This window comes from Muntiacus reevesi, chromosome 2 (genome assembly GCF_963930625.1).
Source record: "Muntiacus reevesi chromosome 2, mMunRee1.1, whole genome shotgun sequence".
NCBI lineage: Eukaryota > Metazoa > Chordata > Mammalia > Artiodactyla > Cervidae > Muntiacus > Muntiacus reevesi.
The window spans coordinates 81237080-81309168 of NC_089250.1; the positions used below are offsets into that span (position 1 = coordinate 81237080).

The 72089-nt window shown below is 37.6% G+C and overlaps 2 pseudogenes; one reads left to right on the forward strand and one right to left on the reverse strand.

The window, feature by feature from the left end:
* The first annotated feature begins 9077 nt into the window (after nucleotides 1–9077).
* On the forward strand, nucleotides 9078–51301 carry LOC136159720 (zinc finger protein 33B-like; annotated as a pseudogene).
* Nucleotides 34343–38447, reverse strand: LOC136159712 (son of sevenless homolog 1-like; annotated as a pseudogene).
* Nucleotides 51302–72089: the final 20788 nt, after the last annotated feature.

The window sequence follows — 72089 nt, forward strand, 5'->3', positions numbered from 1 at the left end:
GGTGGGTTCTTTACCGCTAGTGCTACCTGTGAAGCATATGTGTGTGTGTATATGTGTGTGTGTACACACTTTTTCAGATTCTTTTCCCATATAGGTTATTATAAAATATTGAATATAGTTTCTTGTGCTATACAGTAAGTCCTTGTTATTTATCTATACATATACATTGGAAAAACACTTAAAAAGTAATGTTACCTTAAAGTGCCTCCTTCCCTTTTTTCATAGCTTTGGGTGAATTCTCTGTTTCAATCAGTAAATAAGAAAATAACCATTACATTGCAATATTTGCTGTATAATTTAATGAAGGCTTGCTGCTGCAGCGAAATAACTTCAGTCGTGTCCGACTCTTCGCGACCCCATGGACTGCAACCCACCAGGCTCCTCTGTCCATGAAATTCTCCAGGCAAGAATACTGGAGTGGGTTGCCATTTCCTTCGCCAGGGGGTCTTCCTGACCAAGGGATCAAACTCCGGTCTCCTGAATTGCAGGCAGATTCTTTACCATCTGAACCACTAAGATTTCTTGTCCCACAAGAAGGAAAGAACAAATAACAAAATCGTAATTCAAGATGCTTGTTGCAGTCCTAATTCCTGGTACACGGTCAGCAACCACCTTTCCTATGTTGTGGCTTTTGATCTATTAACAAGATCTGCCTTTCCATTTGTTTATACTTTTGGTTTTCTTTCATAAGTTGCTGGCTTTACATTAACACCTGAATATTTCATTTTCTATGGAGTAATTGTAAATGGTATTGTGTTTTTCAGTTCAGTTCCCATATGCTCCTAGTTAGTATATGAAAATGTGATAGGTTTGCCTCCTATGATCTTTTTTGTACTTGCTTATTAATTCTCAAAGATTTCTACAGAACCTTGAGATTTTCTACATAGACTATATACAATATACAATGTCATCTGCAAACAGGGATAATTGTATTTCTTTTTCCTCCCAAACTGTATGCCTTTTATTGCTTTTGTATCTATATGTATGCTTTATTGTACCATTTAGTACTTCCAGTATTATGCTGAATGAATAAGCATGGTGAATGATGATGTTCCTGACTTTAGGAGGAAAGCATTCAGTCCCTCAACAGTAGCTGTGATGTTAAATGTAGGATGTTTTGTAGATAATCAAGACGAAGTTCCCCTCTACTCCTAGTTTTCTGAGAGTTTTTATCTTTATATCATGAGTAAATGTTGGATTTGATTAGATGCTTCTTCTGAGTCAGATATGATCATATGACTTTTCTTCTTCAGCCTGTTGATACGGTGGATGTCACTGATTGATTTTTTTATCTGAACCAGCCTTCCAAACCTAGAATAAACTCCACTTGATTGTGGTATATAATTCTTTTTATACATCATTGGATTCAGTTTGGTAATATTTTGCTGAGGATTTTTATGTCTAAGTTCATGAGAAATACTTGTCTATAGTTTTAGTTTTGTACTGTCTTGATTTGATATTGATATCAGAATAATACAGATGTCATGAAATGAGGTGAGAAGTGTTCTGTTTCTGAACAAGATTGTATATAATTGATATGAATTCTTCTTTAAATTTTTCATAGAATTCTTCAGTGAAATCATCTGGGTCTGGCTTTTTTTTTTAAGGGGATTTTTTAAAGTACAAATTCAATTTAAAAAAATGATTATTGGACTCTTCAGATGTCTATTTCATCTTGGTCGAATTTTGTAAGTTTGTTGTTTTTGAGAAATTGATCTGTTTTTTCTAAGTTTTTGAATTTATGCATATAAAGTTGTTCACAGTATTCTCTTATTATTTTAATGAGTAAATGAGCTATAGTGAAAGTCCTTGTTTCTTTAATCACATTGATGTTTTATGTCTATTTTTATCTCTGACAGTCTTGCTGGAGGTTTACCAGTTCTATTGATTTTTTTTTTGAGGCACCAACTTTTTCTTTCATTGATATTCTCTGTTGCTTTCCAGTTTTCAATTTCATTGATTTCTGGTCTATATTCAGTATTTCCTTTGTCTACTTACTTTGGGTATATTTTGTTCTTCTTTTTCTTAAGTTTCTTGGAGTAGAGACTAACATAATTGATTTGAGATCTTTCCTTGTTCCTGATATAAGCATTTGGTGCTATAAACTTCTCACAACACCGCTTTAACTATCTAAAATAGTTTGATAGGCTGTATTTTCATTTCCATTCAGTTCTATATATTTTTAAATTTTCCTTTGAGACTACCTCTTTAATCAACTGTTAGATATGTTTTTAACATTTTCAAGTGTTCAGAGATTTTCCTATTGTCTTTCTGTTATTGATTTCAAGTTTTATTACATTTTAATCAGAGAAGATACTCCGTATAATTTCAGTAATTTTAAATTTTATGAACTTATTTTATGACTCAGTATGGTCTCTCATAGTGAATGTTTCTATGGTACTTGAAAAATATATATATTCTGTTGATTTTGAGTAGAGTGTTTTATATATGTCACTTCAGTCTTTTTAGTTGACTGTGTTGTTCTTCTGTATTCTTACTGATTTACTGTTCAGTAATTCTAAGAGTGGGGTGTTGAAGTCTTGAACTATTAATATAATTGTGGATTAATCTGTTTCTCCTTTCATCTCTATTATTTGAGGGGAATATCAATTCAAATGACAGTAAATTTCCAAGTGTCTTTTTTCTCTGTCTGCTCCAAGGTTTTTTCTTTGTCTATAGTTTTTTTTTTTTTTAATTTAATTATGATGTAACTTGGTATGGATTTCTTTGGGCTTATTTGAGATTTTCTCATTTTATTTTATGATTATGGCTTAATTTCCCCCCCCCCCCCCCCAATTTATGAAAGCTTCAGCCATTATTTCTTTAAGTACTTTTTCAGTTCCTCTCTCTCCTCTCCTTCAGGGATGTTAGCTCTTTTATTGTTATCTCAGAGATCCTGAGACTCTGCATTTTTTTTATGTCAACTGAGTAAACTCTATTGATCTCAGATTCACTGATTCTGTCCTTTTCATTTCCACTCTACTATTGATCCCACACAGCTATTTACAAAATTTAGTTACTGAATTTTTTCAGTTCTCTAATTTCCATTTTCTTCTCTCTCTCTCTCCCTTTCTCTCTCTGTCTTTTTCCCTGTTCCTTCCTCTCTCCCTCTCTTAACTTTTATCTCTTTGCTGAGATTTTTCTATTTTTTCATTGGGTTTCAGGTATATTTGTAATTCTGATGATAGCTGCTTTAAAATCCCAATCGGACCATTCCAATATTTAATTCATCTCAGTGTTGGTGTCTGTCTTTTTTTCATTCAAGTTGTTATTGTCCTAGGTATTGGTATGATGAGAGATTTGCAATTGTAGCCTGGAAATTTGGGATATTATATTTCAGGACAATTGGACCTATTTCATTTTCTTTTTAAATAGGCAGTCCCACTGTTTAGTTGTAGCATGAAAACCTGGTTGAAAGTGTACATTTTGCTTCTGGCTGGGCTTTGCTGATACTACCCTGGGGAAAGTGGAGTTCTGACTCACTTTGCCTTGTTGTAGATGGGTGGGGTACACTGTCAGTCCTTGCCTCAGTCTCATTGACATCCTCCTTGTAGAAAAGGGCCCTGACTCACGCCATTTCATTGTCTCCAGTTGTGCATGTAAGCTCAGCTCCCTGCTGGGCCTTGCTGATACCAGGCGGAACAAGGTAGCTCAGTACCTGCCTTCTACCCATAGTTCTGTTTTTTTGATGCTGAGTTGTGGAAGCTCAGCTTCTGTGCCACCTGACACTAAAGAAATGGGAAGTGGAGTGTCAACTAGCTCTCCCTTGAATCACTTGCTCTGCCTCATTGTTGCCAGTGGGGGTAGAAACTTAGCTGCTCACTGGGCTCCCCCGACATTAGGTGGTTGCCTTATTTAATCTCATTGCTGCCAGGTCACTAAATAGATTCAGCTACCCACTGGGCCTCACTGACACTAAAGATGGAAAGAAAGTGGAGTGCTGAGTTGTATTACCTTGCTCAGTCGGATCAGTGAGGGTTAGGTCAGCACAGGGATCAGAGAGGCTTAGGTCACCACAGGACTTCTCTGTCATTACCTTTGCAGAGGAATCCAAATACCAGTTGCTTCCACTAGGTGAGAGATGCAAAATCAGCTCCTGGCTCAGCCCCATTGACACTTCTGTGGTAGCTTAATCAGAAAAACTTCTGCTTCTTATTGAGTGGAGATGGAAATTCACATCCCTGCTTGTGTTGTATGACCCAGCAGGGGAAACTAAAACACTGCCTACTTTCACTAGGAAGGAGTGGTGGATGAGTAGGAGAATCAGAGCACCATCATCTGCTACCACACAGCACAAAGTGGGTGAGTGGGTTCTGTTAGGCCACTCTTTTCTTGGTCCTTTGGCTAGAGGGAAAAAGCTTGGCTTTGGTTTTATTTGGGGGCTTCTGCAGTTCCCTGTCTGAGATGTGTAAGAGGTAACAAGAAAACCAGTGTAAATCATCACCTTTGCTCTAGTGGTACTATATGCCTTGGTAGTCCCACAGACAGTTTGCCTTCTTTCCACCTTTCGGAGACTTTTTATGGTTTCTTGGTGTATTATGTTCAGGATATTTTCATTCAAAGAGAGAATAATTTTAAAAAATGGGACGACTCCACCTTGGCCAGAAACAGAAGTCTGTTTGAATTTCAGCAGTGTCAGACATAACAGCAGCAATGAACAAGAGCTTCTTTTAGGGCTGTCCTGGAAATTGTCTTGTTCTCACACCGTGATTTTTGCTGAGAAATGACAGACCTAAGTTTGTTATTTCCTCTTTGTAATTTCCCAAAGGCACTCAGAAGAATTTCTTCCACACCACAATCCTTATATTCATCATTACTGCTACAATAGTCAAGTTCTGTAGCCTCTTGGGCCAGCAAGACACACATTTCAGTTAGTGCTTCATACGTGGTAGATTCATTAATTGTGATGTCTCTACATGTCATGGATTACATGGGCAAGGAGAGCAGTACTGCACTCAAATCAAAAGGCAGAGCCAAACCAACCCTAAAATTCCATTTTGTGTGAGTGTCTCCTGAGAACTTCTGGTATCAGTTCTGTATTGATCACTCCTGATACCAATTCTGTATGGTCAGAGCCAACATAGTACTTAGTAACTTGAACTGGGAAATTTTAATATGAGGAATTATTAACTATAAAGCAGATTGTAGTATTGAAGGCTTAACTTCAATTAGTAAGTATTAACTCTCATTAGTAAGAAATAATGAGAACTTTCACATTCTTGGTTGAACTACAATTTTTATTAAAAATATGTAAAACCACTCCCACTTGTGAGTTAGTATGTCAACATTATTACTTTTAATTGCTATTTACTGTTTCATGTTATGCATCAGTATAGTTTATTTTTAAGTTGCTCTCAACTGTTTGTTATTATGAACTAATTTGAAAAATATGCAAGATGGCTAATTGTATGTGATAGCAACTCTGTATGTTAAACCACTTGTATTCCTAGGATGGGATGGGAGGGATGGATGGGGAGGGAGGCGGGAGAGGGGATTGGGATGGGGAACACATGTAAATCCATGGCTGATTCATGTCAATGTATGGCAAAAATCACTACAGTATTGTAAAGTAATTAGCCTCCAACTAATAAAAATAAATGAAAAAAAAAAAAAATTCCACTTAGTCATGGTGTATAGTCTTTTTTTTTTTTTTTAATATGGTATTGGATTTATTCAATAGTTTGATAGTATTTTGTTGAGGATTTTTATTTCCATAGTGATAAGGAATTTTCATCTGTATTTTTTCTTTTTTGATGTCTTTGTATCAAGGATAATGCTAGTATCATAGCATGAGTTAAGAAGTAACCTCTCCTCTGCTATTTTATGGAAAGTTTAGAAAATTCTTTAAATATTTGATTTTGTTGTTGTTCAGTTGCTAGGTCATGTCTGACTCTTTGTGACCCTGTGGATAGCAGCACAACCAGGCTTCCTTATCCTTCACTGTCTCCTGGAGTTTGCTTAATGTCCATTGGGTTGGTGATGCTATCTAATCATCTCATTCTCTGTTGCCCCCTTCTCCTTTTGCCTTCAATCTTTCCCAGCATCATGGTCTTTTCCAATGAGTCAGATTTTGCATCAGGTGACCAAAGTATGGAGCTTCGGCTTCAGCTTCAATCCTTCCAATGAATATTCATGATTGATTTCTTTTTTGGAGTGACCGGTTTGATTTCCTTGCAGTCTCTTTTTCACAACTACAATTCCAAAGCATCAATTCTTGGGTGCTCAGCCTTCTTTATAGACCAGCTCTCACATCCATACATGACTACTGGAAAAACCATAGCTCTGACTATATGAACCTTTGTCGGCAAAGTGCTATCTCTGCTTTTAACACACTATCTAGGTTTGTCAGAGCTCTCCTTTCAAAGGAGCAAGCATCTTTTAATTTCACGGCTGCAATCACCATCCACAATGATTTAGTAGCCCAAGAAAAGAAAAATTTTTCCTTTCTATTTGCCATGAAGTGATGGGACCGGATACCATGATATTAGTTTTTGAATGTTAAGTTTTAAGTTAACTTTTTCAGTCTCCTCTTTCACCTTTATCAAGAAGTTCTTTAGTTCCTCTTCTTTTTCTACCATTAGAATGGTGTCATCTGCATATCTGAAATTGTTGATAGTTCTCCTGGCAATCTTGATTCCAGCTTGTAACTCATTCAGTCCAACATTTCATTTGATTTTATTTGCATATAAGTTAAGTAAACGTGATAATATACAGCCTTGTCGTGCTCCTTTCCCAGTTTTAACTAGTTAGCTGTTCCATGTAAGGTTCTAATTGTTGATTCTTGACCCACATACAGGTTTCTCAAAAGACAGGTAAGGTGGTCTGGTATTCCCATCTCTGTAAGAATTTTCCACAGTTTGTTGTGAGTCACACATGCACAGACTTTCTTGTAGTCAATGAAGCAGAAGTAGATGTTTTTCTGTAATTCCCTTGCTTTCTCTATGATCCAGTGAATGTGGGCAATTTGATCTCTGGTTCCTCTGCCTTCTCTAAACCCAGCTTGTACATCTGAAAGTTCTCCGTACAAGTACTGCTGTAGCCTAGCTTGAAGGATTTTGAGCATTACATTAGTAGCATGTGAATGAGTGCAGTTGTATGGTAATTTGAACATTCTTTGGCATTGCCTTTCTTTGGACAAGGAAATGGCAACCTACTCCAGTACTCTTGCCTGGAAAATCCCATGGACCGAGAGCTTAGTAGGCTAGAGTCCATTGGGTTGCAAAGAGTCGGATACGACTGAGTGACTTCACTTCACTTCTTTGGAATTGGAATGAAAACTGACCTTGTCCAGTCTTGTAGCCACTGCTGAGTTTTCCAAATTTGTTGGCATATTGAGTGCAACACTTTAACAGCAGCATTCTTTAGAATTTGAAATAGCTCAGCTGGAATTTCATCACCTCCACTAGCTTTGTTCCTAGTTATGCTTCCTAAGGCCCAGTTTACTTCACACTTCAGGATGTCCAGCTGTAGGGGAGAGGCCACACCAACGATATCCAGGTCATTAATATCTTTTTTGTATGTTCTTCTGTGTATTTTTGCCACCTCTTTTTAATCTCCTCTGCCTCTGTTAGGTCAGAATTGCCTCTGTTAGGCTGGAGTTAATATTGTCTTATATTTACCACTTGTGGGTTTGTCCTTAAATTACATGAGAAACAAAAGAGTTACTAACAAAAACCCCAACAATACTGGGTTTTATATTTACCTATGTAATCTTTACTGGTATTCTTTATATGTTAATGTGACTTTAAGTTATTTTCCTGTTGTTGAGTATCCTTCCTTCTCAGGCTAACAAACTCAGTGAAGAATTTCTTGTATGGTAGGTGTTCAGTTCAGTTCAGTTCAGTCGCTCAGTCATGTCCGACTCTGCGTCCCCATGAATTGCAGCACGCCAGGCCACCCTGTCCATCACAAATGCCCAGAGTTTACTCAAACTCATGTCCATCGAGTTGGTGATGCCATCCAACCATCTCATCCTCTGTCATCCCCTTCTCCTCCTGCCCCCAACCCCTCCCAGCATCAGGGTCTTTTCCAGTGAGTCAACTCTTCAAATGAGGTGGCCAAAGTATTGGAGTTTCAGCTTCAGCATCAGTCCTTCCAATGAACACCCAGAACTGATCTCCTTTAGGATGGACTGGTTGGAACTTTTTGCAGTCCAAGGGACTGTCAAGAGTCTTCTCCAACACCACGTAGCTTGGGTCAAATTTTAATCAGGCTTCTCTCACCCTTATAAGCCCCTGAATCTTGGCTTTCTCCTAGTCTGACCAAACACAGAAATACAGAATATCCCTCTGTCCCTTAAAAGCTCATTCTAAAAAGGGCTAATCAGAGTCAGACAAATTTCCTGTCAGACTGCCCAAGCATGTTGTTCACCTCCTCCATTCACTTGCCCAATTAGTTCCTGTTAATCCTTCTTATTCCTTCCTAGGAAAGAAAATCCTTTTTCTATTTAATTGAGATGCTTTCTGATATTTAAATCAGGGCATTATTTCTACTGCAATAGCCTTTTTAAAAAATGTTTCTCTTTACCTGAAGCCTGGATTTATTTTTACTTGATAGCTGAAGTGCCAACTTACTTATGTTTTTCACTGCTGAAAGAAAGGCTTTTATTTATTGCTTACTTTAAAACAGTACCATCTTATTGATAGTATTTCCTAGTAGTTAATTCATTTATTTCTTGGGAGTTAAAGTAACTTTCCTATTTTTATTCATAATTGACATTGATATGCAGCTTTGCTGCTTTGGTCAACTTGCTGTTTTAAAAGGCACACTGGCTCTGAGACTTTTTCTGAGGTACTAAAAAAAAAAAAAAAAAAAAAAAAAACCCACAAACAAAAAAAAACCCTGGGGGCTGCAAATAGTAGATACAAACTACAAATAGTAGCCCACAAACTCTGAATTCCTAAAGATGGTGTCGGATTTCTGAAATTCTCTCAAGGTCCTCAGGGAGCGGGCTTCTGGGAGATAGAGTCTGGAAGTTTGAGAGCTCGCCGCTCGAGGTTATGGGACTTGCTCGTCGGCAGCTCCTTCTGCGCATGTGCAATACCCTTTCGCCTCTGCCTCTAAAAAGTCTCAGGGGTTATTGTGGGAGACTGTTCGAAGCGTCCGGGTCTGCGCGCCCCGCTTTGAGCAGGTGCGGCCCGAGTGGGAGTGGCAGACGAGGCAGAATGGTTGGGCGACAGCTGAGAGGTACCCTACGCGGCTCCAGAGAGGGGCACAGGACCCGCGGCGTCAGAACCTGAGAAGGCGGGCAGGTAGGGGCTGCCTAGGCGGAGTCTCTGTCAGGGGAAGTAGCCAGCGTCGGGCGCGGGGACCCGGGACCTCGTGAGGCTGCGCTTCCGCGTGTGTCCGGCCCCTCCGCGAGGTGGAGTGGTAGATGCGAGCCAGGCAAGTGCATAGGCGTGGTGGGTGAGCCCTGCCTGAAAGAGAGGGCGTGTTTGAGGGACGCTTGGGTTCAGGGCAGAACTTGGTATATAGGAATATCCAGCAAAGTTACCTACGTGACACGTCATTTCCTCATGTGTAAAACTCGAGGAATTAATAACATGTGCCTCGTGGGGTTGTTCAGAAGATTAAATAATGTAACATAGTGCCTGGCAGTAAATATTGGCTGCTGATGTTCAATAGAAATAATCATTCTTCTCACTCATTAGTTTGTGGCTCACACCTAGGATAGTGTAACTCTCCGCACTGTGACAAATTAGGACACTGAGACTGAGAGGACAGTTATATATTAAAAGTCATGAAACTATCGGGTAACTAGAAGACAAACATTTTCTCCAAATGTCATGATCTTCTGCATTTACTATCTTGATTATGAAAGCCAGCTTTGCATCATCCGCAGCACTTAGCAGAAATAATTTGACATGTTAAGACACAATTTGAATGTTTGAATATTTCCATGTAGCAGCTCTGTATCTGAGATTTCTGAATGCTTTTGGAGTCCTTGGGACTGGCAGTATAATTGTTTCTGAGTTCTGTAACAGTCTAGCTTTCTCTGTGTTCTGAGCAGTGTGCGTTTGAATTTATTCAAGGTCTTACCTGATATTCTGTGGAATAATGTGTACAAAGAGTTGAACTTGGTGAAGGTTCCAGTTAAATGAATTTGTCCTTTAGGCGCATTTCTCATCTTTCTTGGAATAAAGTGCCTCTTGTGAAGTAAGAAGGAGGAGCCTCTAGGCACAGAAAAGGACGTGGGAGTGAACTGCTCCACCATTTGAGTGAGTTTCTTAGCAGAGGAGGTCCCAGGTTTGACCCGCCTGTTCGGAATAAGTGAGATGTGGATGATGTTGCCACATTCAGACGCCATTATAGGCTGCCCAGTGGAACAAAGTCCGGACCAGGTTTTAGAAGAGAGGGGAACTGGGCTGAGAGGAATGAGGGAGGTTTAGGCTACTCAGGAAACTTAACTTCCTTGGAAAGGTTTTGAGGATACGGTATGGGGAAAGGAGCTTTAAGCTAGATTGGAATAAATTCTGTTTTACCAATCCTGGTTTAACCCCACTCTATTTTTCACTCACTGGTCCCAGATTCTGAGCTCTTATAGTGAATCTGGCATCTAAAAATATGCTGATGATTTTCTTACACACATCAGTATAAGAAGAGTTTTCTATTTGTCTTGTTAAGAAGTTGGGAAAAATTAGTCCTGAGGGTGCAAGTGAATTTCCCTGGTTTTGTGTTAGTGGCAGAGCCAAGAAGATATGTTGAGTCTCCTGATACCCAGGCCAGTGGCTGCTGCATCATCACTGGTAAAACATTTCTTAAAAGGCAACTTTTTGTGGATCTATACACACTTTTCTTTTTTTTTACTTTCATCCATATTTTTAAATGTTTTTTTAATTAGTTGATTTTTAAAAATTGAAATATCATTGACTTACAGTGCTTCAGGTGTACAGCAAAGTGATTCAGTTACATATGTATTTATACATACACACATACACACACACACATATGTATGTATTGATGCATTCTTGATAAGTCACTTTAGTCATGTCCAACTCTTTGTGATCCTATGGACTGTAGCCTGCCAGGCTCCTCTGTCCATGGGATTCTCCAGGCAGGAATACTGGAGTGGGTTGTCGTGCCCTCCTCCACGGGGAGGGAACCTTCTCAACCCAGAACCCATGTCTCTGATGTCTCCTGCATTATTAGCAGGTGGGTTCTTTACCGCTAGTGCTACCTGTGAAGCATATGTGTGTGTGTATATGTGTGTGTGTACACACTTTTTCAGATTCTTTTCCCATATAGGTTATTATAAAATATTGAATATAGTTTCTTGTGCTATACAGTAAGTCCTTGTTATTTATCTATACATATACATTGGAAAAACACTTAAAAAGTAATGTTACCTTAAAGTGCCTCCTTCCCTTTTTTCATAGCTTTGGGTGAATTCTCTGTTTCAATCAGTAAATAAGAAAATAACCATTACATTGCAATATTTGCTGTATAATTTAATGAAGGCTTGCTGCTGCAGCGAAATAACTTCAGTCGTGTCCGACTCTTCGCGACCCCATGGACTGCAACCCACCAGGCTCCTCCGTCCATGGGATTTCCCAGGCAAGAGTACTGGAGTGGGGTGCCATTGCCTTCTCCTGAAGGCTTAGTGTTCCTTCATTTAGAATATTGTAATTTGACCAGTTTCCTTGTAATTTTTAAATTTCTTTCAAATAAAGAGCTACATATATTGTTTTTAAAAAGTAGAAACTAATTTCATTCAGCCAATGAAAAATTTTTACACCCAATACCTGCATGACCATATCACAGTCACACATAGACATGTGGATACTTTTTCCATATGGCCCTTCTTGCCCCTTCTCCAGGATGAAAAGGATATTCCTTCATAGAGAAGCATTTTACCCAGGTGACGTTTGTATCTATTTAAATATGCAAATCCAAGCGTTGCAGGCAATCTGTACCTCTAATGATTTTATTCCTCTTTTTCTATTCCAGCTATACCTTCAGAGATTTCAGCATTTTTCCAAGACCAGCAAACTATCTGTGTGAGTTGTTGTAAGACTTTCTACAATTTGTTTTACAATGTATCTTATGAGGTTAATGACTCCTAGACTTGAAACAGAACAGTAGAAATATAGCAAATGAACCTGAGGGAAACAGTCTAGCATAATTGTTCTCAAACTTTAATGTGCATTAGAATCACCAGGAAAGTTTGTAAAACCCAGAATGAGGCCTGAGATTGCAGGTGATGGTGATATTAACCTTTCCAGGCCAGTAGCATTGGAATAGCAGGTCACTAGAGCAGTGTTTGGAGAAGGCAATGGCACCCCACTCCAGTACTCTTGCCTGGAAAAATCCCATGGACGGAGGAGCCTGGTGGACTTGCAGCCCATGGGGTCGCTGGGAGTCGGACACGACTGAGCGATTTCACTTTCACTTTTCACTTTCTTGCATTGGAGAAGGAAATGGCAGCCCATTCTGATGTTCTTGCCTGGAGAATCCCAGGGACGGGGGAGTCTATGGGGTCGCACAGAGTCGGAAACAACTGAAGTGACTTAGCAGCAGCAGGGCAGAGTTGGCAAGGAGACGCACACACACACACTCTCTCTCTCTATAAGAGGTTATGTGGTTATCAGAGTGAGCTGCAAATATTTCTGACTGTTCTGGTAGTCATGGCCAAAAATAAGACTGTGTTACGTGGCTTTTATTAATCATGTGAATAAAGCTGCCTGATTCCTTTTGGAACCTAAAGACTTTCTGGCATTGAAAGCTGAAAAAAATAAAAACAACCCTTTTGTCTCTTTTCATGTAAATGATGAACAACCTTCTGGTGGCAACCATGAAATAAATGCCTGAAATCATTCTTCAATGGATACAAATAATGGTCTCAAGTAAAACTCAGTTAATGAGGTTTCTCAGGAGACCATATTACTGATGCTCATGTGGACAGCTTTCTGTTGTCTACAGGATGTGTTTTTTTCCACTCCTGGATAAAACTATTGTTAGAACATCTACAGAATAAGTTGACTGCATGTCCTTACAATAAACTTAAAGATTCTCTATCTTACTCAGTGTGTAGAGTGTTCAGTTAATAGAAGACATTTCTGCGCATAATCAAATTTCAGTCTCCTTCATGCAGAATGAATTCTTCCTCATCATTTGCTAGAATTTGGTCAGTTAAAGTCACCAATAGTATATATTGTTTAAACACACATAAACAATTAGCATGCAGGATCTTAGTTCCCTAACCAGGGATCAAACCCATTCCTCCCTGCAGTGGAACCATGGGACCTCCAAGTCCCCTAAAATGGCTAAGGCCATTTTAAGATATAAGTTCAGTGGCATTTAATATATTCACAGTGTTGTGCAAGCATCATCACTGTCTAGTTCCAGAACATTTCCATCATCCCTGAATAAAACCTAATACCCTTGAAAGTCATTCTCTATTCCCCTTTTACCCCTGTCACTGGCAACCACTAATTTATGCCCTGATTTTAAAGACTTGCCTTTTCTAGCTATTATATATAAATGTAACCATACAATATGTGTTACTTTGTGTCTTTCTCTTAATGTAATGTTTTCAAGTTTCATCCATATTGTTGTATGTATCAGACTTTATTCCTTCCCCCCAGCTTTATTAAGGTATAATTGACAAAATTGTAAGATATTTCAATTGTATATCATGACAGTTTGATATGAAAGGATTCCTCCCATCTAGTAAACACATCTACCACTTCACATATTTATCTTTTTTTGTGTATGAGATATTTAATTTCTCTCTTAGTAAATTTCAGTTATATAGTACAGTGTTATCGACTTAGTCACCATGTTATACATTAGATCCTCAGACCTTTTTCATTTTATAGCTGAACATTAGTACCCTTTTACCAAGATTTTATTTCTTTTCGTGACTCAATAATATTCCACTGTATTGATGCACCTCATTGTGTTTATACAGTTATCAATTAATAGACACCTTAGAGCTGCTGTGAACAGTGCTGTCAACATTTGTTTACATTTTTGTTTGAAAACCTGTTTTCTGCCTGTATCACTGCATCTTTTCCTGTCGTGAATATTCTCATTAAAGTAATTGTATTTCATTTTTTTTTTTTAAAGAAAGAAAACCTGTTTTCAACTATGGCTATTGGCTTAGTAGTGCAAGTGCTGGGTCCTGTGTTAATTATTTTTAACTACATGAGAAGTCACCAAACTTTTTCACAGTGGCTGCACAATTTTACATTTTTACTAACAATGTATGAGAGTTCCTGTTTTTCCTCATCCTCAACAGCACATGTTGTCTACATTTTTTTATTATAGTCTTCCTAGTGTATGTGAAGTCATATCTTTCTTTTCCCTAATAACCAGTGACCACCTTTTTATGTGCTTGTTGGATAGTTCTATATCTACTTTGTAGACATGTCTATTCATGTCTTTGGTCCATCTTTAAATTGGGTTGTTTATTATCAAAGCATTTTGAGTTCTAGGCTTTTATCAGATATGATTTTCAAGTATTTCTTCCCATTCTTTGACTTGTTTTTTCATTCTCTTGAGTGTATATACTTTGAATCAAAAAAGGTTTTAATTTTGATGAAGTTTAGCTAATCTATTTATCTTTTGTTGTATGTGCTGTTGATGTCATATCCAAGAACTTGTTGCCAAATCAGGATCATGAAGATTTACTATGATTTCTTCTAAAAGTGTTGCAGTTTTAGCTCATATATTTAGGTCTTTGATCTATTTTGAGTTAATTTTGCATATATAACAGGAAGAGATCCAATCTTGTTATTTGTATGTGGATATCCCATTGTCCCCACACCATTTGTTGACGAGACTGTTTTTCCTTCCTTTGAATGACCTTGGTACTCTTGTTGAGAATTAGTTGACTAGAGATGTATAGGTTTGTGCCAAATTGTTTCAGTCGTGTCTGACTGTTTGCAACCCTAGGGACTGTAGCCCGTCAGGCTCCTCTGTCCATGAGATTCTCCAGGCGAGAATACTGAAGTGGGCTACCATACCATCCTCCAAGGGAATCTTTCCAACCCAAGGATTGAACCACGTCTCTTATGTCTTCTGCATTGGCAGGTGGGTTCTTTACTACTAGCACCACCTGGTAAGTATAGATTTATTTCCAGACTTTCAGGTTTGTTCACTGGATTTATATGTTTCGTTATGCCAGTTCTATACTGTTTTGATTCTTTAGCTTTGTGGCAAGTTTTGAAGTTAAAATGTGTTAATCCTACAATTTGTTTATCTTTGTCAAGGTTGTTTTGGTTATTTGAGGTTCCTTTCATTTCCATGTGAATTTAAAGATCGTGTCCATTTCTGCCAAAAAAAAAAAAAAAAAACCAGTGGATTTTTCATCAAATATGTGAAACTCTGGGGAGTATTTTGATCTTGACCATATTAAGTATTTTATCCAATGAACAGGGGATGTCCTTCCATTTATTTAGGTCTTTAATTTCTTTCAACAAAGTTTTGTAATTTTCAGTGAATGCAAGTCTTGTACCTCATTGATTAACTCTGTTCTGAAGTATTTTATTCTTTTTGATGCTATCATAAGTAGAGTTGTTTTCTTAATATTCTTTTGAATTGTTCATTGTCCGTGTATAGTAAAACAACAGAGTTTTTTTGTGTTAATCTTATGTTCTACAATTTTATTGAATTTATTAGCTCTAATAGTTTTTTTATAGATTCTTTGGGATTTTCTATGTATAAGATTATGTTCTACAGATAGAGATACTTTTACTTTACTCTTTCTAATTTGGATGCCTTTATTTCTTTTTATTGCCTGGTTTTCTTTAGCTGAAACTTCTTTTACACTGTTGAATAGAAGTGCCCAAAGTGAATATTCTCATCTTGTTCCTCACTTTAGTGGGAAAGCTTTCAGTCTTTTACCCTTAAATATTTTTAGCTGTGAGTTTTTCATACATGCCTTTTTATCATGTTGAGAAGTTCACTTCTGTTCCTAGTTTATTGAGTGATTTTATCCTGAAAAGGTTTTTGATGTAGTCAAATGCTTTTTCTGCTTGACTTGAGCAATTTGTGGGGATTTTTCATCTTTATTTAGTATATTAAATTGATTTTCTCATGTTAAACTGCTCTTGTCTTCCAGGTATAAATTCTACTTCATCGTGATTCATGATTGATTGATTGCTGCACCAGATGGCTTGTGGAATCTTGGTTCCCTTACTAGGGATTGAATCTGTGCCTCCTGCAGTGGAAGTACAGAGTCCTAACTACTGGACTGCCAGCGAATTCCCCATGACCCTTTTAATATGTTGTTTGGGCTCAATCTTACAGTATTCTGTTGTTTATATTACATTTATATTCCTAAGGCATATTGACCTGTAATTTCATTTCATTGTGATTCCTTTATTTGGCTTAAATATTAGGGTAATTAACACTGGCCTCATTGAATTAAGAAATACAGTTTACTCTTGAACTACATAGGTTTAAACTCGTAGGTCCACTCGTAGATTTTTTTTAAGTACTAAATATTACAGTACTGCGCAATCCATGGTTGGTTGAGTCTACAGGTGCAGAACCAGATAAGGATGGCCTGCTTTAAAGTTATACTCAGATTTTCAACTGCACTGAGGTCATCACCCCTAACCCCTGTGTTTTTTGGGGGTCAACTATATTTCTTCCACTTATTTTTGGGAGAGTTTGGGAAGAATTAGTGTTACTCTTCTTTAAATGTTTGCTAAAATTCACCAGTGAAGTTATCTGGTTCTGGACTTTCCTTTGTTTGAGAGATATTTGATTACTGATTTGATCTCTTTGCTTGCTATTCACTTTTTGTATTTCTTCCTGAGTCAATTGGTTATTTCTGTGTTTCTAGGAATTTATTCATTTAATCTCAGTTTCTAATTTTTTGACATGTAATTGTTTGTAGCAGTATTGTCTTATAACCCTTTTTATTTCTGTTAGGTCAGTAAAAGTATCTTCATTTCTGATTTTAATATTTTGAGTCTTTTCTCTTTTTTCTTTGTCAGTCTGGCTAAGGTTTTGTTAATTTTGTTGATTTATTTTTAGAGAAGCAACTTTTGGCTTTGTTCATTCTATTTTTATACTCCACTTATTTGTCTCTCTAATTTTTATTATGTCCTTCTTCTTGCTAGAGACAAGAATATATAATCCTCACTATATCACAGTATCACTAGGGTAGAGAGAAATGGGGAGAACACTGTCTGATGACAGAAGCAGAGATTGGAGTATTGCACCTTCAATCCAAAGACTCTTACATATTGCTGGCTACCATCAGAAGTGAGGGGAAGGCATGGATAATATCTGTCTAGAGTCACAGAGGGACTTTTAAAAAATTTTGATATTTAAGATTGGTCCAAATTGCTTAATACTTTATTTACTAATGCCATATAACGTTTTATTATGAGACCATACCACATTTTAGTTTTCCATTTCTTTCCTGAAAGACACGTGTCGTTTCCGTGTTTTCATTGTCATGTATAATACAGGCATGCCTTGTTCTATGGTGCTTTGCTTCATTGAACTTAACAGATGCTGCATTATTATTATTTTTTTTAATATATTGACGGTTTATGGTACCCCTGCATTGAGTCTTTGGCACATTGTTCCAAAAGCATACACACTTCATATCAGGGTGTCATATTTTGGTAATTTTCACAATATTTTGACTTTTTCATTATTATTATATTTGTCATGGTGATCTGTGATCAGTGATCTTTGATGTTACTATTGTAATTGTTTTGGACCCCCACAAACCACATTCATATAAGATTAACTTACATATTGTATGTGTTCTGACTGTTCTACCAACCAGCTGTTTCCCAGTTTCTTTACCTTTCCTCAGACCTTCATATTCCCTGAGACAAAAAAGTATTGACATCAGGCCAGTTAATAACTCTACATTGGCCTCTCAGTGTTCAAGTGAAAGTAAGAGTCATAAATCTCTCACTTTAAATCAAAAGCTGGAAATGATTAAACTTAGTGAGGAAAGTATGTTGAAAACCTAGACAGACCAAAAACTAGGCCTCTTGCACCAAACTGTTAATCAAGTTGTGAATGCAAAAGAAAAGTACTTAAAGGAAATTAAAAGTGCTACTCCGGTAAACACACACATGCTAAGAAAGTGAAACAGTCTTATTATGATATGGAGAAAGTTTTAGTGGTTTGGATAGAAAATGAAACAAGCCACTATATTCCCTTAAGTGAAAGCCTAATCCAGAGGAAGACCTTAATTTTCTTTTCTTCAATTCCATGAAGGCTGAAAGAGGTGAGGAAAACTTCAGAAGAAATGTTTGAAGTTAGCAGAGACTGGTTCATGGGGTTTAAGGAAAGAAGCTGTCTCCATACCATCAAAGTGCAAGGTGAAGCAGCAGGTCCTGATGTAGAAACTGCAGTAAGTTATCCAGGAGATCCAGCTAAGGTAATTAGTGAAGGTGGCTATACTAAACAACAGATTTTCAATGTAGACAAAACAGTCTTAAACCAGAAAAAGACAGTGGCTAAGACTCCATGCTCCCAATACAGGGGGCTCAGGTTTGATCCCTGGTCAGGGAACTAGATTCTGCATGCCGCAACTAAGAGTTCACATGTTGCAACTAAAGCTCTTACATAATGCAACTAAAAGATCCCACATGCCACAGTTAAGATTCCATGTGCTGCACCTAAGATCCAGCACAGAAAAATAAATCAATCTTTTTAAAAAAATCATTAAAATGTCAATTATTTTTTTAAAAATTGGATGAAGATGCCATTCAGAACTTTCATAGCTAGAGAGAAGTCAATGCCTGGCTTCAAAGGACAGGCTGATTCTCTTTTTAGGGGCTGTTGCAACTGTTGACTTTAAGTTGAAGCCAGTGCTCGTTTGCCATATGAGAAGTCCTAGGTCCCTTAAGAATCTTCTCTGCTTTTGCTCTGTAAATGGAAGAACAGCACATTGGTTTACAACATGGTTTGGTAAATATCTTAAGCCCACTATTGAGACTTACTGTTCGTTGACAGTGCACCTAGTCATCCAAGAGCTCTGATTGAGATGTACGATGAGATTAATGTTGTTTTCAATGCCTACTAATACAACATCTTCAGCCTATGGATCTAGGAGTGGTTTTGCTGTTCACATCTTATTATTTAAGAAATACATTTTGTAAGGATTTAGCTGCCATAGGTAGTGATTCTTCTGATGGATCTGGTAAAGTAAGTTTAAAACCTTCTGGAAAGGATTCACCATTCTGGAAGCCATTTAGAATGTTTCTGATTCATAGGAAGAGGTTTGTGCATCGACATTAACAGTCATTTGGAAGAAGTTGATTTCAGCCCTCATGGATGACTTTGGGGAATTGAAGACTTCAATGGAGGAAATAGTTGCAGATATGGTAAAAGAACTAGAATCAGAAGTGGAGCAAGAAGACGTTACTGAATTACTCCAGTCTCTTGGTAAAACTTTACTGATGAGGAATTGCTTCTTATAAATGAGCAAAGAAAGTGGTTTCTTGAGATGGAATCCACTCTTGGTGAAAACTGTGAAACAGTCTGTTCAGTTATGGGAAGAAAATACTCAGGTGCCTACCTACATTTTTGTCTAAATCATAAATTTGTAACCAGATATTTTGGACACCCCTATTCTATAGGTGTTAAGTCCAAAATTATTCAATAACTCATTCCTTGAATACATCTATAGCTTTTTATCTTATCATAGTCCTGAATGGCACTATCTTATATGCTAATTGTTACTCTTTTAACTATATATTTTAGATGTATACATGGTTATGCTGTGGCCCCATGTTCATGAATGTTACTCTAATATTTTTTTAACCTCCTCAGTGAAACCTACTCTAATAGCAGGAATAGATCTTTTGTCCTCTTTGTAACCTCAATCAACTTTGCACATCTTTTCACTATACTAACCTCTTATTGTAGTTATATGATGTATGTTTGTTTTCAGATTATATGCACCTTGATAAAAGTAACATTGCTTTGTCTTCAGATTCCCCCAAAGTAGGAGAGTTCTTTATGGCTTGCAGGCACCAATAACTTATAACAATAGTAGGGAATATCTATTATGATTTCTCCCTCTCCAACCAAGTAGAATGCATAAGTAGACATCACAAACATTTTTTTATTAATTCTGAATAGTAAACAGTATAACCACTTCATACAGATTTTCCATGTCTTCCAGTTTTGATTAATTGAATTTGAACACAAATGTGCTGTTTCAGGAATCCTTATCATTTGAGGATGTAACTGTGGGCTTCACTCAGGAGGAATGGCAGAAGCTGGACCCTGCTCAGAGGACTCTGTACAGGGATGTGATGCTGGAGAACTATAGTCACCTCATCTCAGTGGGTAGGAATTGTTTTCCATGTAGATTCCTAGTTGCACATCCTTTCTTGCTTGCTAAATCCCATGGAAGCTTTTTTGGGTTTGATCATATTTAGGCTTCAGATTTAGGGTGGTTAGAAGGATTGTTGAAACATTATAAAGAATGTTTTTCTTTTTCTAGTAAAAGTTTGAAATGGGTGTCTGAAGCTTCATGTTCTGTTTTCTTCAGAAGCCCTAAAGCCTGTGAGCCTAGCCCAATTCCCATGTCATTTCCTGTTCACAGGGTTTTGCATGCCTAAACCAGAACTGATCTTCAAGTTGGAATGAGGAGAGCAGCCATGGGTATTAGAGACAGAGTCTCCAAGCCAGATCTACCCAGGTGAGTTAGGGTGTGTTAAATAGGTCACCTGGTGACAGGTATGAATTCTTTTTATTCTTAATTGTTGCTCATATGTTCATTTTTTCATTCAACAAATACTGAGTACCCACGAGCATCACTCAGGTTTTAGGTGTTGGAAATACATCAGTGAACTAAATTTTGTCCCTGACCTCATGGAGCTTACATTCTGATAGGGAGAGAAGGACAGTCAACAAACAATAACACATGTATATACATAAAATATGCCAGTAAATACCAAGGAAATTGATAAGGGTAAGAATGATGGAGTGTTATACTTTAGAAAGGATATCAAGAAGGGCTTTCTGATGATATCAACTTGAATAAAATGAGAATGAGAATCATGGAGAGTCTCGATGGCAGAGGTAACATCAAATGTCAGTCCAATAAGGCAGGGATGTACTTGATTTTTTTGAGGACACATAAATATCACTCTGGATTGGGGGAAATGAAGGAGCAATGAGTAGTAAGAGTTGGCATTGTAGAGGCACTGGGTGCTCAAATTATGTAGGACCATGATAAAGACTTTGATTTTATTCTGAGTGAGATGAGAAGCCATTGGCATAATTTAACCCAGTAAGCAACATACATTGATATGTCTTTTAAATTGATCCCTCTAACTGCTGAGCAAAGAAAATATTGGGGGAAGAGGGCTGAAAGCAAGAACGTCAATCAAAATAGTATTTCTGTCTGTGTAAATGTGATGGTAGCTTATCCTTGGTTGAAAGTGGTGAGGAAGAATAAAAGTGATTGGCTTCTGGATATATTTTGAGGGTGGGGACCTATAAGATTTGCTGTTGAATTGGACAAGGAATGTGAGAAAAAGAGAAGAGTCAAGAAAGACTCCGAGGATTTCATTCAGAAAAACTGGATCAACAGGCACCAATTGCCAAGACTGGGAAAAAATGGGGAGAAACAGTTTGGGAGGAGTTAATAGGAGTTTAAATTGCACACATCAAGTTTCAGGTGACTATAAAATATTCAGGTTTTGGGTATATAAGCAGAAGTACATTAGGGAAGAGTCCAGGTGGTAGATATTTATTTGGAAAATGTCAGCTATGACAGTATTTAAAGCTTCAAAACATAGTATTTAAAGCAAAAGGATTAGATAACATCTCTCCTTAGGAGGAGGAATGCACATATTTGAAAGGTCTGAAGGCTTATATCCTGGGACACCACCTTTCAGAAGATGTGAAAATGAGATGACTCAGCAGAAAAAAGAGAAGGAGCATTTGCAGGTTGGGTGGAAACAGAGAATGTGGTGTCTTATAGCTAAGTGAAGACAGTATTTAAAGGACAGAGTGAACTTCTTTGAAGAAGGATGTGTGAAGTGACTATTTTCTCCATCTTTGCCTTCAGGTCACCCAGAATCATTAATGTAAATGAGCAATACAAACTCAGTTTATTACACTAGAGATATCTAAAATCCCAAATCAGCACAAGTATAAAAGTGGCAAAATCACTGAAAAAGTCAAGCAGGAATATATTTATGGCAGATGGATGGAAAACAAAAGCATATCTCTTAGTAAGAGGAATTGGCAAAATACTTTTCAGGGACAAAGTAAAGGAAATACTCTGAGGTGTGAAACCTAAATCTTTAGATTAACCACAATGTTGCCTCCAGGGAGGTGGAACTTCTTTGGATACAGTTTGGTTCTGCAAAGCAGACTCATTAGGGCAAAGTGTGGAAGTGGACACTTAAACCATATTTTTCAGTAGTACTCTTATTTCTCTGACAATGTAAGAAAAGAGACTTTCTGTTTGTTGGGGGGGGGGTGGCGGAAAGGCCCTCTCAGACACCTAAATGTGGGTTAATAAACTTACATGCTATCTTAATGGGTAATCCTAGAACACAGAATTTAAAGCAAAAACTTACTTGATAGCAGTTAGCTAGGATGTACAGTCATGTCCAACTCTTTGTGACCCCATGGACTGCAGCACGCCAGGCTTCTCTGTCCATCACCAACTCTTGGAGCTTACTTAAACTCATGTACAGACCTTAAAAAATGTGAAAATGAGGAGTAAGGCTGGTGAAGAGGAATGGTAGGTACAAAGGGGCCATTACCTAGTTAGCTATGGCTCTGTGATAAGCACCTCTGGTTTCACAGTCAGCAAGACTTCATAGTCTTCATGTGAATCACTGTGTCCTCAAACAGCTTGCTAGAGAGTGGAAGGGAAGTTTCTGTCTTCTTGTTCCTCTCTCTCATTAGATAAGACTGGTCTGTAGAGTTTTTAACTCCCTCTCACTTATGGGTTACATCAGACAGCCTCTCTAGGTAACTGCTGGGGAAGCCAGAGCCTTCATGGCTCCAGTTCAGCTCCTTGGGCAATGTAGTCTCTGTGAAGTCAGCACAACATTTGGTGTTCCTCAGTCGGTAGCGGCAGTGGTGCCAACCCCAGTTACCTGACTCCATGATTAGCAACAGAACAAGCCATTTGCTACTCTGTTGAGAAAGGAATGCAGATCTGAGTTGATCTATATACCAAGTCTGGTACATGTGAAAAGCACTTGTTCATAAGGAATTATCCTGTTGGTCTAAGACATGGCTCTATTCCCTCTCCCAAGTAAACCTCATCTAGTTAGCTATTTCTTAAAAAGCTCATGTTCTTTGAACCTGAATAATCAAAAAGGAACCAGCACAAATTCATTCAAGACAATTACAAGAAATAAGGGGTGGAAAAGGTAACAAAAGTAGTAGATTAGATAGAGTTGTTTTATGATCAGAGTAGTTATAAAGTACATAAGAAATGTTACAAAATATTAAACCATGAATTTTAAATAGAATGAATTGATTACTTCTGTGATAGAAGAATTCAAGAAATATGCTAGTAAGGTAGAAAACAATTATAGAATGTCAAATTCAGAAAACAGTTGAAACAAAATCAGTGAAGTAAACAAATTGGAGTAATCAAGGGAGAATAGGTACTGCTGAAATTATATTCAGAAAGATGAGAAAAATAAGCAAGAAGAAACTGACATAAAATTTGAACTAAATAGCAAGGAATAAAAGATATTCAATATTAATTCCATAAAAGCAGTTCTTTCTCCAAAATAGAAAATCTTAATAACAGCCAGAGGGAAAATCACATTGCCTCCTAAGAAATGAGACATTGCTAGAGACATCTAAATTGAAGCAAAAAACAAAAATTGTAATTTTTAAAGGTTGAGATTTGTTGAAGAGAAATAAAGCCAGATACTAGTTAAAGGTGATATAGATTTTATTCATTAGCTATTGCAGTAGGGGGATAAAGTTTTTTTTTTATAAAACTGAGCTCAACTCTAAATACAGCAAAGACAGCTGAGGATTTGTAGTCAGCAGAGTGAAGGGGTAAGTGAATAGAAAATTACTAAGAGTTAACATCAAGGGTGAGGAGATTCTTGCTAAACTGGCCTTATAGAATTCTTGCTAAATTCAGGCCAAGGGTTTATATATCAAGGTTGAAACATGAGGAACTTATGTGTGAAGAGATTCTCCCTAGACTGACAAGGATTCATGCTAAATTCATGCTCAGTAGAGACAGACATGAAAGGCCATGGTTGAGACCTCATCAAGAATAGGTCTCAGAGGAGCTTAACTAAAATTTAGTCAAGGAGAGAATGTTTGTCAGGATACATTGTTAAATTTGGATTGGTCCTGAAATAAATTACAGAAGCAATACCTTTTACTGTATAATTTTGTTAGTAAAATTCTAACAGAGATACTATAGGAAGAGAAAAAAAACGAAACCTAATGAATAATTGAGAGGAGTGGTAAGTGACAAGAAATTAGGAAACTTATGGGTAAGTCTAAACAATATACGGGTAAAAATAATTATGATACCTAATTTGTACTAAAAGACAGTTTCATAATTGAGTTGGGAGTTGATCAAATTGTATTTGATTCTTCTGTTAGAAAAAGAGGTTCAGATTATAGAATCACTTTAGATTTTAAGTTAAATATTAATGACAAAATTTAAGGCACAGCCACCTAAAGTGGAGAAACAGGTGTGTATAACCTTCAAAGTTGTATAGAGAAGAAAATGGAAAACATAACAAAAATCAAATCAGTCTAAAACAAAGGAAGAAAGGTACAGTAGAAGTAGTGGTAAAGCTGACAGATATAAAGCAGAAAGTAAAATGTAGGAGACAATGTGATATAATAATGACTATAATTGTATAAGGACTAAATTTACCAGTCAGAAGTAAAATTTTCAAATTGGATCTTCAAAAATAAAATAAAATTAATCTATAAGACATCAGGTTTTAGTGACTTGATATTTGTCTTTAGCATCTTTTGCTATTTCAATATTCAGCGTTTTACCTATCTCCAGAGTACCTCTAACAGGATACTCCAATTCCTCCAGTATGGCAAGAACTGTATTAAAATAATCATTCACAAAGCACAATCTTCCATACTTATTTTCATTTATTAGACTCTATGAACCTTCTACTCTTACAACTGACATACCATCATTTTATTTTTCTCTCATCCTTTCTTACAGATATTATTGTTATACTTTTGTAAAAGTGTTAAAAAAATATTTTTATTTTCTCATTTTCCACTGATACCACCCAAAACACTAACCATATTCTTTTAGTTTGTTCTAATTTCTAAATGAAATTATATTCCCCCCAAAACCATTTAGTTTATCATGTTATTAACTTGAGTTACATTTTTCCCAAAATGTAATATATGACATTTAAGTTTTTCTCTTTCAATCATGCTTTAAATACTGCTATATCTCATCTCTATGGAACAAAACTGAGGCTGCCAAACTCCCATTTAATCCTTCCTGAATACGATCCTTATATATGCTTTCCTTTCCTACAGCTGTGTCTTGGATTCTGTGTACTTAATGATTCTCATGAATTAATTTGTGAAAGTACATGGAGCAGAGCCTGGCTTGTGGTGATAGTTTGTTAATTTTCCTGTTATTGTCATTATTAACATTTTTAAACTTTTGGTTTTTTGCTTTCCTTTTTAGACTGTTTCTGGATTTTGATTTTGTTTCCCCAGCTTTTATGAAATGTTTCTTGTTTGTTTTGATTTGCATTATCAGCTATAGATTCTGATTCTTGATAGTGTATGGATATTGAATGAGGCTATTTTCTTATCTATGTTATGCTTTCTCCAAAGAGAGCCTATCTTATTTTGTTATATAACTTATAATGGATATTGGATCATATCTTAATTGTAACTCTCGATGAATGAGAGGCCCTTTATATTGATTCATTCAGAAAACACTGCAAGAAATTAACCTTTCAATTCAGATATTGAGTTGTAAACCTCTAGATTCCTGTTCAGAAATTAAAGGTTTGAATAAAAAATAAGATTTGTGTTTCGAAAAACACACAACTTGTGAAGGACCACTAATTCCAGTATTCAAAGGAAATCAGAGATAAACACTTGTAAGATCATAGGTTACGGATAGAAAAAGGAGGAGAAAAAAAGACAGCTGAATATTTTAAATTTTAGCAGTTAATAGAGGGCGTTTATGCTACAAAGGAGTATTGTTCAGTGTTGTGACAGAATGAGAGGTACGGAATGTAATTAATTTTAAATTTCAATGTAAATATAACTTGAAATTGTAGAGATGTTATAAAGATTTATTTGGAAACAGATATGACACAGTGTAATTTCCCTGATGTTTAGTTGTTTAGGTTCTGAGCAAAGGCAAAATGGGAATGTAAGCCTGCTTATTGAAAGTCTTGGTTGAACTTGAACAATTTCTGGCAAATTAATAGTCTGTCATTTCTAGAAAGAATACATTTATTATGGCTTTGTGGAGTGATAGTATAGATACCCAATATGAATATAGTTGGTAAAAAGTATTTTTCCCCCTAGAATTGTACCTGAAGTCTATTTTGTCTAATGGTGCTTGGAGACAAAGAACTCTGGACAGGTTTTTGAGTAAGGCCATCATTGTTATATTGTATATTCCTATTCATAGGAAGATAGCAAGGTGAAGTCTAGCTGAGAATTCTTAGGGTAAATAAATATAAGTATCAGTAATTATTTTAGGTTAGGTCCTCCATGGTTTTAAATATAAATAAAACCCAGAAATGTAGAGTTCTGTTTAGAAGTTAAAAAAGTGTATTAATGTATTAAATTCATCACAGCAAATTTAAGATGAGGAAAAGTTAGCATTTGTTGGTAGGGTAACATAACTTTTGCAGAAACTTAGAGACTAAGATGAATATACCAAAACTAAAAACAAATAGTTCTGGCCCTCTTTCAATCTTCCTTGTCTCTTTCATTTTACGTTCCTGGTAGACATTTGTATTCTTTGTCAGTCACATGAGTAGAGGGAGAATAAGAAAGTAGGTTGCTACAGGTCTTCTTAAGCAGGAACAAATTTGTGCTTTTCCATAAATTTAATTGGTATTAACAGTATAATAAATTAATATATAAAAAAATAAGTTCAGTTCAGTTGCTCAGGTGTGTCCGACTCTTTGCGACCCCATGAATCCAGCACACCAGGCCTACCTGTCCATCACCAACTCCCAGAGTCTACCCAAACCCATGTCCATCAAGTCGGTGATGCCATCAGCCATCTCATCCTCTGTCATCCTCTTCTCCTTCTGCCCCCAGTCCTTCCCAGCATTAGGGTCTTTTCCAATGAGTCAACTCTTTGCATGAGGTGGCCAAAGTATTGGAGTTTCAGCTTCAACATCAGTCCCTCCAATGAACACCCAGGATGGATCTCCTTTAGGATGGACTGGTTGGATCTTCTTGCAGTCCAAGGGACTCTCAAGAGTCTTCTCCAACACCACAGTTCAAAAGCATCAATTCTTTGGTGCTCAGCTTTCTTCACAGTCCAACTCTCACATCCATACATGACAACTGGAAAAACCATAGCCTTGACTAGATGGACCTTTGTTGGCAAAGTAATGTTTCTGCTTTTAAGTATGCTATCTAGGTTGGTCATAACTTTCCTTCCAAAGAGCAAGTGTCTTTTAATTTCTTGGCTGCAGTCACCATCTGCAGTGATTTTGGAGCCCCCAAAAATAAAGTCTGACACTGTTTCCACTGCTTCCCCATCTATTTCCCATGAAGTGATGGGACCAGATGCCATGATCTTAGTTTTCTGAATGTTGAACTTTAAGCCAAATTTTTCACTCTCCTCCTTCACTTTCATCAAGAGGCTTTTTAGTTCCTCTTCACTTTCTGCCAGAAGGGTGATGTCATCTGCATATCTGAGGTTATTGATATTGCTCCTGGCAATCTTGATTCCAGCTTGTGCTTCTTCCAGCCCAGCGTTTCTCATGATATACTCTGCATATAAGTTAAATAAGCAGGGTGACAATATACAGCCTTGACGTACTCCTTTTCCTATGTGGAACCAGTCTGTTGTTTCATGTCCAGGTCTAACTGTTGCTTCCTGACCTGCATACAGGTTTCTCAAGAGGCAGGTCAGGTGGTCTGATATTCCCATCTCTTTTAGAATTTTCCACAGTTTATTGTGATCCACACACTCAAAGGCTTTGACATAGTCAATAAAGCAGAAACAGATGATTTTCTGGAACTCTCTTGCTTTTTCGATGATCCAGCAGATGTTGGCAATTCGATCTCTGGTTCCTCTGCCTTTTCTGAAAACCAGCTTGAACATCTGGAAGTTCACAGTTCTCGTATTGCTGAAGCCTGGCTTGGAGAATTTTGAGCATTACTTTACTAGCGTGTGAGATGAGTGCAATTGTGCGGTAGTTTGAGCATTCTTTGTGATTGCCTTTCTTAGGGATTGGAATGAAAACTGACCTTTTCCAGTCCTGTGGCCACTCCTGAGTTTTCCAGATTTGCTGGCATATTGAGTGCAGCACTTTCACAACATCATTTTTCAGGATTTGAAGTTTATCAACTGGAATTCCATCACATCCACTAGCTTTGTTCATAGCGATGCTTTCTAAGTCCCACTTGACTTCACATTCCAGGATATCTGGCTCTAGGTGAGTGATCACACCATCGTGATTATCTGGGTCATGAAGATCTTTTTTGTACAGTTCTTCTGTGTATTCTTGCCACCTCTTCTTAATATCTTCTGCTTCTGTTAGGTCCATTCCATTTCTGTCCTTTATCGAGCCCATCTTTGCATGAAATATTCCCTTGGTATCTCTAGTTTTCTTGATGAGATCTCTAGTCTTTCCCATTCTGTTGTTTTCTCAAGACTCTACACATGGACATCACCAGATGGCCAACCCCAAAATCACATTGGTTATACTCTTTGCAGCCAAAGATGGAGAAGCTCTATACAGTCAGCAAAAACAAGACCGGGAGCTGACTGTGGCTCAGATCATGAACTCCTTATTGCCAAATTCAGACTTAAATTGAAGAAAGTAGGGAAAACCACTAGACCATTCAGGTATGACCTAAATCAAATCCCTTATGATTATACAGTGGAAATGAGAAGTAGATTTAAAGGACTAGATCTGATAGAGTGCCTGATGAACTATGGACGGAGGTTCGTGACATTGTACAGGAGACAGGGATTAAGACCATCCCTATGGAAAAGAAATGCAAAAAAGCAAAATGGCTGTCTGAGAAGGCCTTACAAATAGCTTAGGAAAAAAGAGAAGTGAAAAGAAAAGGAGAAGAGGAAAGATATTCCCATCTGAATGTAGAGTTCCAAAGAATAGCAAGGAGAGGTAAAAAATAAAAATAATTTTAAAAGGAGAATTCAGCTAGAAACACTAGAAACATGTAAAGCATAGCTATTTAGCTACAGTATATTAAGTATAAGAAAATTAGGTAAAGTCTCATTTGTTTCCTTCAAAAGATCAAATCAATCCTCTAATATCTCTCCAGGGCACTCTTATGTACTAATCTTCATTTTTTTTTTTCTGGTTCTCTGCATTTCCCAGACCTGGCTCAGTCTTTTTTCCCCCTGAGTATGTCCTCCTTTATTCACTGTGTCTTTATTTATTATTAACCTCTATATTAAGTCTTGAAGTATTTACCTATGTAAACATTGTCAAATATAGATGTCTTCATTCTGAGTTTTTATTCCCCATTTCCACTGTGTCAGGTTGTTTCTTTCTTCTAAGCTGAAAGAATGGGGGGCACAGACATCTTGGATTACTCTTATTTAAAGAAACTGAGTCAATAATATAAAAGGGTATTTGTATATAAGGGTAAGTTTATCATAATTATAATAAAATTAATAATATACAATTTTTTGCTCATTTCTAGAAGTCTGCAGGATTGTTAACCAGCTGGAACAGAGTCAGGAAATGCACAACAGACCTTTTTGGCAATCTCCATCTATCAACAACAAAACACTGACTATAGAGAGAGGTAATATATTAGGAAAAATGTTTAATTTCAGCACATACCCAGTTCCTTTTATAAAAATACCCTGTAAATGTGACACAAGTGGGATGAGTTTGAAATATATTTCAGAATTAATTATTGAGAAAAACTATTTAAGAAAGAAGTCTGATGATCTCAGTGCATATGAAAAATTATTCCTTCATAGTAACCATGAAAAAGCTCATGTGAGAGAGAAACCTTATGAATTAATTCAGAATGGAAAGTATGTCAGTCAAAATGAAGACTTCTTTCCATATGAGAAAATTAAACATGTAGAGCAGTTGTTTAAATATAAAGAATGTGGGAAAGATTTCTGTGAGAAGACAGTTTTCATCACATATAAACAAGCTCACAAAAGACAAGGTCCTTGTGAACATAATGAATGTGACAAAACATTCTGTAATTATTCAATTCTCATGGTCCATAAGATGACACAAAAAAGAGAAAGTCTTTATGAGTTTAATGAATATGGTAAAACCTTTGAAAAGGTATCTTTCTTGAAACATTTGAAGCTGAAAGATTATGAACATAATGACAAAGTGGGTAAGTTCAGCAGATCAAACTTTATTGACACAGGAGAGAAAACATTTGAATGTAACAACCTGGGGGAACCTTTCTGGGAGAAGTCAGTTCTTAATGTAACTCAGAGAACATGCATAGGAGACAAGGTGTATGAATGTAATGAATGTGAAAAAGCATTCTGTGAAAAGTCAAAACTCACCAAACATCAGAGAGTATATACAGGAGAGAAACCTTTTGAATGTAATGAATGTGGGAAATGCTTCTCTAGGAAACCCCTCCTCACTTTACATCAGAGAATCCACACTGGAGAGAAACCTTCTCTAGGAATTCACACCTCATAATTCATCAGAGAACTCACACAGGAGAGAAACCCTATGAATGTAAAGAATGTGGAAAAAGCTTCTACCATAAGTCACATTACACAGTTAATATTTTTGTAAATGCCTGTTTTCAGTTTTATTTCTATGAAAAAATTTGAAATTAGTACAAAACATAACATTTAGAATAAAGAAATTTTCTGTCCATATTTCCTAAGTTGACAGACTTCCTTCAATACAAACTTCAGCTATAATAAAACCTGAATTCTGTTAAAACCTTCACATTCAAAAAATCTTTAAGACTTTCATCTCAGTATCAATTTTCTTGTCCAATAAAATGTCATTGTTAACATAGACTGTATTATTGATATCATTCCTATTATTTGCCTGACATACAATAAGTACAATCTGTGTATGAAGGTCTCAAAAAAAAAAAATAAGATGTTGACACCTTTCCCCAGGCGTGGTATATATGACTATTAGTAGTATTAGTACTACTATTAGTAGTAGCCAAGTTCTGGAAGAAAATTTTCCTACATCTGTTTGATTCATAAGATTATCTCTTACTTATTTTTTTTTTATTAGTTGGAGGCTAATTACTTCACAACATTTCAGTGGGTTTTGTCATACATTGACATGAATCAGCCATAGAGTTATACGTATTCCCCATCCCGATCCCCCCTCCCACCTCCCTCTCCACCCGACTCCTCTGGGTCCTCCCAGTGCACCAGGCCCGAGCACTTGTCTCATGCATCCCACCTGGGCTGGTGATCTGTTTCACCATAGATAATATACATGCTGTTCTTTCTAAACATCCCACCCTCACCTTCTCCCACAGAGTTCAAAAGTCTGTTCTGTACTTCTGTGTCTCTTTTTCTGTTTTGCATATAGGGTTATCGTTACCATCTTTCTAAATGCCATATGACCCAGCAATACCACTTCTGGGTATACACACTGAGGAAACCAGATCTGAAAGAGACACGTGCACCCCAGTGTTCATTGCAGCACTGTTTATAATAGCCAGGACATGGAAGCAACCTAGATGCCCGTCAGCAGATGAATGGATAAGGAAGCTGTGGTACATATACACCATGGAATATTACTCAGCTGTTAAAAAGAATTCATTTGAATCAGTTCTAATGAGATGGATGAAACTGGAGCCCATTATCTCTTAGTTATTGTATGTCAGGCAAATAAAAAAGCACACATTAAATAATCTTCTAAGTCTCTGATTTTACTTTTGGAGAAACATATGTCAGCTCATGGTCCTCCCCATCATGAGTCATTACATGTATTTGATGAATCTGAACCCTAACTGTGTTATTACTCATGCAAATACAGTTCCTGCCTGTCTGTGTTTTCCTGTCTGCAGTTCTGTGGTTGGCTGAATCCACAGATGCAGAACCTGAGGCTATGGATGGCCTACTTTTTAGCATCTGCTGATTTTGGTATTCGAAGAGATATCCTGGAACCAATCCCCAGCAAATGCTGAGGGGTGATTGTCCTGCTTAATGGTTTGGTTCAGCCCCAGGCCTGCCTCTGGGGCATCTCAGAATGGACTAGATCCACATCAGAACAATTGCCAGGAACAGCAAGGGGTAGCTTTGAGACTGCTTCAGTAACCAGAAACATTGAGTGTGAATGAAGCTGGTGTACTGGCTAGAATACTCTAGTGTATATGACCTCAGTGCCCCCATCCAGATTCACAGGAAGCTTTTCATAGTCCGTTCTACAACCTGTAACCTTTGTCATCTTCCACAGATTCTAAATTTGGTTAATATTGATCCCACATATCTCATACTTTTACAATAATACACATGTATCATTGCATGTATATATGTGTAATAACATTGTTTAACAAGTAATATCAGTGAGAATGTTTTATGCAACTTGCTTTTGTCTTCAAATGCATGGTTTTGGTATTTATACACGTGGGTATATTTTGCTTTAGTTGATTCTTTTTAATAAAACAACCCAAACTAAAAAGTGGCAAATGATTTGAACAGATGCTTCACAAAATAAGATACACAGTGGGCAATAAATAAGTGAAAGATGCCTAACATCGTCATTCATCAGGGATATTCAAATGAAAACCACAGTTAAATAAAATAGCTATTAGAATAGCTAAATCAAAAAGTGACAATATGAAGCATTGACAGAACTGGAACAACTGCAACTCCTGCACACTGAAATGTAAAGTGGAACAACCATGTCAGAAAAGCTTGACACTGCATGTAATAACCCTAACAACCCAGAAATCTTGCTCTTCAGCATTTAACCAATCAATATAAAAACAGATGTCTTCACAAAAATACACATTAAGTTCATTACAGCTGTGTTCTTAACAATCAAAAACTAGAAACAACAGATGAATGAATAAATAAATTGTAATATATGCATACAATAGAATACCACTTAGCAATTAAAATGAAGGTGTTCACTGCTCCTTTCACACTGGGTGTCTGCATTTCCATAGTATGGTTAGAGGGACAGCCACAAGCCACAACATGGAAAACCAGTAAACTTTTGTGGGAGAATGGGGGAAAATGAGAATCTAGCATAAGTTAACAGTTTCCTAAATATAAATCATATACTTGACAGTTGCATATTTTAAAAAGTTCTTCTGTCATTGTTAATGACACAAAACTTCTCTTGTTTGAAGGCAAGACCACCACATTTTGTTTGTGTAGGGAGGGTGAGTAGGGGAATGTTCTTAAAATTGGTATCAGTTCAGTTCAGTTACTCAGTTGTGTCCAACTCTTTGTGACCCCATGGACTGTAGCATGCCAGGCTTCTGTGTCCATCACCAACTCCTGGAGCTTGCTCAAACTCATGTCCATCAAGTCAGTGATGCCATCCAACCATCTCATCTTCTGTCGTCCCCTCTCCTCCTGCCTTCAATCTTTCTCAGCATCAGGGTCTTTTCTGATAAAATTGGTATAATTATTCTTAAAAAATAGAAGTACTTCTTTGGTGAAACCTCAGTACCCATTCAGTTCACTATGATAATCTGTAAGCAGAACAGGAGTATGGTGCTGGGCCTTTATTCCAGTAAGGTCAGGTACCACATCCTTTTCTCACAGTCCTCCGAATGATTTTAAGAAAATATTCTAAAGGAGGACAAGTAAAAGCAAAGAAAAACAAAGGAGGATTTGAAGACCCCTGTTTAAGATTTATTTTTTAAAAATGCATAATATTTTGAATTAAAAAAACTGTCATCCTGTGGGCCTGCTGAACACTAGACTATGTTTTCCACCCCTTTCGTGATAAAGATCACTTCACAAAAAGAGAACTTCTGCTTACTGGCTGGGAAAAGGTCCCTTTACTTGATTTTCAAGTGCAATCTGTTGTCCAGTCCTCTAGATAAGTCTTCCCATATTTTAAACAGATACCATTTCCACTTTGTAATTACATCTAGGTTAAAATTTATTGTCTTATACTGCATCTTGAAGTAGAGTCGTTAGTGTTTGGAGTTCTAATTTTAAGCCCTCGGTGCTAGCACATTCAGTGCATCCACCACCAGCAATGGATTTGGGGATAGGAAAACATACATCCTGGTACAGAGGAACTCAGGAAAAATGGGAATTCTCCAACAGTGGTAGTCCATCTCTGTGCATGGATGGGTGTATGCTCCCTTTTGCAAGTTTTGGAGGGAGTTTAGGGATATGTTGAGAAGTGCTTTGTCATCAAGGAACAGGTGACCCCGCAGTGGAATGCAGGTCCACTTCCTGTGTTGGTGGTGATGGCAAATGCCTTCTTGTGCCATGCGGAGAAGGTATTTGAGGAGGAGGTGGTGTAAAGGGGAAAGGGCCTTTTGGGACAAAGGCATTACTATGGTCTCTTTTTCCCCCAAAGTGGGAGGTTGGAGGTATAGTGGTGAGTTTAAGAAAACATCAGGTATCCTCATGGGTTCTCATGGAGGTCACAAGGGAGAGCTTCCAGTAGGGCCTGATATAGCAGTCTGGTCTGATACGGAATATTTTGGTGAATAGGCTTTTGGCATGGGTTGCCCCGGAGGAATTTCTGGGGGGCTGTTCCAATGCTTAGACGTCATCCTAGATGGTGAAGATTCTGCTGGAGCAGACGCTTGTCATCTTAGCGGAGGAACAGGAGGGTAGGGACAGGCACTTCATCAGTGCTCTTGGTTAAACTTATAGATGATACTGAAGCAGATCTTGAATGAAAGGGCTTGAATGGTCAGAATTAGGTGTGCTGCAGACATCTGTGGTACTGGAAGAACCAGAAGCAGGAGAAGGTGTTAATGGTGTTCTTGGAGAATTTGGTGCCAATGCTATATATACTTTCTGTTTCACTTTCAGGGGTTCTACTTTAACTATTTTTCCTTGGCTCTTGCTGTGGAGGTGTGGAGTGTCTCATAGTACCTGGTCTTGGGTTTAATGGACAAATACTGGGAGCTTTTAGTGAATGGCTATATTCTTTTGGAAATCTTGAGAGAGGCTTAGTGTTTCATGATTCTGTTTCTAGGTATTTCTTGAAAAGATAGTCTGTAAATTCTTTTTCCATGCTGTTTCCCATTGGATTCAAGTTTTCAAAGAACTTCTTGATATCTGATTTTAGTCATAAACAATAAGACTGATTTAGGTATTTCTGAATTTCACCTGCCATTTTTCTGCTATGTTCTTCCCTTTGCTAAAGTTTGTAACCTCTTTTCTATGCCTTTTTAGGACCTCAGGGCTGCCTTCTTCTGTTTTCAATGTATTAGTTAGATAAATTCCAAAGAAAGGCACATATGATGGATTAATAGACCTGAGTTTTGCCAAATATTCCTTTTTTTTCCTCAAATATTTCTTACCGTGATCTTCTTGTAGTTCATGAGCTGTTTCTAAAATTTTCTTTTGTTATCTTTGTATTTTGCTCAAACATGTGGTCTAGTCTGTAAACAGGTAATAAATTAATAGCATGGCCAACCTCAAGGACACCATTGACATTGTTCAGCTCTTGAAAGACTTGCAGAATCTCAATTATTTAGCTTATCACAACTACTTTTTCTTCTAAGTTTTCGGTTTCTACATTTCTCAAACCACAGAGTGAAATTAGTAGTATGCTGGATCATTTTCAGAAGGTTAGGAGAATTAATCTTTTTTCTTCTGCCCACATACTTTCAACTAATTCTGATGATTGTATAGTTTAATATAAATCTGATTCAAGTAGAGTGAGCTGTCGAGCAATTTCTGTTGGTTTAAGGGGAGCAGGTCAAAAGTCTCTACATGGTCAAAATTCTCTCTTTCCACCAGGTCTACTTATATGCCATTCATCCCTGGGAGGTGAACTCTGAAATGTAATATTATGACCTGGTCCCTTGTCTCTTGCAATTCAGTTCTTTTCCTTTCGATTATTTTAGTGATTGATTCAACCCATTTTTTCATTGCTTTACCTCTTACTGTTCTAATAAATTCCTCTGTTAGCTGCAAAAGATCTTGAGTCTCTTTCAAAATCATAGTGGTGTACTACTCAGTGCCAACATACATTTAATGCTCACACCTGCACAGGCTGTATTCTAAACCTTTTTCAGTTCTGCACTCAAGGGCTAATCTTCTCTAAAGCTATGCAATCAGATTCTGTTGGCTCAGGCTCTGGAATTTCAAACCTTTCTATTATAGGTTCTATAGGTTTACAAAAGGATCTATGTGTTGTGAGAAATGTCTGAACAAAATTGGGACCCATGTGTATATAGTATGTGAGCCTCTCTATAAGTTTAATAACTGTTCCTGCTTTGATGATTGGAATTCCAGCTTTGGGCTACATGTTTTCTTCAAATATGATATTTTCTTCAGAGTCAGGCTCTGCAAATCTATAAACATCAGCACTAGGGAGTCTCATCTGCTCCTCCTTTTCTTCCTATAGTATCGTTACATCAAACATCTTTTCCAGTGTTCTCTGGTACAATAAAGATATCAGTGCTGCCATCCAACTGTTTTTCTCTTCATCTGACTTGGCAGAAAACATAACACTATTTTCATCTTTTAAATTATTTCAAAAGCATGCTTGTACTCACTAGTGTCATCTTTGCCATTAATTTGTAACTTTCTCATAAAAAAAACTTTTCTTTAAGGTGATATTCTGCATTGCTAGCACCAGGAAGTTTTGGCTAGTCATGATTTGAGTTACAGCAAATCATTAAGCCATCAACGAGAAGTATGTTTCTTTCATGTTTCTCCTACATGTGTAAGAGTTCCTTCCTTTACAAATTCATTGCAGCACTGTCCAGTGTCTTTTCCTCCCAACCCTCAATATTCTTCTGAATCTCGTTCATTTTCTTGATTGCTAGATGTTTCCCCTTCATTTGCTGATTATAAATCCAGCATGCAGATTCACCCAGTCTACGTTTTGCAAGACTTTTAGAACATATTTTTTTCCCCTATATCACTATGACCATTAAGCAGAGCTGTTATTGCTTGATTCAAACATTCCTTGTCTTCTTGTTCTTCACTCTTCTTATTGCTTCAGAAGTATGAAGTAATGTAGACAGTGGTAAATGGGCTAGAAGTAGCTTGGGTAAAACATATTGAACAGCTTCTTTGAAACCTTTGCCTATTGACTGAGAAGATTGAGGGCAAGAGGAAAAGGGGGTGACAGAGGAAGATGGTTGGATGGCATCACTGACTCAATGGACATGAGTTTGAGCAAACTCCAGGAGATGGTGAAGGACAGGGAAGTCTGGCATGCTGCAGTCCATGAGGTTGCAAAGAGTCGGGCATGACTTAGTGACTGAAAAACAACAAGAGTGCCACTCCAGGCTTTGATAACTGACTAAGGAAATGATCATGAAAACCAGGTCATAGAATATCTTGAGCGTTATGATTCAAATGTATCAAATGTCAGTTCCTCTGCTATCTTCAAAGCAGCTTCCTGCTAATGGATGGTGACTGCCTTCATCTGTCATTTCTACAGTATCTTCTATATGGCCCAGTAACTTTCCACCAGGTTCATGTATATCCACTATATGACCAAATGTATTTTCTACATCATTAGCTGAAAAACAGTTTTGTATTAATGACAAAGCACTCTCTAAAATCATTTATAATTTAACTTCCCTTATATATGTCAAATTTCTGCCATAAATACTTTTACAAAATCATAATAACATTGTTCTCCTGAGGTGGAAGGCTCTTTCATCAAAGATAATATATCTTCTACATCTTGATGAACCATAGCCATCAATACTTTATCAGCATATATTGCCACTTTAATATCTTGTTTTGTAATTTCATAATGCTGTATATTTTGCACCAACTTTTAAAATGTGTGCAGAAATGTATTCTAACACTGCTACTATGTAAAAAGAAACCTGGTGGTCAGTTTTACAATCTAGGGCCCCCTTTAACAAAAGATGAATTTTTTTCTACTGGGAGAGAGAAAAAAGTTTCTTCGCTTCCTCTTTTCAGTAGCCGACTGGGCATCAACTATTGCCCATTTATCAACTGCATGAGGGAAACTTTTGAACATGTGCCTCTACATCTGAAGAACTTAGGGGCTGAGCTTGACATTGCATATTTAATAATTGCAAAATTAATTCTTCAGCATACTGAAGATCATCATCGCTAGACTCAACAGTAGGATGAACTTGCCCCTGGACGTTTTTTCAACGCAGACACCACCACTTGGGCGCGTTTTCTTGAGCTAAAAACTCAAGAGCAGCTGCTGCGCCTGCATGCCCCTACGTCTGGGCAGGGAGAGGGCCAGTGGTGGCTGGGCTGGGGGAGTCACCAGAGGGAGAGCTCCCAGTGCTGAACCGGGCCACAGTCTCAGCGGATGGCCTGGATGCCGCAGGGGGCCGAGCTGCTGTGCTGGGCTAGCCCCGGAGGTGAGGCTGGGGGTGAGGCTGGCGCCTGGCCACACATCCCACAGGCACTGGCCGCGGTGAGAGAACGCAGCCGGTAGGCGGTGGTGGCGGCATCATCAGGCAACACTGCCCAGGGACCAGGCCTCTCACCCATCCCCGGCCCGCCGGCGCCACCCTAGGTTGCTCTCCACCTCGGTCGCTGGCCTCTGGGCTGGTCTGCTTAGGTCGCAGAGCCGGTGGCTGTTGGAGGGGTGTGGAGGGACGCTCCGGCCTGGCCCATTTTCTTTAAAATTGTTTTCTGTTGTCATATACTCCACAGCTATTTCCCATTATTAATATATTAATACAGTACATTTGTTACAATTAGTGAACCAGTATTGAGACGTTATTGTTGACTAAAGTTCATAGTTTAATATTTAGATTTCTTTAAGTTTTCCCTAATATCCTTTTTCTTTTCCAGAATCCCGCTTATTCACTCATCCTCATCCGTAACAAGCCACTAAATCTCCTGTCTTTATGGAATTGCCTACTGTGAACTTTTTATATGTAAATGGAATCGTGTGCTATTTGGCCTTTTTTATGTCTGGTTTTTTTTTTTTTTTTTTTGACTTAGCATGAGACTTTCAAGGGCCATCTTTTTTATATAAAAATACTTCATTCCTCTTTATGACTGAATAATATTCCATTGTGTAGTTAGTGTATTTTGTTTATCCATCCCTCAGTTGGTGGACATTTGGATTGTTTCTACTTTTTGCCTACTATAAATAATGCTGCTATAAACATACATATTTTGGGTGAATACTTGTTTATAATTAGAAGTGGAATTGCTAGTAACTGCCAAACTTTTCTACAGCAGCTGCACTATTTTACATTCCCATCAGAATATATGAGGGCTCCAATTTTTCTAATACTTAACTGCACTTGATATTGTGTATATAAAACATTTACTCATCCTCTTGGGTGTTAGTGGTATCTTACTGTGGTTTTGATTTTCATTTCCTTAATAACTTATGGTATTGAGCCTCTTTTCATGAACTTCTTGGCCACTAGCATATCTTCTTTGGTGAAATGTCTATTCAATAGAGTATTTTCTTATTTTTAACTGTTTGTTTTTGTTTCTGTTTTGTTTTGAGGTATAAAAATTCTGTATATATTCTGGATTGTATACCTTTATTGGATATATAATATGTAAATATTTTCTCTCATACTGTAGGTTGTCGTTTTACTCTTAGTAATGTAATTTCTTTGATGAAGAAATGTTTTCAGTTTCAATGAAATCCAATTTCTCTTTTTTGTGTGTTTGGATTCATGTATATATAAGAAATTGTCTAATTCAAGAGCATAATGATTTTTGCCTGTTTCCTTCTGATAGTTTCATATTTTTAGCTTTCACACTTAGGACTTTGTCTATTTTGAGTTAATTTTTGTATCTATTCTCAGGTAAATGTCTAACTTCATTCTTTTGCATGTGAAGAACCAGTTGTTCCAGGATCATTTGCTGTTTTCCTGTTGAATGATTTGTTATTACCCCACTTCCCTGGTGGCTCAGATGGTAAAGCATCTGACTACAATGCAGGAGACCCGGATTCAATCCCTGGGTTGGGAAGATCTCCTGGAGAAGGAAATGACAACCCACTCCAGTATTCTTGCTTGGAAAATCCCATGGACGAAAGAGCCTGGTAGACTACAGTCCATGGGGTTGCAAAGAGTTGGACACAACTGAGTGACTTCACTTTCACTTACCCCTATTGGAAATTAATTGAGCACAGATGTATGTGTTTATTTCTTGACTCTCAGTTCTATTTTTTTGGTCTATATGTCTATCCTTCTGTTAGTACCACACCATTTTGATTATGTAGCTTTGTAATCAGTTTAAAAATCAGATTATGTGAATCTTGCAACTTTGTTCTTTTTCTTTATTGTTTTGGCTGTTCAGCATCCCTTGCAAGTCCTTATAAATTTGAGGATCACCTTTTTCATTTCTGCAAAAGAACCTGTTTGAATTTTGATAGAGATTATAAATCTGTAGATTGTTTTTGGTAATATTGTGATATGCACAGTATTAAGGTCTTCCAATTCAGAAACATGAGATATCATTTCATTTATTTAGGTTTCTTTATTCTTTCTGTGATATTTTGTAATTTCAGTGTTAAAAGCTTTGTACCTCCTTGAGTAAATTAACTATTGATATTTATTATTTTGATGGTATTTATTATCTTTGATGAAAATGGGATAATTTTCATTTCCTTTTTAGATTTTCATTGTGTATAGAAATAATTGATTTTTGTGGGTTAATCTTATATAATGCCACTTGCTGAATTTTTTTTTAAGTTTTAATCCCTTTTGTGTTAGTTTATTGGGATTTTCTAATTGTAGCTTCACCTCATATGCCGCTCATTTCTTCAGGCAGCATCAGTCTGTAAATATTTTTGACAGATTCTGTCTAGGAAGCAGCTCTAATACTGAACCAGTTTTGAATTAGCTGAAATAAACACAAAGTTTTTGAGCTGTGCTATCAGACAGGTCAGATAAATAAACTATAAGTGTTTGTGAATGGGGTCTGCTGTGATTCTTCTAATACTGGAAACGTGGGTTATTATTTTGACACTTTATTCCTGAGCTGGAGAGTGGAAACTGTGATGGGGGCAGGTTAGAATGTCCCAAAATTTCACTGTTCTTACCAAAAATCAGCCCTGTTCCTTGAATTAGAATTCTCTGAGATTAATCCTTTGTCTGTTTCTTCGTTTGCTATTGTTTTCTCCCATTCTGAAGGCTGTCTTTTCACCTTGCTTATAGTTTCCTTTGTTGTGCAAAAGCTTTTAAGTTTCATTAGGTCCCATTTGTTTATCTTTGCTTTTATTTCCAATATTCTGGGAGGTGGGTCATAGAGGATCTTGCTGTGATTTATGTCAGAGAGTGTCTTGCCTATGTTCTCCTCTAGGGATTTTATAGTTTCCGGTCTTACATTTAGATCTTTAATCCATTTTGAGTTTATTTTTGTGTATGGTGTTAGAAAGTGTTGGAGTTTCATTCTTTTACAAGTGGTTGACCAGTTTTCTGGCACCACTTGTTAAAGAGGTTGTCTTTTTTCCATTTTATATCCTTGCCTCCTTTGTTGAAGATAAGGTGTCCATAGGTTTGTGGATTTATCTCTGGGCTTTCTATTTGGTTCCACTGATCTATATTTCCATCTTTGTGCCAGTACCATACTATCTTGATGACTGTGGCTTTGTAGTAGAGCCTGAAGTCAGGCAGGTTGATTCCTCCAGTTCCCTTCTTCTTTCTCAAGATTGCTTTGGCTTGAGGCTGTGGCTTTGGATTTGAGGTTTTTTGTATTTCCATACAAATTGTGAAATCATGTGTTCTAGTTCTGTGAAGATTACCGTTGGTAGCTTGATAGGGATTGCATTGAATCTATAGATTGCTTTGGGTAGTATACTCATTTTCACAATGTTGATTCTTCCAATCCATGAACACAATATATTTCTCCATCTATTTGTGTCCTCTTTGATTTCTTTCATCAGTGTTCTATAGTTTTCTATGTATAGGTCTTTTGTTTCTTTAGATAGATATACTCCAAGGTATTTTATTCTTTTTGTTGCAATGGTGAATGGTATTATTTCCTTAATTTCTCTTTCTGTTTTCTCATTGTTAGTGTATAGGAATGCAGTGGATTTCTGTGTGTTAATTTTATATCCTGTAACTTTACTATATTCATTGATTAGAATGGGAGAAAATAATAGCAAACGAAGAAACAGACAAAGGATTAATCTCAAAAATATACAAGCAACTCCTGCAGCTCATTTCCAGAAAAATAAATGACCCAATCAAAAAATGGACCAAAGATCCAAACAGACATTTCTCCAAAGAAGACATACAGATGGCTAACAAACACATGAAAAGATGCTCAACATCACTCATTATCAGAGAAATGCAAATCAAAACCACAGTGAAGTACCATTACATGCCAGTCAGAATGACTGCTATCCAAAAGTCTACAAGCAATAAATGCTGGAGAGGGTGTGGAGAAAAGGGAACCCTCTTACACTGTTGGTGGGAATGCAAACTAGTACAGCCGCTATGGAGAACAGTGTGGAGATTTCTTAAAAAACTGGAAATAGAACTGCCCTATGACCCAGCAATCCCACTTCTGGGCATACACACCGAGGAAACCAGAACTGAAAGAGGCACATGCACCCCAATGTTCATTGCAGCACTGTTTATAATAGCCAGGACATGGAAGCAACCTAGATGCCCATCAGCTGATGAATGGATAAGAAAACTGTGGTACATATATACCATGGAATATTACTCAGCCATTAAAAAGAATTCATTTGAATCAGTTCTAATGACATGGATGAAACTGGAGCCCATCATACAGAGTGAAGTAAACCAGAAAGATAAAGACCAATACAATATACTAACGCATATATCTGGAATTTTGAAAGATGGTAACGATAACCCTATATGCAAGACGGGAAAGGAGACACAGATATATAGAACAGACTTTTGGACTCTATGGGAGAAGGCGAGGGTGGGATGATCTGAGAGAACAGCATCGAAACATGTATATTATCAAGTGTGAAACAGATCACCAGTCCAGGTTGGATGCATGAGACAATTGCTCGGGCCTGGTGCACTGGGATGACCCAGAGGGATGGGATGGGGAGGGAGGTAGGAGGGGGGTTCAGGATGGGGAACACATGTAAACCCATGGCTGATTCATGTCAATGTATGGCAAAAACCACTACAATATTGTAAAATAATTAGCCTCCAACTAAAAAAAAAAAAAAAAAACTGGAAAAAAAAGAACTCTCTGACTTGGTTGCAGGGTTTTAATTTAATTAGATTTCATAAAATTTATTCTGACAGTTTTTGCCCATATTTTTGTTGCTTTTATGGAATTGCATAATTTTGAATTCCTTATTCCACCATTTTTACTGAAACCACTATGATCTATTTTGCATTAATTTTTATTAAATATGTAAGTCCGTGTATGTTCACTTTTTTTGGATGTGGATTTCTAGTTGTTCACATCCATTTGTTGAAACGACTACTTTTTTCCATTGAATTCTGGTAAGAATGACCTGGATTCTTAGAGGTGACTCTGTAAAGGTACAGAGAAAGAATGTAAGTTCCACCAAGCAGGACTATTGTTTCCTAAGTCCAGATCTTTTTCAGTATCTCTAAGGCTTTTGAGATGAATAGGGAAGATTTTGTGGTTGGTAAAAAGGATAAGTGAAATTTGACTTGCTTCTGCAACTGCAGTTTTGTTCTTGTGAAGACTAAATTTATAAAACAATACCAGTTTTTTTAAATTCCTCAAGAAATTGGGTTGCAACTTGAATCACATCAAGAAGCTAACCCATCCATCAGACTATATTATCTTTAGTTTGCTCCTTTCTTTATATTAGAGAGAAGATCCTCAATCAAGATGGAAATCAGAAGATTCCATTGGTCTAGATTTACAGCTGTTTCACTTTGGATGGAATGCTTTTCTTTCCTTCTGGTTACACAGTTTCATTTTAGCTTACGGGAGAAGGCCTTTTAAAAGTTCCTGTGAGGGTCTGAATATCAGCTTCCAGTTTGATCAACTGCTGACAATAGAGCTACTTAAAAGAAAAAAAAAAATTTTTTTTTCAAATAGCTTGTCAGGTTTCAGTAGAGACAAACAGTAACTATTTCTGGCAGTATTGAACAACCTCTTGGTCATAAGTGAAGTCACTCAGTCGTGTCCAACTCTTTGCGACCCCGTGGACTGTAGCCCGCCGGGCTCCTGTGTCCATGGGATTCTCCAGGCAAGACTACTGGAGTGGGTTGCCATTTCCTTCTCCAGGGGATCTTCCCAACCCAGGGATCGAACCCGGGTCTCCTGCGTTGCAGGCAGGCGCTTTATTTGCTGAGCCTGAGAAGCCTTGCCAAAGAGTGTACAGAAGATACTACCCTTCAAGATGCAGAACCACTCCCAAAGATAGCAAGAAAGTAAGACAGTTCCTGAGAGCTAGCAATGGTTGATAGACCCCTAGCCACAGATGAGGTGCAACCCACTTTTTCCATCAGGCCATATTTTTTGGCCCCCAGACTGGCAGTTGAGCTGCCTACATATGTAAGAATCAATAGTTTGCATGTTCCAGTGATAGCTTATGGTAAATGATGTCAGATTTGTAATCTCTGAAGAAGATTTAGCTTCCGGACCAGGGACCAGGCTTGATCACTCAAGAGGTTTTGTGTAGCAGAGTTTTATTAAAGTGAAAAAGGGACAGAGTAAGCTTCTGACATAGACATCAGAAGGGGGATGGAGAGTGCCCAGTTGGATAGTCTTAGCAAGGGAATTATGTACTTTTTAAATTGGTGATTACAATAAATCAAAAGAATGTCTCAAGTTTGTAAAGATCTTACTAGACCCACCCCCACAATTTACATTTTAAGATGACAGGATTAGAATTAACAATAGAAAGATTTTACCAGACCCACTCTCATAATATACATTTTAAGATAACAGGATTAGTCAGAAAGTTTTCAGGAAGGAGAAACTGCCCTTAAGCAGGATACAGCATTGTTACGTAATCCTTACTAAGACTAAGGAATGTAGAGAAAGCTTGTCCTTTCCTCCTCGTTGAGAATTCCAGTCCCCTATCTCCTCCTCAAGGGCCCCAGATCCCGCTCTTCTCCTCGGTTACCCCGGACTTATTGTCAACCTGCCTAGGAATTGACTCACCAGGCAGGCAGAAAACCAAGCTAGGTTCTCAGCACACAAAACAAGACAAACAGGAAGGCAGTAGTTGTCCTTGGGAGAGAAAGGATGACAACCAGTCAGTCAGTCAGTTCAATTGCTCATTCGTGTCCAACTCGTTGTGACCCCATGGACTGCAGCATGCCAGGCCTCCCTGTCCATCACCAACTCCTGGAGTTTACTCAAACTCATCTCCTCTGAGTTGGTGATGCCATCCAACCATCTCATCCTCTGTTGTCCCCTTCTCCTCCCATCTTCGATCTTTCCCAGCATCAGGGTCTTTTCAAATGAGTCAGTTCTTCGCATCAGGTGGCCGAAGTATTGGAGTTTTAGCTTCAGCATCAGTCCTTCCAATGAATATTCAGGACTGATTTCCTTTAGAATGGACTGGTTGATCTCCTTGCGGTCCCGTAGGTATCTCAAAACTAAATCCATGAAAATCTGAATTTGGAAAGAAAGGGACAACGTGAGAATTTACTTTCCTCTCTTAAACAGGCTCTATATAGATCCAGGACAGTTGACTCTGGTAGGAATTCTTTGCTGGCTTCTGCCAGTTTTCCTAGGATCCCATCTGCAGGTTCTGGGATGAGTGAGGTTTAAAATGAAGAGTTTTGCCCCCAAATCTACCATTGTTTGCTAGAGTTTTCCACTAATTTTTGTTTTGTCACAAGAGAGAGGAAACATGGGTGAGTCCTTGGAACACACCATCAAGTGAGTGTCCTTGTATTCAAGCAGGAAAGAATTCAAGAATGAGACAAAGTAAAGGGAAAGCAAATTTATTTAGAGGGATACATATTCCATAAGCAGAATGCGGACTAGCTCAGAGACTGGCTCTTGGGTATAGGGTTGTTGGTTTTTATGGGATGGGTAATTTAAAATGCTAATGAGTGGAAGGAATGTTCTAACTGTTTTGGGGAAGGGTGGGAATTTCCAGGAATTGGGCCACTGCCTGCTTTTTGGCCTTTTATGGTCAGTCTTGGAGCTGCTGTGGTGCCTGTGGCTGTCATTTAGCATATGCCTGTGTTTTACAGTGAGGATAAAATGAAGCTTAAGGTATACTGCAAGTCAAATCTTCTGCCATCTCAGGTCTGACTCTTGCAATCCTTTGTGACCCCATGGACTATAGCCTGCCAGGCTCCTCTGTCCATGGGATCTCAGACCTAGTTGGTTCTAATAAGTTTTGTGTTGTATCCTGTTTTTTTAAAGGTTGTGTCTCCCTCCTCATTCTTTGAACATTTGTGCCCTGTTCCCCCTTTCTTTCCTGTCTCAGTTTCTCTTGGACGTTTAAGGAAATAATTGCTAGCAGTTTACTGGAGGATTCCTCAGAGTCCTGTCAACTTTAGGAGGGCCCCATGTGGGGACTCTACTTTTGGAGTGAAAATGGAGGCATCCAAGTTGTTGTGGAAGGACTTGACAAAGTTTTCAAGGACATTCTTTTTTCCACTAACATAGTTTATTGCAAATGAGACACTGATTTCCGGGTCAGTGTTTTATTCCTGGACACCTAAGAGGGTGAAACAGGAGGCTCACATGTTCTAGGTTTCTGGATTTGGAGTTGTTGCAGTTATAAGACCACTAACTTGGTGGTATTTTACTTATGGTATTATAGTTTCTTCAGAGTAGAAAAGCAATTCAGATAGTAGACTAAGTATTCAGTTAAAGGAGAATAGAAGGGGTGTGGTTGGAGTCACATTAATCATTTAGTCTTTTAGGTACCTCTTTTTTTTCTCTAATTTTTTATTAGCCTTTTGCAGTGAATCTTTCAGAGATGCTGTTTTGGAATCTTAAACTCTTTTGGAGGCTTCTGTGTATAAAATAAGTATCCATTCTGTTTGATTTGGGAGCTCTTTCTTTCAAGTGCATTTCTTAAATGAATGATCTTATCTAGTTGGAACATTCCTCATAATGGCCATTGTAATTCTAGATGATCTCAGTAAAATTTCCCATTTTGGGGGACTATAGCTTTTGAGACCCACAGTTCTTAAATATAAATAAGAAATATTCTGGAAGGTGGTGTACTCAATTCTTTGAAATTTGAAGATCTCATTTTTTTAGCTAATTTTTGATCCAAAGCAAACCATTCAATATCATGGTAATCCAAGCCTATGCCCCAACCAGTAACGCTGAAGAAGCTGAAGTTGAACGGTTCTATGAAGACCTACAAGACCTTTTAGAACTAACACCCAAAAAAGATGTCCTTTTCATTACAGGAGACTGGAATACAAAAGTAGGAAGTCAAGAAACACCTTGAGCAACAGGCAAATTTGGCCTTGGAGTACAGAATGAAGCAGGGCAAAGGCTAATAGAGTTTTACCAAGAGAACACACTGGTCATAGCAAACACCCTCTTCCAGCAACACAAGAGAAGACTCTACACATGGAAATCACCAGATGGTCAACACCAAAATCACATTGATTATATTCTTTGCAGCCAAAGATGGAGAATCTCTATACAGTCAGCAAAAACAAGACCGGGAGCTGACTGTGGCACAGATCATGAACTCCTTATTGCCAAATTCAGACATAAACTGAAGAAAGTAGGGATAACCACTAGACCATTCGGGTTTGACCTAAGTCAAATCCCTTATGACTATACAGTGGAAGTGAGAAATAGATTTAAAGGACTGTATCTGATAGACAGAGAGCCTGATGAACTATGGACAGAGGTTCATGACATTGTACAGGAGACAGGGATCAAGATCATCCCCATGGAAAAGAAATGCAAAAAGGCAAAATGGTTGTCTGAGAAGGTCTTACAAATAGCTGTGAAATGAAGAGAAGCTAAAAGCAAAGGAGAAAAGGAAAGATATTCCCATTTGAATGCAGAGTTCCAAAGAGTAGCCAGGAGAGATAAGAAAGCCTTCCTCAGCAATCAGTGCAAAGAAATAGAGGAAAACAACAGAAAGGGAAAGACTAGAGATCTCTTCAAGAAAATTAGAGATACCAAGGGAACATTTCATGCAAAAATGGGCCCAATAAAGGACAGAAATGGTATGGACCTAAAAGAAGCAGAAGATATTAAAAAGAGGTGGCAATACCCAAAGCAATCTATAGATTCAATGCAATCCCTATCAAGCTACCAACAGTATTTTTCACAGATCTGGAAAAAATAATTTCACAATTTGTATGGAAATACAAAAAACCTTGAATAGCCAAAGTAATCCTGAGAAAGAAGAATGGAACTGGAGGAATCAACCTGCCTGACTTCAGGCTCTACTACAAAGCTACAGTCATCAAGACAGTATGGTACTGGCACAAAGACAGAAATATAGATTAATGGAACAGAATAGAAAGCCCAGAGATAAATCCACAAACCTATGGACACCTTATTTTTGACAAAGGAGGCAAGGATATAAAATGGAAAAAAGACAACCTCTTTAACAAGTGGTGCTGGGAAAACTGGTCAACCACTTGTAAAAGAATGAAACTCCAACACTTTCTAACACCATACACAAAAATAAACTCAAAATGGATTAAAATTCTAAATATAAGACCAGAGACTATAAAACTCCTAGAGGAGAACATAGGCAAAACACTCTCTGACATAAATCACAGCAGGATCCTCTATGACCCACCTCCCAGAATATTGGAAATAAAAGCAAAATAAACAAATGGGACCTAATGAAACTTAAAAGCTTTTGCACAACAAAGGAAACTATAAGCAAGGTGAAAAGACAACCCTCAGATTGGGAGAAAATAATAGCAAATGAAGCAACAGACAAAGGATTAATCTCAAAAATATACAAGCAACTCCTGCAGCTCAATTCCAGAAAAATAAATTACCCAATCAAAAAATGGACCAAAGAACTGAACAGACATTTCTCCAAAGAAGACATACAGATGGCTAACAAACACATGAAAAGATGCTCAACATCACTCATCGTCAGAGAAATGCAAATCAAAACCAAAATGAGGTACCATTACACGCCAGTCAGGATGGCTGCTATCCAAAAGTCTACAAGCAATAAATGCTGGAGAGGGTGTGGAGAAAAGGGAACCCTCTTACACTGTTGGTGGGAATGCAAACTAGTACAGCCGCTATGGAGAACAGTGTGGAGATTTTTTAAAAAACTGGAAATAGAACTGCCATATGACCCAGCAATCCCACTTCTGGGCATACACACCGAGGAAACCAGATCTGAAAGAGACACATGCACCCCAATGTTCATCGCAGCACTGTTTATAATAGCCAGGACATGGAAGCAACCTAGATGCCCATCAGTAGACAAATGGATAAGAAAGCCGTGGTACATATACACCATGGAATATTACTCAGCCATTAAAAAGAATTCATTTGAATCAGTTCTAATGAGATGGATGAAACTGGAGCCCATTATACAGAGTGAAGTAAGCCAGAAAGATAAACACCAATACAGTATACTAACAGATATATCTGGAATTTAGAAAGATGGTAACGATAACCCTATATGCAAAACAGAAAAAGAGACACAGATGTACAGAACAGAATTTTGGACTCTGTGGGAGAAGGAGAGGGTGGGATGATCTGAGAGAACAGCATCGAAACATGTATATTATCTAGGGTGAAACAGATCACCAGCCCAGGTTGGATACATGAGACAAGTGCTTGGTCCTGGTGCACTGGGAAGACCCAGAGGAATCGGGTGGAGAGGGAGGTGGGAGGGGGGATCCGGTTGGGGAATACATGTAAATCCATGGCTGATGCATGTCAATGTATGACAAAAACCACTACAATATTGTAAAGTAATTAGCCTCCAACTAATGAAAATAAATGGAAAAAAAAAAAAAAAGTGGCAAGAATACACAGAAAAACTGTACAGAAAAGATCTTCACGACCCAGATAATCACAATGTTGTGATCACTCACCTAGAGCCAGACATCCTGGAATGTGAAGTCAAGTGGGCCTTAGAAAGCATACTACGAACAAAGCTAGTGGATGTGATGGAATTCCAGTTGAGCTATTTCAAATCCTGAAAGATGATGCTGTGAAAGTGCTGCACTCAACATGCCAGCAAATTTGGAAAACTCAGCAGTGGCCACAGGACTGGAAAAGGTCAATTTTCATTCCCATCCCTAAGAAAGGCAATGCCAAAGAATGCTCAAACTACTGCACAATTGCACTCATCTCACACGCTAGTAAAGTAATGCTCAAAATTCTCCAAGCCAGGCTTCAGCAATATGTGAACCGAGAACTTCCAGATATTCAAGCTGGTTTTAGAAAAGGCAGAGGAACCAGAGATCGAGTTGCCAATATCTGCTGGATCATCAAAAAAGCAAGAGAATTCCAGAAAAACATCTATTTCTGCTTTATTGACTATGTCAAAGCCTTTGACTGTGTGGATCACAATAAACTGTAGAAAATTCTGAAGGAGATGGGAATACCAAGACATCTGACCTCCCTCTTGAGAAACCTGTATGCAGGTCAGGAAGCAACAGTTAGAACTGGACATGGACCAACAGACTGGTTCCAAATAGGAAAAGGAGTACGTCAAGCCTATATATTGTCACCTTCCTTATTTAACTTATATGCAGAGTACATCATGAGAAACGCTGGGCTGGAAGAAGCACAAGCTGGAATTAAGATCGCCGGGAGCAATATCAATAACCTCAGATATGCAGATGACACCACCCTTCTGGCAGAAAGTGGAGAGGAACTAAAAAGCCTCTTGATGAAAGTGAAAGAGGAGAGTGAAAAGCTTGGCCTAAAGCTCAACATTCAGAAAACTAAAATCATGGCATCTGGTCCCATCACCTCATGGGAAATAGATGGGGAGACAGTGGAAACAGTGTCAGACTTTTTTGGGGGGGGCTCAAAAATCACTGTAGATGGTGACTACAGCCATGAAATTAAAAGACACTTGCTCTTTGGAAGGAAAGTTATGACCAAACTAGATAGCATAATAAAAAGCAGAAACATTACTTTGCCAACAAAGTCCGTCTAGTCAAGGTTATGGTTTTTCCAGTGGTCATGTATGGATGTAAGTTTTGGACTGTGAAGAAAGCTGAGCACTGAAAAATTGATCCTTCCGAATTGTGGTGTTGGAGAAGACTCTTGAGAATCCCTTGGACTGCAAGGAGATCCAACCAGTTCATCCTGAAGGAGATCAGCCCTGGGTGTTCATTGGAAGGTCTGATGCTGAAGCTGAAACTCCAATACTTTGGGCACCTCATGCGAAGAGTTGACTCATTGGAAAAGATCCTGATGCTGGGAGGGATTGGGGGCAGGAGGAGAAGGGGACGACAGAGGACAAGATGGCTGAATGGCATCACTGACTGGATGGGCATGAGTTTGAGTAAACTCCGGGAGTTGGTGATGGACAGAGAGGCCTGGCGTGCTGCGATTCATGGGGACGCAAAGAGTCGGACATGACTGAGCAACTGAACTGAACTCAACTGAGCTGAACTGAGGAACCATATTAATACTAAAAGAAATGTGCCATTTGGTTGAGGATTTTTTAGTGCTTTATAATGTATTTCATTGCAAGGAAGTTTTTTTTGAGATTGGTAGCTGACTTAGTGTCAATCTAACCCATTCCATGCCTAACTTATTCTAGCTTGGGAGTTTTAGAATTCGGTGATGACCACACCATTTAAATATTCAACTCATGCTCATCAGTTTTGCAGCTTTGGCTTCTGAGTGAGATTCCCATTAATAATAAACATGTGATTCCTTTACTTCATGTGTACATTAGCAGAAACCAACAGTAATCAAAGAAACGGAACTATAGACACCAACAGTGATCAAAGAAGTGGTCCTGTGGACTGACCAAGGAAAGACCTTAGGTGTGAACCAACAAAACCAGCAGTTCTCACAGTGGAACTATGGGCTGATCCAGTAGCACACAATAGGCAGAATTGTGGACTAACGAAGACTAGGAACTCAGATTTCAGGTTGAACTGTCTGCCAGCTCAAGATGATCTGCTAAGCCCTGTACTGGGACCTCAGACTAAGGGCTAAGAACTGGTGCTCTATAAAAGGCCCCTGTCAGTCTTGACTGACTTGTTAACCCTGGCCTGGAAAGCCAGTTAGATCAGTACCTCAACACAAAGAGCAGAACTTGAATTGAACTTTATCCACAGTCCTTGAAAGTGGTGGGAAGAAAGAAAACACGAGTAGCAGCACCTGTGTTTCTCCTCATCCCCAGTGCCATCAGAAGTCTCCTTTGGATCCCATCACTGCCACCAGAACTATTAAAAAAGAAAATTCAGTGAGTAACATCAAATATCATATGGCTTTATTCAATAATTCATGAATCAAACATCCAATCAGTAGATAGAAAGGAGCTCTAAGGAACTGTACAAAATGAAAGACTTTAATAGGCAGAAGGGAACAGAAACAAGGAAATTATACTAGTCAAAAAAGGTGATTGGTTATTATAAGGTTAGCCTCCTTTAGGGCTTTCCTGATATCTCACTTGGTAAAGAATCTGCCCACAACGTGGGAGACCCTGTTGATTAGATTAGACCCTGGGAAGGCCCCCTAGAGAAGGGATAGGCTACCCACTCCAGTATTCTTGAGCTTCTCTTGTGGCTCAGCTGGTAAAGAATCTGCCTGCAATACGGGAGACCTGGGTTCAGTCCCTGGGTTGGGAAGATCCCCTGGAGAAGAGAATGGCTTCCCACTCCAGTATTCTGGCCTGGAGAATTCCATGGCTCTATAATCCTAGCTTCCTTTAAGGGATGGTAAAGGTCTGTCAGGCAAATTACCTAACTAGTGCTGATCAGGCAGTTCCTGATTGAATTGTTTAAGATTCTATTTCTAGGAGAGCCAAAACTAGTTAAAGTTAACAGTACATATACAATCCTGTCATCTACAAAGTTTTATTTCTCACTTTCTGTTCTATGTACCATTTGTTTCCTTTTGCACTTGCTAGGACTTCAGTTGCATTTGTTGCATTTGCTAGGACATCAGTATGATCTCGACTAGTGTTGAGAGAACATATCCTTTCCTTTTTCCCAATCTTAGGGGGAGAGCCTCAGTTTTCCCACTATTAGGATGTTTGCTGCAGGAATTTTGTGCATATTCTTTATCAAGTTATAGAAGCTCCCTTCAAGCTTCTTTTATTATGTATTGATGCTGGATTTTGCTAAGTGCTTTTTCCTGTATCAATTAATAGGTCATATACTTCTTTGTTAATCCACTGATGTAGTAGATTACCTTGACTGATTCTTCTTGCATATTTGAAACAAATCCTACTTCATCATGGGATATAATTTTTTGTAAATGGTTGCATTGGATTTATAAGGGATTAAATTTTTGAGGATTTTGACATCTATGTTCATGAGAGATGTTTGTATGCAGTTTTCCTTTTTAAAAATATCTTTATCAGGTTTCAGTATCAGGATAATACTAGCCTCTACAGTGTGTTAGGAAATGTTATTTTGCTTTTATTTTCTTAAAGAGATTCTGTAGAATTGTCATTTCTTTGTACATACTTGATAGAATTCACCAGAGAAACCTTTTTTAAAAGTTTACTAAGTATTGATTCAATTTCCTTAATAGAGGCTACTCAGATTATCTAGCAGCAGCTACTAAGCTGTATCCTTTCTAGGGTCTCTGTTGAGTGTGCAGAGTGTACAAGAAGGACTTTTCACTCTTGATTGAGCACAGCTTGAATGTCTCTGTGCCATGTGTGAAGAATGGGAATTGTTGTGCTTCAGCTTCCCTAGTGAAGTTACATTCCACTCAGGTGTGGCTTAGACTTTGGCTGGGACTTAAGGGAAACTATGTGGGCTTCCCAGGTGATGCAGTGGTACAGAATCTGCCTGTCAATGCAAGAGATGCGAGTTCAATCCCTGGGTCAGGAAGATCCCCTGGAGTAGGAAATGGTAACCCACTCCAGTATTTTTGCCTGGAAAATTCCATGAACAGAGGAATCTGGCAGGCTACAGTTCATGGGGTTACAAAGAGTTGGACACAGTTGAGCGACTGAGTGCACATGCACACAGGTAAGCAATTCGCAGATTTCTGGAGCCGCGATTCTTTTTAAAAAACCTTTTTATTTTGTATTGGAGTATAGACGATCAACAAACAAAGTTGTGCTAGTTTCAGGTGAACAGTGAAGGGATTCATATACATATGTCCATTCTCCCTCAAACTCCCCTCCCATCCAGGCTGCCACATAACATTGAGCAGAGTTGCGTGTGCTATGCAGTAGGTCCTTGTTGATTATCCATTTTAATAAAGTAGTGTGTACATGTCCATCCCAAATTCCCTGACTATCCCTCCCTCTGTTCTTCCCTCCAGCAATCATAAGTTTGTCCTCTAAGTCTGAGTTTCTTTCTATTTTGTAAGTAAGTTCACTTTTTAGATTTCTTTCTAGATTCCACATAAAAGGGATGTCATATGATATTTCTCCTTTTCTTTCTGATTTCACTCAGTATGACAACCTCTAGGTCCATCCATGTTGCTGTAAATGGCATTATTCACTTTTTAATGGATGAGTAATACTCCATTGTGTACATGTATATCTTCTTTATCCATTCCTCTGTTGATGGACATTTAGGTTGCTCCCATGTCTTGGCTATTGTAGACAGTGCTGCAATGAACATTAGAGTCCATGTATCCTCTCTAATATGTTTTTCTCCAGATATAAGCCCAGGAGTGAGATTGTAGGTTCATGCGGTAGCTCTATTTTTAATTTTTTAAGGAACCTCCATACTGTTCTCCATAGTGGCTGTACCAATTTACATTCCCACCAATAGTGTAGGAGAATCCCTTTCTCTCCACATCCTCTCCAGCATTTATTGTTTGAAGATTTTTTGATGATAACCATTCTGGCTGGTGTCAGGTGATATCCCTCATTGTAGTTTTGATTTGCATTTCTCTAATAGTGATATTGAACATCTTTTCATGTGCCTCTTGGCCATCTATATGCCTTCTTTGGAAAAATGTCTGTTTAGGTCTTCTGCCTATTTGCTGATTGGTTGGGTTTTTTTTTTTTATGCTGTTAAGGATCATGGGCTGTTTGTAAATTTTTGAGACTAATCCTTTGTCAGTCACATCATTTGCAAATATCTTCTTCCAATCTGTGAGTTGTCTTTTCATTTTGTATATTGTTTTCTTTGCCATGCCAAAGCTTTTGAGGTTAAGTAGGTTCCATTTATTTATTTTTGTTTTTATTTCTATTATTCTGAGAGACAGACCAAAAAAGGTATTTCTGCAATTTATGTCAGAGAGTGTTGTACCTATGTTTTCTTCTAGGAGTTTTATAGTACATGTCACTGTCCAGTTTCCCCAGCACCATTTCTTGAAGAGACTGTCTTTCAAACACTGTGTATTCTTGTCTCCTTTGTCATAGATTAATTAACCATAGGTACATTGATTTATTTCTGGGTTTTCTATCCTTTTCCATTGATCTATAGTTTGTGCTAGTACCGTACTGTTTTGATGACTGTAGCTTTGTTGTATAGCCCAAAGCCAGGGAAACTGATTCCACCAGATATGTTTTCTTTCTCAAGATTGCTCTGGGTTTTCAGGGTCTTTTGTGTCTCCATATAAATTTTGATTTTTTTTTGTTGTTGTTGTTCTATTTCTGTGAAAAATGCTATTGGTCATTGGATAGGGATTGCATTGAATCTGTAGATTGCCTTGGGTAGTTCAGCCATTTTGACAATACTGATTCTTCTAATCCATGAACATGTTATATCTTTCTTTCTGTTTATATCTTATTCAATTTCTTTTATCAGCAGAGTTTTCAGAGTACAGGTCTTTTGTCTCTGTAGGTAGATTTATTCCTAGGTATTTTATTCTTTTTGATGCAGTGGTAAATGGAATTTTTTCTTGAATTTCTCTTTCTGGTCTTTCATTGTTAGTCTATAGAAATGCGACAGATTTCTATGTATTAATTTTGTAACCTTCAAATTTCCAAATTCATTGATTAGTTCTAGTAGTATTCTGGGAGCATCTTTAGGATCTTCTATATTTAGTATCATGTCACCTGCAAACAGTGACAATTTAACTTCTTCTTTTCCAATTTGGATTCCTCTTATTTCATTTTCTTGTCTGATTGCTATTAGTTAGAACTTCTAAAACTATGTTGAATAAAAGTGGCAAGAGTGGATATCCTTGTCTGGTTCCTGATATTAGAGGAAATGCTTTCAGTTTTTCACCACTGAGTATGATGTTAGCTGTAGGTTTGTCATATATGGCCTTTATTATGTTGAGGTATGTTCCCTTTGGGAAGCCCTGATGGCTCAGCGGGTAAAGAATCCACCTGCAGTGCAGGAGCTACAGGAGACATAGGTTTGATCCCTGGATCAGGAAGCTCCCCTAGAGGAGGAAATGGCAGCCCACTCCACTATTCTTGCCTGAAAAATCCCACAGAGTAGCGTGGTGGACTACAGTCCAGAGGGTTGCAAAGAGTTGGGCATGACTGAGTGACTAAGCATACATGCATGCATGTTCCCTCTATACCCACTTTCTGGAGAGGTTTTTTTTTAATTTTTTATCATAAATGAATTGGACCTTCTGTTCTTTGTAGCTCCCACTTCTCTAGAGCTCTGCCTCATGAATCTGGTTTGACTTGGTCTTTGTGGTTCTCTGCCTCTTCAACTAAACAAGATCTCTGTGTTCTTGTGTTCAGTTTCAGGTCTCCTTACCTCATCATGTTCTGTAATATGGCTCCAGGCAGAAAGCCAGAGTGATCAGGGATTGCCTCAGTTTTTTCCTTCTTCTCTGGTCAGTGTCTGAAATCAGTTGTTTCATATATTTTATCTTGTCTGCTTACCACAGTATAGTGAGTTTCAGATCTTTAACTTCATCATAATTAGAAGTGGAAATCCCTTTTTTAGACATTTTTATGTGTGCCTCATGTAGATGTGTAATTCTGTAGAGCAAGCCAACGTTTTCAGACTTGTTTATCCTTAATACACTGTAGGAAATACATTTTACTTCTCAACAATATAAATTACATGCAATTTGTTATGTGTATGTATTAAGTACATTTTATTAAGTACCTTTTTTCTGCTTGGTAGAATTCTAGGATCAAAGAATGTAGCTGTGAACAAAACAGAAGTTCTACCTTCATGGTGCTTTGATTCAGGGTGGTGGGGGTGGGGGTGCACCATAGAGGCAATTGACAATAAGAAGATAATTAAACTGTATGTGAGTTAGATGGTGATAAGTGTTGTCAAGCAGAGAAAACAAGTATAGGTAATTGCTTGGGTGGATATTTATTTTTAAATAGAGGGCTCACGACTCTGGAGACTGACCAGTCTTAGGATCTGCAGGGTGAATGATCAAGCTGGTGATCCAGGAGAGATGATGGTGTATATTCTAGTCTCAAAGTCAGCAGGCTCAAGGCCCAGAGAGAGCTAATGTTTCAGGTCAAATCTGAAGGCAGGAAAAGCCAATGGTCTTAGTTTGAAGATGGCTAGGCGGAAGGAATTCCCTCTTACACAAAAGTCAGCCTTTTTGTCTTAGCCATGCTTTCAATGGATTGGAAGAGGGCTATCCACATTGTGGAGATCAATTTGCTTTACTCAGTCTTTTGATTTAAATGTTGGTCTCGTCCAAAATACCCTTGTAGATACACCAAGAAAATGTTTGACCAAATATCTTGGCATCTCATGGCCCAGTCAAGTTAACACTTAAAATTAATCATCACAGAAACCTAACTAAGTTGACTTCATAGCTCATGAGTAGATGGTATGCACTTTGCAAGTCATTTTTATAGTTTGTAAACCTGTTGGTGTGATTGTATCATCATAATGTTCCTGCATTTGAATATGGTTTTTCTATTTGTACTCTCAGTTTGTGATAAGATTAGTTTAATAGAAATTCCAAGAGTTGTTTTCCCCATGCTCCAGCTACATACATTTTCTACCCTGGACTTAGCCTCCCCTTTCCTAGTGTGTCTATCTTCCTTTATGTATATAATGATTATTCTATCTTGGGCTTGTTCAAGAAAAGAAGTGCTATTACCTCTGAAGGACATTATCTCTTGAGTATCATCATGATCTCCTCCTCCCTCCAAGAAAAGCCTGTCTTTTGCCTACAGTCAGGGTTGTTACAGACCTGGATACAGGATAGGTTATGCTTAAAAATCTTCCACAAATCAGTGCATGGTTTAACAGCAAGTTGGATAAAATTCCAAACTGAAGGAATTTTAAAAATAAAGATTGCAGAAATAAAATGATTTTTTAAACAACTGAACAGAGGCCAAAAACTAAATTATGCAAGGTATAAAATTTCAGCTAAATTTTAGATGGATAGGAAAGTGGAAATTGGATTGAGAAAATATTCTGAAAGATAATAACTTAGGAGACCTCTGAGCCCCAAATAATAAATATAAGAAAACAGTCTAGCTAAATCATGGGAAAATTTCTGAGAATTAAAAGATACAGAGAGAAGTAGATAAATTGATAATAAAGTGTACAATCTAAAAGATAAAAGAGAAAAATAAGGCATAATTTTTAAAGTAGCAATGGTTATGCTAACAACTGACTTCTCAGTATAAGCAATGGGCCATAAAATAATTGAATGAGGTAGTAAGTTTTGTAAAAGGAAATAGTTATCAACTAGACCTCTACAACCAGTGAAAATAACTTTATAGAATAATGACCAAATTCATTTTTAGATAACAAATACTAAGACAGCAGAACCACACTAAAATAAATTTTACCTTTTTTTGGCCATAGGGAAAATGTACCTATATACAAGCTTGGAGTTTTATGAAGGAATTAAATACAACACAAAGAATAAATTTGTGGGTAAGCACAAATAGCTGTTAACTGGATAATATAACAAGTTAATATGCAATTAAACTATAAATAGTTTGAGTAAAAACAATGGCAAATGACTTAAAAGGAATATATTGAATTAATTTTTTAAAGAAACTTTGTTATCTGGGTAGAAGATATAAGTAAGTACCTGTGAACCTTAGACTTTGGTATGTCAGGAATGTATGTGACATCTCCTGTAAAAATATGGAACCTCAAAAATTAAATATGGAATGTCAAAAATATATATGGAACATTCAGGGTTAAGAAGTAAAATTGGGAAAAAAAATAATCCAAAAGAATGTACAACAGAAGAAAAAAAGAAAGGAATGGATAGGATAGATAAAATTAATAGAAAGTACTGATAGAATAGATTGAACTTTAAATACACCAATATTAGTTATGTTAAATGTAAATTGATAGTTATCTAAAAGAGTATAGAATTTGATAGATTTAAAAATAATATATACATTTTATTTACAATAGACATAAAGGCTGGATGCATGAGACAAGTGCTTGGGCCTGGTGCACTGGGAAGACCCAGAGGAATCGGGTGGAGAGGGAGGTGGGAGGGGGGATCGGGATGGGGAATACATGTAAATCCATGGCTGATTCATGTCAATGTATGACAAAAACCACTACAATATTGTAAAGTAATTAGCCTCCGACTAATAAAAAACAAACAAACAAACAAAAAGTGATATAGAATGAGTGAAGTCAGAAGTCTGGAAAACATTCTACAAACACACCAATAGAAAATTAAAGTAAAATTATCTCTATTCACAGATGACATGATCTTCTAATATAGAAAAACTTAAAGTAATTCACTGAAAGCCAATTAGAACTAATAAACCAGTTCAGCAAGTTTTCAGGCTACATCAATATATGAAAACTCAATTGTATTTTTACACATTTGCAATTAACAACTCAAAAAGGAAAATTTTAAAAGTCATTCTATTTATATAACATCCAGAAGAATTAAATACTTAGGAGTAAATTTGACAAAAGAACAGCAAAACTCGTACTTTGAAAAATACAAAACATTGTTGAAAGTTTTAAATGACCTTTAAGTATCTGGATATAGGTCACATTCATAAGTCAGAAGGATATAATAAAGATTACAGTTGAAATAAAATAGAAAACAAGACAAAATGTAAGAAAAGTTAGTTCTTTGAAAAGATCAGCAAAATGGGCAGATCTTTAGCTAGACTGACTTTTTAAAAAGAACTCATATTACTCATATAACATCAAAAATGAAACTGGGGATATTGCTAATAATTTACAGAAATTAAAGGATTATACAGGAAAAGTATTATCAGTTGCATGCCGACAATCAAAATGACCTAGATCAAATGGATACATGCAAAACCAAAACTGACTAAAGAATAAATAGAAAGTCTGAATAGATCTGTAGCTACTAAAGAAATTAAGTCAATAATCAAAAGCCTCCCAGTAAAGAAAACCCAAGATCAGATGGCTTCACTGTTGAATTCTACCAACATTTCAGAGGGAAAAAAATGACTATTTGAAAAAGACGAACTGTGAAAATAGTAAGTTGGGGGAAGAAGAGAATTGGAATGCTGGTGCATTGCTGATAGAATTGTAAAATGGTACAGGTGTTTTGGAAACCAATATGCTATTTCCTCAAAAAATGAAATGACTGGTACCATATTATGCATCTGTTGCACTTCTAAGTATATACCCAAAAGAACTAAAAGCAGGGACTCAGACACTTGCACATCACTGTTCATAAAACAGAGGCAACCCACTGACAGATAAATGAATAAACAAAATAGGGTATATACATACAGTGGAATTTTATTCAGACTTTCAAAGGATGAAAATCTGACACATGCCACAGCATTGATAAATCTTGAAAACATTTTGCTAAGTGACATAAACCAGGCACAAAATGACCAAAATTGTATGCTTCTATCTATACAAAATACCCAAAATAAGAAAATTCATAGAGAGAATAGAATAAATGTTCTTAGGAGATGCGGGCATGGAAGAATTGGGAGTTATTGTTTAATGGGTACAGAGTTAATATTGTGATGATGAAAAGTTCTGAAAGTTGATATTTGTGATGGTTGCTCAACACTCTTTACTGAAAATCACTGAATTGTATGATTAGGTATGGTTAAAATGCTAAATCTAATGTTATATATTTTTAACCATAATGAAAAAAAAAAAAACAATCAGAACAACATCAGAAAATAGACTACATAAAATGATGGAGGCCTGTGGGACAAAAACAAAATATCTATTATCTGTATAACTGGAATCCCGTATGAAGATGAATATATGTCTGAAAAATATTTGAAGAAGTGGAATTTGAAATTTTCTCAAATTTGGCAGAAATCAGAAGTCAATAGAAGGAAAATCAACCATAAGAGGATAAATGAATAGAAATCCATTCAAAGACACATCTTAATCAGTCTTCTAATAACTAATAATGAATACAAAATTATTGAAAGAGATCAGAGGATGCTGTGTATTATCTATAGGAAACACTGATACAGATGACAAGAGATTTCTCACCTAAAAACTTGGAGGTTAGGAGTATGTGGCAAGATATTGTTCAAGCAATTTGTCAGCTGCAAATTCTATATCTGTTGAAAACATGCTTTGGGAATGAAGGAGAAATATTTTCTCTGATAAAGGAAAAGTGAGAGTTTGTTTCATGGTGACCTAGTTCAAACAATGGCTACAGGGTTTTGTTTTTTGTTTTTTTTTTTTTTCAAGGAAATGATAACAGGAGTCTTGGAAATTCTGAAAAGAAACAAAAGAATAGTTAAAAGTATGAGTAACTGTAACAGTATCCTCATAAGTTTCTTAAATCATAGTTCATATTGGAAACAAAAATACATCTAATGTGGTACTCAATATATAGAGAGAAAAATTCTAAGAGCAATTATATTTCAAAAGTGAAGCCTGCAAAGAACATACATAGTATAGTCATCCGTTGGTGTCCATGAGGCTTTGGTTCCAAGAACCTGAGTACTGACTGAATCCATGGATGTGAAACCCAGGGATATGTGGACCAACTGTAATTTTCTATACTTGATTTGAAGAAACCATTACCAATAGACTATGAGCAAACACTAAGAAAATGGTACAAAAAATAGACAGTGATTGGTTTTTGTTTTTGTTTTGTTTTTTTTTTTTTTGCCAAAGGTCACCTTTCAACAAAATCTATTTTGAAGTGCATCCTTTAGAATTATTCTGAGAGTTCTCACAGGTTTTAAACACTGTTGTCCCCAGTAACACTTTATTAACTTTCCCTCCTTTCCTTTCACATTCTCTCCATTCCCTCTATTTTCCGAAGATGACCTCCAAAATAAACTGCACCTAACTCCTGGCTTCAACCTGTGCTTTTATGGGGAATCCAGCAATGTGGGAGACCTGGGTTCGATCCCTGGGTTGGGAAGATCCCCTGGAAGAGGGAATGGCAACCATCCCAGTATTCTTGCCTGGAGAATGCCCTTGGACAGAAGGGCCTTGGGCTACAGTCCCTGGGGTTGCAAAGAGTTGGACACAATTGAGCAACTAAGCACAGCACAGAGCAGTACTGTTGATTCCAAAAGTGGCTCTAGAAATGAGATCTTCACTTTTGGAATCTAGAATTTGTTGTTGTTCAGTCGCTCAGTCATGTTCAACTCTTCACAACCCATGAACTGCAGGACACCAGGCTTTCCTCTCCTTCACTGTCTCCCAAAGTTTTCTAAGATTCATGTCCATTGAGTTGGTGATGCTATCTAATCATCTCATCCTCTTCTGGCCTCTTCTCTTTTTGCTTTCAATGTTTCCCAGCATTAGGGCCTTTTCCAATGAGTCGGCTCTTTGTGTCAGATGGCCAAAGTATTGGACCTTCAGCTTTAGCATCAGTCCTTCCAATGGATATTCAGGGTTGATTTCCTTTAGGATTGACTGGTTTGATCTCCTTGCAGTTCAAGGGACTCTTAAGAGTCTTACCCAGCACCACAATTTGAAGGCATCAGTTCTTTGGTGCTCAGCCTTCTTTATGGTCCAACTCTCACATCCATATAGTAGGTCACTTATTAATCAAATAACAGTGAAAGTCACATTGCTAATGGTAAGTGGTATGAGGATGATCCTTGTTATTCTATAATGTCACACTTAAAACTGTTCTTACATGTGTTCTTACATTACTTAGTAATGTTCTTACATTACTTAGGATGTTCTTACATTACTTAGGATGAGTAAGGGTAGATGTCTTCTGCAGTAGCTCTATCTCTTAAACAAGATGGGGCAATGGTAAGTTTTTGAGTTGTGGAGTTGCTGACTTTTCTGCCTTACAAGTCTTGAAGATAGGTTCAAGTCAGCTAATTATCAACACAGGACACACAGTGAAGGATAATAGACCTCTGTAAAAGCATTCAAAATATTCATTTATCCTGATATACAAGCCAAGTCCTGTAAATCATGCCTGGTGTATAATTTCTATTCTGCAGGATAGCAGTATTGCAAAGACAATTACATAGGTATAGGTCTGGTAGATTTCTTGTACAAAATTCAGAAGTCTCATAAAGGAGTGGAAAATTGAGGCCTAGAGTGGGGAAATTTGTAGCAATACACTTGAGACTCTTGAACCCATAGGTTTCTTTAAACTCTTCAGGATGGCAGAAGCAATTTCTGTTTGAAAGGGAGGAACACTGTACTATTTCCTTAGAAACTCTGCAGATACTGAACATGATGCAAATGCCTTTCAAGATGATGCTTGGCCTTCTCAAAATCTACTCTACTCATTGCCTCTATTAATGTTTAATGTAATTATTGATATAATGAATTTAATCCTACAATTTTATTTGTTTCTGTTTGACCTGTCTGTGTTTTTGTTGTTCTCTGACCTCTTGCCTTTTTTTCCTGTTGAATTTTCTATAAATTAAAAAAACAAAACTATAGCTGAATCAGTGTTGTGTTAATTTCAAAGTGATTTAGTTACATACACATACACACACACACACACACACACACACACACACACACATATGCTCTTTTCTTAATATTCTTTCCCATTATGGTTTATCATATGATATTAAATAGTTTTCTGTGCTATACAGTAGGACCTTGTTGTTTATCCATTCTATATACATCTGCTAACCTCTCCTCACACTCCATCCCTTCCCCAAGCCCTTCCTTGTTGGTAGCCACAAGTCTGTTCTCTGTGTCCCTGGTTCTATTTGTGTTTCATAGATAGGTTCATTTGTGTCATAATTTAGATCCTAACATTTTTTTTTGTTCAGTTGCTCAGTTGTGTCTTACTCTTTGTGACCCCATGGACTGCAGCATGCCAGGATTACCAGTCCTTCGCTATTTCCCTGAGTTTGCTCAAACTCATGTCCATTGAGTTGGTGATGCTATCTAACCATCTCATCCTCTGTTGTCCCCTTCTCCTCCCGCCTTCAATCTTTCCCAGCATCAGGGTCTTTTCCAATGAAGTGGTTCTGTGCATCAGGTGGCCAAATTATTGGAGCTTCAGCTTTAGCATCAGTCCTTCTATTGAATATTCAGGGTTGATTTCCTTTAGGACTGACTGGTTTGATCTCCTTGCAGTCCAAGGGACCATCAAAAGTCTTCTCCAACACCACAGTTCAAAAGGATCAATTCTTTGGCACCCAGCCTTCTTTATGGTCCAACTCTCGCATCCATACATGAGTACTGGAAAAACCATAGCTTTGACTAGACAGACCTTTGTCAGCAAAGTAATCTCTCTGCTTTTTAATATACTAAGTGCTTCATAGCTTTTCTTTCAAGGAACAAGCATCTTTTAATTTCATGGCTGCAGTCACCATCTGAGTGACTTTGGAGCCCCCCAAAATAAAGTCTCTTACTGTTTCCTTTTTCCCCCATTTATTTGCCATGAAGTGATGGGACTGGATGCCATGATCTTAGCTTCCTGAATGTTGAGCTTTAAGCCAACTTTTTCACTCCACTTTCACCTTCATCAAGAGGTTCTTTAGTTCCTCTTCACTTTCTGCCATTAGAGTGGTGTCATCTGCATATCTGAGGTTATTGATATTTCTCCCAGCAATCTTGATTCCAGCTTGCTCCAGTTGGATTCCTTCATCCAGGCCAGCATTTTGCATGATGTACTCTGCATATAAGTTAAATAAGCAGGGTGACAATATATGCTTGGACATACTGCTTTCCCAATTAAGTGATATCGCATGGTATTTCTCTTTCTCACTTACTTTACTTAGTATGATAATCTCTATTTGCATCCATATTGCTGAAAATGGCATTATTACATTCTTTTTTTTATGGCTGAGTCATATTCCATTGTATATATATACCACTGCTTATTTAACTTTTATGTAGAGTACATCATACGAAATGCTGGGCTGGATGAAGCACAAACTTCTATGCATTGTCTGTATGTATCACTGCTTATTTAACTTCTATGCAGAGTACATCATGTGAAATGCTGACCTGGATGAAGAAGAAGCTGGAATCAAGATTGCTGGGAGAAATATCAATAACCTCAGATACGTAGATGACACCACCCTTATGGCAGAAAGCAAATAAGAACTAAAGAGCCTCTTGATGAAAGTGAAAGAGAGTGAAGAAGTTGACTTAAAATTCAGCATTCAGAAAACTAAGATCATGGCATCCAGTCCCATCACTTCTTGGCAAATAATTGGGGAAACAATGGAAACACTGACAGATTTTATTTTCTTGGGCTCCAAAATCACTGCAGGTGGTGACTGCAGGCATGATATTAAAAGACGCATGCTCCTTGGAAGAAAAGTTATGACCAACCTAGACAGCATATTAAAAAGCAAAGACATTATTTTGCCAAGAAACATCCATCTAATTAATGCTATGGTTTTTCCAGTAGTCATGTATGGATGTGAGAGTTGGACTATAAAGAAAGCTGAGCGTCAAAGAATTGATGCTTTTGAACTGTGGTATTGGAGAAAACCCTTGAGAGTCTCTTGGACTGCAAGGAGATGAAACCAGTGTATCCTAAAGTAAATCAGTCCTGAATATTCATTGGAAGGACTGATGCTGAAGCTGAAACTCCAAAGTTTGGCCACCTGATGTGAAGAACTGACTCATTGGAAAAGACCCTGATGCTGGGAAAGATTGAAGGCAGGAGGAGAAGGGGACGACAGAAGATGAGATGGTTGGATGGCATCACTGATGCAATGGACATGAGCTTGAGCAAGCTCTGGGAATAGGTGATGGACAGGGAGGTCTGACATGCTGCAGTCCATGGGGTCGCAAAGTGTTGGACATGACTGAGTGACTGAACTGTAGTAAACTGAACTGATATGTACCACATTTTCTTTATCCATTCATTTGTCGATGGACATTTAGGTCATTTCCATGTCTTGGCTATTGTGAATAACGTTGCTATTGACATAGGGTGAACATAGGGGTGCATGTATCTGTTTGAATTTTGTCTGGATATATGCCTAGGAGTAGGATTGCTGTATCATATGGTTATTCTATTTTTCCTTTTCTGAGGAACCTCCATGCCATTCTCCACAGTGGCTACACCACCTTACATTCCCACCAACAGTTCAGTAAGGTTCTCTTTTCTCTACACCATCTCCAGTATTTGTTATTTGTAGATTTCTTAATGATGATCATTCTGACTGCTGGTACCTCATTCTAGTCTTTACTTGCATATCTCTGATAATTAATGATGTTGAGCATCTTCTTATATGTCTATTGGCCATCTGTGTGTCTTTGGAGAAATGTCTCTTTGGATTTTCTGCCTATTTTTCAGTTGGGTTTGTTTTTGTTGTTGTTGTTAAGTTGTATGAGCTGTTTGTATTAATATATTTTAGAAATTAAGCCCTTGTTGGTCACATCATTTGCAAATATTTTTTCCCATTCTTTAGGTTGTCTTTTCATCTTGCTCATGGTTTCTTTTCCTGTTAAATTTGAGTATTTTAAAATTCCACTTTATCTATTGGCTGTTTAAGTGTATCTCTTTTCAGTTCATTTCAGTCGCTCAATCATGTCCGACTCTTTGTGACCCCATGAACCGCAGCACGCCAGGCCTCCCTGTCCATCACAAACTCCCGGACTCCACCCAAACCCATGTCCACCCAACTCATGTCCATTGAGTTGGTGATGCCATCCAATCATCTTATCCTCTGTATACCCGTTCTCCTCCTGCCCTCAATCTTTCCCAACATCAGGGTCTTTTCAAATGAGTCACCTCTTCGCATCAGGTGGCCAAAGTATTGGAGTTTCAGCTTCAACATCAGTCCTTCTAATGAACACCCAGGACTGGTCTCCTTTAGGATGGACTGGTTGGATCTCCTTGCAGCCCAAGAGACTCTCAAGAGTCTTCTCCAAAATCACAGTTCAAAAGCATAAATTCTTCAGTGCTCAGCTTTCTTTATAGTCCAACTCTCACATCCATACCTAACCACTAGAAAAACCATAGCCTGGACTAGATGGACCTTTGTTGACAAAGTAATGTCTCTGCTTTTTAACATGCTATCCAGGTTGGTCAACTTGCCTTCCAAGGAGTAAGCATCTTTTAATTTCATGGCTGCAATCACCATCTTCAGTGATTTTGGAGCCCATAAAAATAAAGTCAGCCACTGTTTTCACTGTTACCCCATCTATTCACCATGAAGTGATGGGACCAGATGCCATGATCTTAGTTTTCTTAATGTTGAGCTTTAAGCCAACTTTTTCACTCTTCTCTTTCACTTTCATCAAGAGGTTGTTTAGTTCTTCTTCACTTTCTGCCATAAGTGTGGTGTCATCTGCATATCTGAGGTTATTGATATTTCTCCCAGCAATCTTGATTCCAGCTTGTGCTTCCTCCAACCCAGCATTTTGCATGATGTACTCTGCATATAAGTTAAATAAGCAGGGTGACAATATACAGCCTTGATGTACTCCTTTATGGAACCAGTCTGTTGTTCCATGTATCTCTTTTCCATTGTGTATATAGTAGTTTCTCTATCAGTTAAAATATACATCAACTTTTACACTTGATCTTAGCCAAATGGCCGAGAAGTGATTATACATCAACTTTTTACCATCTATTTATAGTTAATAATATACCATTTCTCATAAAATGTAGAAAGCCTGCAAATATAAAAGTCCATTTCCAGCTCCCTGGCACTATTCTTTTTGTTATTGTTGTCATACTTACATTATAAACCCAAAATGAGAGGTGAGTTTCTTTTATTTCTGGTTGTTATAGACTGAATGTTATAGACTCCCAAATTCATTTGTTGAAACCCTACCCCAAGTGCGATGGTGTTATCAAGTGGGACCTTTGGGAATTAATCAGCATTAGATGAGTTCATGAGGGTGGAGCCTCCTATTGTACCTCCTAGGTACAATGGGATTAGTACCTTTTAAGAGTCACCAGAGAGCTTGCTTTCTCTTCTCTGCTCTCCGCTACATGAGGATATAATGACAAGTGTATAGTTTTTATCCCAGAAGCAAGCTCTCTTCAGAACTCTACCCTACTGGCACCCTAATCTCAACCTTCCAGTCTCTGGAGCTGTGAGAAATAAGTTTCTGCTGTTTATAAGCTACCCAGGTTATGATACAACTCACTACATTATTCCTAGCATATGATACCCCGTATATGGTACATTTCCCATGTTCACAACTGGAGAAGGAAATGGCAACCCACTCCAGTATTCTTGCCTAGAGAATCCTGTGGACGGAGGAGCCTAGTGAGCTGCTGTCCAAAGGGTCGCACAGAATTGGACATGACTGAAGCGACTTAGCATGCATGCATGCATTGGAAAAGGAAATGACAACCCACTCCAGTAGTCTTGCCTGCAGAATTCCAGGGACAGAGGACCCTGGTGGGCTGCTGTCTATGGGGCCACACAGAGTCGGACACAACTGAAGCGACTTAGCAGCAACAACAGCATGTTCACAACAAGAAAAAAAAACTGAACAAGCACTGAAAAATCAACAATTTTTTTTAGGTCAATCAGAATATTGAAGCCACAGGACAGAAGCCCAGGAGCAGAAGCCCACAACTGGAGGCAGTACTTTACAGCAGCATTCCTGTCGTTAATGAATTGTAGGCTAAATTGAGAGTTAAAAATTCCAAGGGGAGGCAGTCTTTGATCAGTTTGTCCTCCGAGAACATGACCAAATTCTCACTGTGAAAATTGTGGGAAAATCCCATTGTGCTTCTGGCAGGGAGAAGGGAAAAGGAACCATTTAAAATATGCCTTTAATTAGGGCAAACCATTTTCTCTTAAACAAGGCCTCACCTCAAGATAAACTGTTAAACCAGAGCCTAACCTGAGAGAAGAGACTCATCCCAGACTCCTCTAAACTTGCCATCTCACCTAAGTGTGGCAGGGGAGAACAAAATTGAGCAACACTTATTAAGATGACACCATAGGCACACATGCTCACTAAAAAGACTGAGACCTAATCATAGAACTATAAACCCTTCCTCTCATATCAATTAACCATATTATCACCATATCAATTAACTTCCTATAGAATACCAAGAAACTGAAAGAACCAAAAGCTAAAAGAAGCTAAAATACTAACAGCTGAAAGAACTGCTAGCCTAAGATCTTATTTAAGGAGGAGTCTTTAAAGAAACAGAAGGACAATGGAAGAGAGAGACAAAAAGACACTAGAGGGAATTTTAGTCTCTGATGCACAGCTATAATGAACAGTAAACAGAGCCTACCTCATAGCCACATAAAATCAAACCTCACATTAAAAGCTTATTACATCACTTCCTTTAATTGAATACATAATTTCTTGCTTTTAAGCAAAAAATTACAAAGCATGCTAAAAGGAAAGAAAAAAGGTTCAAAAGGCAAAGCATGTTTCAGAACATGGTTCAGATATGGAAAAGATTTTGGACAGAAATTTAAAATAATTATGATCAATATATTAAGAGCTCTGCTGGAAAAAGTGGACAGTATGTAGTAACAGAAGGTTAATGTAAGCAAAGGAATGGAAACGATAATAAAGAATAAAAGAGAAATGCTAGAAATCAAAATCACTCAGTAAGAATGAAGGCAGCGTATTGAGCATAACAGGGAAAGAATCTGTGATCTCAGTGATGTCAATAGAAACTTGCCACACTGAAGATTAGAAAGAGGATAATAAAAAGGATAAAGGAACACAATTTTCAAGAACTGTGGGACACTTACAAAATATTTAACACATTTTAATGGGAATATCAGAAGGAGAAGAATGAGAGAAAGGAGCAGAATAAATATAAAACCACAGATCCAGGAAGCTCAGGGAACACCAAGCAGGATAAATATGGGGAAAAAGTCTACACATAGGTATCTCATATTCAAACTACAGAAAATAAAAGGTAAAGAAGAAATCTTGAACAAAGCTAGAGAAAAATATATCATAGCTACCGTGGAGTAGGGATAAAGATTATATTGTTCTTCTCTTCAAAAACTATGCATGTGAGAGTGGAGCAAAATATTTAAAGATTTAAATATTTAAAAACCTAGATTTCTATATCTAGTGGAACTGTCCTTCAAAAGTAAATAAGAAATAAAAACTTTCTCAAGTAAACAAAATTGAAAGAATTATTCACCAGTAAACCTTGTAAAACAGTTAATAGGATTCTTAAGAGAGAAGGAAAATGATATTAGAAAGTTCTACCTGTGTAAGGAAAGGAAGATATGAGCAGGAATTATTAAAAGCCAAATAATGTCTTCCATGTTTCTTATTCTTAATTAATCTAACAAATAAAAATTTGTTCAACTTAATACTAGAACCAGTAGTCTCAGTAATTATAGATTTGTGTAAATGAAATGAATGGCTGCAATATTATAAAGGATTGGAGAGAGGAATTGGGAATACTCTGTTATAAGGTACCTGCACCACCTGTGAAGTGATACAGTGTTGTCTGAAAGTGGACTTGAATCAGTTGTACATGTATATTTCAAATTCCAGAACAACGAGTACAAAAATTTTCAAGAAGTATCTCAAGAGATAGAGAACACAAGTCACAGAATGGGAGAACATATTTGCAAAAGTCATATCTGATAAAGGACTGTTATCCAAAATATACAAAGAACTGTTAAAACTCAAGAATAAGAAATCAAGAAACCCTATCTAAAATGGGCAAAAGACCTGACTAGATACCTCACTAAAGGAGACATAAAGATGGCAAATAGCCATGTGAAAAGACACTCAACAAATATAAGGGAATTATAAATTCAAACTATTCTCAAACTACACTGGACATCTATTAGAATGGCCATAATTCAAAACATTGACAACAAATTCTGGCAAGGATGTCAAGCAACAAGAATTCTTCTTTATTACTGAAAGCTTTAGCTTATCTTGGGATTCTGGAAGAGCCCCCAAGATGATAGATAAAAGTTTACAGTGTTCCACCACATTCATTGCCTCTGAAGGAGAAGATTTAACTCTGGGACCAAAGACAGTCTCAGTCACCAGAGCTTTGTGTAGTATAAATTTTGTTAAAGTGATAATGGCAGAAAAAAAACTTCTTACATAGATATCAGAAGGGGGTAGAAAGATTATCTGCCTTGCTAGTTTTAAGCAGGAAATTTTATACTTTTCTGCCAGCTGCTGAGAATAGAAAACAATATCTCAAGGCTGTGAAAATTTTGCCCAGACCATTTCCCATAACATACATCCTGGGATGACATCAGCACAAGACTAGCCAGAAAGAAGGGTTAACCCAGAGCTCAAGGCTGTGGGCCCAGACCTTCTCCCATAACACACATTCTGACCTCAAGAAAGGTATGTCCTTGAACAAGACTTACTGCTGCCTACAAGGCCTATGTGTCTAAGGCAAAAGAATGTGAGAAGGAAAGATGTTCACCTCCTCCTAAAAGGGGCCTTAGGCTTGGATACCTTATCAACGTGCCTAAGTTAACCCTCTCATTACTAGTGGGACTCTAATGTGGTACAACTTTGGAAGATACTTTGGTAGTTTATTACAAAGCTAAATATACTTCTTTTACTATAAAATCCAGCCATTGTGATCCTTAGTATTTCCCCAATGGTGCTGAAAAACATATGCTTACTCAAAAACCAGCACACAGATGTTTATAATAGCTTTATTCATAGTTTCCAAAACTTGGAAG